Source organism: Lepidochelys kempii, chromosome 1 (genome assembly GCF_965140265.1).
Source record: "Lepidochelys kempii isolate rLepKem1 chromosome 1, rLepKem1.hap2, whole genome shotgun sequence".
In the NCBI taxonomy this organism is placed as follows: Eukaryota; Metazoa; Chordata; order Testudines; family Cheloniidae; genus Lepidochelys; species Lepidochelys kempii.
In genome coordinates, this window is record NC_133256.1 from 12,360,064 (window position 1) to 12,421,235 (window position 61,172).

Consider the following 61,172-nt stretch of genomic DNA (forward strand, 5'->3'; position numbering starts at 1 on the left):
GATCACGTTAGACCTCTCTCTGCTAGATTGAAGAGCCCATTATTAAATATTTGTCCCCCATGTAGGTACTTACAGATTGTAATCAAGTCCCCCTTTAACCTTCGTTTTGTTAAACTAAATAGATTTGAGCTCTCTGAGTCTACCACTCTAAGGCACGTTTTCTAACCCTTTAATCAGTCTTGTGGCTCTCCTCTGGTCCCTCTTCAATTTATCAGCATCTGTCTTGATATGTGGGCACCAGAATTGGACACAGTATTCCAGCAGTACGATAGCCTCTCTGCTCCTACCTGAGACTCCTTGGTTATGCATCCCAGGAGCGCCTGGGCACTTTTGGCCAAAGCGTCACACTGGGAGCTCATGGGGTAACTTCTGCTCACTCTCAAGCTGGCCAGATCTGAGCCAGTGACCTATAGGGAAAAGGCCCTGCATCCCCAGTCAATCCTGTGAGCCATGTAATCAGAGAGAGGACTGGGAGATCGGCACATGCTTGCTGAGCAGCTCTGTTCTATTGTTAATGGGCTTTTGGCTGCCAGAAATTATGCCACTTTATCGGGAACATAGGGAAGAGTTTTCCATTTGTCTACTGGGACTAGTGTAAATGCCTGGTACTTCAGTTAGACTTTCCCCATTTGTGCAAATATTGAGCCAAATTCATCCCTGTCAAGACTCATAAACTTTAAGGTCAGAAGGGACCATCATGATCATCTAGTTTGATGCCCTGCACTTTGCAGGCCACAATCTCACTTACCCACTCCTGTAATAGACCCCTAACCTCTGACTGAGTTACTGAAGTCCTCAAATCATGGTTTAAAGATGTCAAGTTACAGAGAATTCACCGTTTACCCCAGTTTAAACCTGCAAGTGACCCGTGCCCCATGCTGCAGAAGAAGGCAGAAAAACCCCAGGGTCTTGGCCAATCTGACCTGATGGAAAATTCCTTCCCAACCCTACATATGGTGATCAGTTGGACCCTGAGCATGTGGGCAAGACCCACCAGGCAGATACCTGGGAAAGAATTCTCTGTAGTAACTCAGAGCCATCCCCATCTAGTGTCCTGTCTCTGGCTGTTGGGGATTTTTGCTACTGGCAGTCGCCAATAGACCACATGCCATTGTAGGCAGTCCCATCACATCATCTCCTCCATAAACTGATCAAGCTCAGTCTTTAAGCCAGTTAGGTTTTTTGCCCCCACTGCTCCTGTTGGAAAGCTGTTCCAAAACTTCACTCCTCTGATGGTTAGAAACCTTTGCCTAATTTCAAGCATAAACTTGTTGATGGCCAGTTTATAGCCATTTTTTCTTGTGTCCACATTGGCATTTAACTTAAATAACTCTTCTTCCCTCCCTGGTATTTATGCCTCTGATGTATTTATAGAGAGCAATCTATAAATTTCAATCTCCCCTCAGCCTTCTTTTGGATAGGCTAAACAAGCTAAGAAGCTCTGAGTCTCCTCTCACAAGGTAGGTTTTTATTCCTCAGATCATCCTATTAGCCTTTCTCTGCATCTGTTCCAAACATTGGCTTCAGATGAGATCGGTCCACATTCCTTCCTCCCCTTGGTGTATAGAATGTGTGTGTCTGATGTTAGTATATTACATGAGAGAATTGAACTGACCTAAATGCTGCTAGCTAGGAGACATTGTTAAAATGCCTCTCAGCAGGGGGACTAGATGGCTTGTGGGGATTAATAAGAAGTCTTTCAAGTCCAGTCCACTGATTCAAATCTACTTGATGCTGACAGTCATGTGAGCTTATTGCCATCTGACAATGGAAGGGACTGGAATACGCTGGTGGTCTCAGTTCAGTTCTTGGGGGCTGTGTCAGACTCCGCTACAGCTGAGATGCAAAGGACTCAACCCCACTCTCTGACCATTACTCATTACTCAGCATCCCTGCCCAGGACAAAATCTAAGCACGTGCTTAAGGCCTGTTATTAAAGTTAAGCATGTGCTTAAGTATTGTCCTGAATAGGGATAGACTTCAACATGAGTTTAAGCGTTTACTGAACTGGGGCCAGTGACAGGGCACTGTTGGAGAATCATAGAAGATTCCACCACCTCCCTAGGTAACCCATTCCAATGCTTCACCACCCTCCTAGTGAAGAAGTTTTTCCTAATATCCAACCTAGCCCTCTCCCATTGCAACTTGAGACCATTTCTCCTTGTTCTGTCATCTGCTACCACTGAGAACAGTCTAGATCCATTCTCTCTGGAACCCCCTTTCAGGTAGTTGAAAGCAGCTATCAAATCCCCCCTCATTCTTCTCTTCTGCAGACTAAATACAGTAACTCCCCACTTAATCTGATTAGCTGTATTACGGTAGTGGCTAGAAGCCCCAGTCATGGACCAGCACCCCACTGTGCTAGGTGCTGTATAAACACAGAACAAACCTGGTCTTGCCACCATATGTGCTTTACCTATTCTGTGTGTGACAGATACATGGTCGAGTATCACTGTGTTTAAAGACACTGAGCAACAGGCTCTGATTTTCCTTAACACTGGCTTCTCTAACCAGCCCATGCTTCAGCTGAATCATTTTGGGCCAGATTTTGGTAACCTTAATGTGAGTTAGCACCGTTGTCTGTGCGTAGCCCCGTTGAAATCAGTGAGACGACTTCTGGAATAAAGTGCTACACGCCATACGGCTATCAGAATCTGGCCTTTAATAAGGGCTTGGAAAATTTGATGTTTTGGTCCAACTCCCTACCATAAAAGATGCATATTTAAATGCCACTAAAATCAATTTACTGCCAACTGAAATTCCACTGTAGCATTTTTTCTTTAAACTCCTGAAAATGATAAGCAGGATTAACAACTGGGCCCACGTTACAACCTTAACAATGGAGAAATTATTGATTTGGTGTAACAGATGCTGGTGGGGAAGCATCCGGCGGGGGTATGTTAAGGCAGCTGTTCGCATCCTTCCATTTCACAGACAAGATACTGTGTCTGGGGCTTATAATGGGCTTGATGGCTACTAAATTATTATTCGCAGCACCTAAAGGCCTCTTTGAGGTGGGTGCTGCACATATACATAGGAAGGGACAGCCCCTGCCCCAAGGGCTTATAATCTGAATATACAGGATGTGCTGAGCGAGGGAGAGCAGAAGGACTATCTGCCCCATTTTATGGATGCGGAACGGCAGCATGAAAGGACTTGGCTGAGTCAGTGGCAGAGCTGGGAATTGAACCTGGATGTCCTGAGTCCCAACTCAGTGCTTTAACCACAAGGCCAACCAGCGGTTCTGCTTCTTGGTAGCCTGAGCAAGATGGTGTTCTTCTGTCCCAGGGGAGGGTTCCTCAGACTGAAAGGGTGAGATTTGTGTTAACGGTCCTTCCACTGGTCAGCGCTTCCTTCCCCACTTCCGAGCGAGCAGCAGAGGCCAGCAGCACTGGGGCCTGATCCGACCCCCCAGTGAAGTCAGTGGCAGCTTTGCCTACAACAGGAGCAGGTTCAGGCCTAGAACTTCAACCTTCCTTGGGACGTGTGGTTTGCTTGCTACCCACTGCCATGTCCTCTGAGGGCCTGTGACTTTCCTGGCAGTGGGCTCTCCACCAGGCCAGCCTGGGTGCCAAAACACCGCCAGGGAAGTATCTTGGTTCCTCCCCCATCCGCCTTTTGCTGCTGGAATCCACAGCTTGGCCTGGCCAGGACTCTGCCTGTGTACAAAGAACCAGCTTCTCATTCAGCAGGCAGGCCATGCCCTCTTGTGGTTGTGTGGTGCAAGGACAGCCACAGGGGTGTAGCATTGGCACTGTGTCATTCCTCGCTAGCCCTACAAGGAGAATTATTGCCCTTAGACAAAGCTGGCATCTGTCATTACAGAGAGCTGTGATCAGGTGAGAGATGGGGAGGTGAACCCTTAACTGTCCCCCTGCAATGCTGAAGATCTAGTAGAGACATTCTCCTCCTGCCATTGGGGGAGAAGATGCAGCTAACTCTGCCGCTGGGCATGAGTGATCCAGATCTCCCGCTGGGTTGGCTTACAGAACGCACCATTGCTACAAGTCCCCCCTGCTGGCTGCTTCAGCAGTGGCTAGGGGCTGTGTGGGTCCTTACTGAGGTGGGATGAGACACAATGATGGGTGCTAGGGAGGCAGCATGCACAGCTGGTGCCGTACCTGAGAGCTTCACCCTTGGGGGCTGGCATCCATTCAGGAGTCCTCGCTTCACTCTGGGGAGGCAGGGAAAGCAACTTCCTGGTAACTCTGCTTGTCGGAGTGTGCCGCACCGTTCCCACTCTTGAGCCTGGGCTTCCTGGACAAAGATGGGTTGGACCTCCCCAGGCTCTGAACTTTCAGCCTTCTGGGGCACTGGCTCGTTGGGCAAGAGCACAAAATCCTCCTTCCCCATGTCCCATTCCAGCCGCCACCCCCTAGGCTGCCTGGGTCAGTTCCACAGCGTGTGAGCAGCTCCCACCTGTGCCAACTGCACACGCCTACCAGTGGGGGCGGGGGGTCCCTGGGCATCCACCAATGGGGCAGGGGGTCCCTTGAGAACTCACTGCGTGACATGACCATCTCCAGTATGGAACTAACCTACTGCCTCAGACCTGCATGCTCGAGCAGCAATGGGCGGGTAAGCAAGCATTAGCCAGGTTCCATCCTGCTCTATGGGTGACATTTTATGCAAACTTTTTAATAAGCTAATCTGCATATAGACATAAGTTTGGGTGGATTTAGTGCTGGACATGCTCTCTGCTCATCTACAGAGCAAGGTTCCCCCCACACTGGCCTGGCAACATGCCCTATGAAGTTCCTCTAGGGTTGTTCAGTCTCTGTGCCCCAGCAGTTCCTGGTGCCTCCGCTGTGGCTGCCAATCAGTGCGAAGCGTGGAAGTGAGATGGTGACGTGAGAGCTGGAATCGAGACCCCCATGAACTCAGATGTTGTAGAATGGAGCATTTGGGGAGAAGAGTGTGTGTGGAGGGGGAGGGAGGTTGTAGGCCTCTCTGCCCCCTGCTCCCCATTAGCCTTCCTTATTCTGCCAAGCAATATCTATCCCTGTACTGGACTCCGTCCCCATCAGCTCCTGTGTGTTCCCCTGTCCTCTTTAGTGTCCCTGGCCCCACTGGCTCTTGTGTGTTCCCTTGTAAATTTGGGAGGCCCTGTCCCCCACCCCCATTAGTTACAGGTGCAAATGCTGTTCCACGGTGGGCTATTAGAGATCTACAAATACCACCCATGGCTCTGAAAAGTGACATGAGACCAGTGGCCTGGCCTTGCAAGGAACTGAGTGCCTTCAGTGTTAGCCAAGGGCACTTAGCCTGTCAGAGGAGCCACAAGGTCTCTCAGCCAGACCTGGAAAGCACCCCACAGCCCAGCCAGCTGGCTAAGCACCTTGCAGAAAGAGCCATTAATATGGGTCACTAATAGTGCGGCTCACTTATATCTGAGTGCGCAGCTGAGCTTGTCAGGCAGAGCCGCATGGTGCTTGGACTAGCACGGCATTTTCAAATGTCCATTACTGGTATCTAGTGTCTGTAGCAGCTTTGGCACAAAGCACCGAAGCATTTGCCATCTCTGCTCTTCCGAGCTGCCAAACGTACCATGCACACAGAGGGAAAGCTGAGATCTCAGCCGGCCTTGTGGGATAGAGAGGAAGCCTGAGTTACAATATGTACAAGGGACTTGCATTTACCAGCTGGAAAGGGCCCTCTCTGAGCATGCGGGGTTAATTGGGCGAGAGCCAGGGGGCACGTGGGCCTGATGACGTAACCAGTTTACACCAGGGCTGAATCCTGCCCCAGGAGCAGGTTGTCAAAACAGCCCGGAGTGCTGACATAGCACATAGTTTATCCTTAATAAGGCATAAAAAAGCGGTTTACGTCAGGACTGGGGGTTGTTTTTTTTTCAGAAACAGAAAAATGTTGGCCCAGCCTCCAGTTGATGAACTGATTGAAAAAGAAATCCCTGCCCTGTATTTATGTGCCCTGTGTGATATGTTCTATCGTGCTGCAGCCAGCCCCGTCCCTTATCTCCTGTCACTGCCCTTGCCTTCATGGCTTGTTAAGTAAAATGATGGTGTCTCAGGCCCTGAGTCTACAAATGCTTAGACACCCGCTTAGCTTTACAGGAGTGGGCTAGTTGAAGTCCATGAGGCTGTTCCCAGGCTCAATGTCAAGCACTTGCATAAATGGTTGCAGGGTTGGGGCCCTAGTGAATGGGAAAATTCACCCCAAGTTCTTTGACCTTTGTTTTTCCCTTGTTTAAACAAAAAGGCATGAACATGGGATCTGACGCTGCTGAAAGATGTTATAGTCAGGGTGGACTGAGCAGTTGCTGGGGATACAGGTGTCCTGGGTTCTGTTCCTGATTCTGCCACGGGATCACTGTGTAACCCTGGGCACATCTTTCCCTTCTCTCGGCCTCAGTTTACCCAGTTGCAAAATAGGGATAATACTGCTTACCCACCACTGTGGAGCACCTGGCTAGCACTACCTACCTTGGGGACTTACATGGCCCTGTTACCCTACCATTTGTGTGGCTCACAGTCTCTAATGGATTTATTCTCACAATGCCTATGAGGTAGGGAAGTGCTGGTATCCCAATGGTACAGATGGAGGACTGAAAGACTAAGGGCCAGATTTTAAAGGTACAGAGATGCCCAGTCGGATTTTCAAAAGCTCTGAGGCCTCTTAGTCCCGGGTTAGAGCCTCCTTTTTTAGCCACTGAAGCATGTTTATTGAAACCATTTCCATACATCTTATACAAATCGGCCACTAACATACATTGCCCCAATACTTCAATTTGTGCATTACACTTGGTCTTCTAGATGGGTTTTCGTCATGCCACCCCTACTCGGTTTGTCAAACTGACAATAAATGAAAAACACAGATAACCAAAAAGCAAAGCTACACACGTTACATGTTAAAATCAACACCTGCCATGTCACAATGCCCAGGATTGGTGTTGCACATTATGAAACTATCATACAGCGGAGGAAGGGAGGGATCAGCAAGGAAAGCTACCTTATTGAGGTCAGAACATGTAGGGATAAAGTGAGACAGGCTAAAAGTCAAGTAGAGTTGGACCTTGCAAAGGGAATTAAAACCAATAGTAAAAGGTTCTATAGCCATATAAATAAGAAAAAAACAAAGAAAGAAGAAGTGGGACCGCTAAACACTGAGGATGGAGTGGAGGTCAAGGATAATCTAGGCATGGCCCAATATCTAAACAAATACTTTGCCTCAGTCTTTAATAAGACTAAAGAGGATCTTAGGGATAATGGTAGCATGACAAATGGGAATGAGGATATGGAGGTAGACATTACCATATTTGAGGTAGAAGCGAAACTCAAACAGCTTAATGGGACTAAATCGGGGGGCCCAGATAATCTTCATCCAAAAATATTAAAGGAATTGGCACATGAAATTGCAAGCCCGTTAGCAAGAATTTTTTACGAATCTGTAAACTCAGGGGTTGTACCGTATGATTTGAGAATTGCTAACATAGTTCCTATTTTTAAGAAAGGGAAAAAAAGTGATCCGGGTAATTATAGGCCTGTTAGTTTGACATCTGTAGTATGCAAGGTCTTGGAAAAAATGTTGAAGGAGAAAGTAGTTAAGGACATTGAAGTCAATGGTAAATGAGACAAAATATAACATGGTTTTACAAAAGGCAGATTGTGCCAAACCAACCTGATCTCCTTCTTTGACAAAGTAACAGATTTTTTAGACAAAGGAAACGCAGTGGATCTAATTGACCTAGATTTCAGTAAGGCGTTTGATACCGTGCCACATGGGGAATTATTAGTTAAATTGGATAAGATGGGGATCAATAGAAAAATTGAAAGGTGGATAAGGAATTGGTTAAAGGGGAGACTACAACGGGTCCTACTGAAAGGTGAACTGTCAGGCTGGAGGGAGGTTACCAGTGGAGTTCCTCAAGGATCGGTTTTGGGACCAATCTTATTTAATCTTTCTATTACTGACCTCGGCACAAAAAGTGGGAGTGTGCTAATAAAGTTTGTGGATGATACAAAGCTGGGAGGTATTGCCAATTTAGAGAAGAATAGGGATATCCTCCTACAGGAGGATCTGGATGACCTTGTAAACTGGACTAATAGTAATAGGATGAAATTTAATAGTGAGAAGTGTAAGGTCATGCATTTAGGGATTAATAACAAGATTTTTAGTTATAACCTAGGGACGCATCAATTAGAAGTAATGGAGGAGGAAAAAGACCTTGGAGTATTGGTTGATCACAGGATGACTATGAGCCGCCAATGTGATATGGCTGTGAAAAAAGCTATTGCGGTCTTGGGATGCATCAGGAGAGGTATTTCCAGTAGGGGTAAGGAGGTTTTAGTACCGTTATACAAGGCACTTGTGAGACCTCACCTGGAATACTGGGTGCAGTTCTGGTCTCCCATGTTTAAGAAGGATGAATTCAAACTGGAACAGGTACAGAGAAGGGCTACTAGGATGATCCGAGGAATGGAAAACTTGTCTTATGAAAGGAGACTCAAGGAGCTTGGCTTGTTAAGCCTAACTAAAAGAAGGTTGAGGGGAGATATAATTGCTCTCTATAAATATTTCAGAGGGATAAATACCGGAGAGGAAGAGGAATTATTTAAGCTCAGTACCAATGTGGACACAAGAACAAATGGATATAAACTGGCCACCAGGAAATTTAGACTAGAAATTAGATGAAGGTTTCTAACCATCAGAGGAATGAAGTTTTGGAATAGCCTTCCAAGGGAAGCAGTGGGGGCAAAAGATCTATCTGGCTTTAAGATTAAACTCGATAAGTTTATGGAGGAGATGATATGGTGGGATAACATGGTTTTGGTAATTAAATATTCATGGTAAATAGGCCCAATGGCCTGTGTTGGGATATTAGATGGGGTGGGATCTGAGTTACCCAGGAAAGAATTTTCTGTAGTATCTGGCTGATGAATCTTGCCCGTATGCTCAAGGTTTAGCTGATCGCCATATTTGGGGTCGGGAAGGAATTTTCCTCCAGGGCAGATTGGAAGAGGCCCTGGAGGTTTTTCGCCTTCCTCTGTGGCATGGGGCACGGGTCACTTGCTGGAGGATTCTCTGCTCCTTGAGGTCTTTAAACTATGATTTGAGGACTTCAATAGCACCGATACAGGTGTGAGGTTTTTTGCAGGAGTGGTGGGTGAAATTCTGTGGCCTGCGTTGTGCAGGAGGTCAGACTAGATGATCATAATGGTCCCTTCTGACCTACGTATCTATGAATCTATGAAGTATTCTCCGCTCTGTCCCACTAACATTTGACACCAGTGAGTTCCTTCTACGCTTCAAAGTAAAGAGAGAAACTTAATTCAATTCCAGTGTAAATTGTCCATTTCTCTCTCTTTTCCTCTGCTGCAGAGAGCAAGGATACTTTTCTAAAGGGCCCCAGAGTTTTAATTCTAAGTTTGTTTTCACATATTAAACTTCTGCAACCTTTCTTGGCTGGAGCTCTTTGCCCTTATATTAAACCGGATGCGTTCCCATCCCACTTTCCCAGGCTTTTGTGACTTTTCAGTTCCATAAGAACAGTTTCGGAAATGTTAGACTTCTCTACCAATTAAAGATTAACTTTCCTAAAAGGAACCAGAGTTTGCCCCTAAAACGATTTAACCCCAGCTGGTATTCTCTTCTGTTTCCTCTCAGGGCTGACACTGGTGAGAGTGATACTGGACTACCCGTCCAGTTCTCGTAGCCACATTTTAAAAAGAATGTTGAAAACTGGAGAAAGTGAAGACAAGAGCCACAAAAATTATTTGAGGCCTGGAAAAAATGCCTCAATCTATTTAGTTTATCAAAAAGTAGATCAAAAGGATGAATATGTTAAAACCAGAAGGGCCCACTGTGATCCTCCAATCTGCCCTCATGTATTAACACAGACCATAGAATCTACCACAGCCTGATTTGCTGGGCTGGAACACGTCCAGTCTGTTGTACTGACTGCTGACCGCTGCTGGTTTATAGAGTCACAGATTCCAAGGCCAGAAGGGACCATTGTGATCATCTCGTCTGATCTCCTGTACAGCCCAGCCCACAGAACTTCCCCAAAATAATTCCTAGAGCAGCTCATTTAGAAAAACATCTAAAGATTGATTTTAAAATTGGCAGTGATTGAGAATCCACTGTCTCCCTTGGTAAATTGTCCCAAAGGTTAATTACCCTGACTGTTAAAAGTTTGCCCCTTATTTCTAGTCTGAATTTGTCTAGCTTCAACTTCCAGCTATTGGCTCTTGTTACATCTTTGTCTGCTAGATTGAAGAGTCCTATATTATCAAATGTCTGTTCCCCATGTAGGTACTTATAGACTGTGATCGAGTCACCCCTCAACCTTCTCTTGAATAGGCTAAACGCCTTGAATTTTTCATATAAATCCCCCCTTTCGATGGTACACTCTTTGCACTGATAAACTGTTTCCTGGCCCTTGCATGTTTCTCTCAATCCATCTTTGTTATTTGAAACAAATTGCTATTTAAGCCACAATGGCCAGTTAAAATTCAACATAAATCCACTTTCCTTCTTCTCGTCAGGTCGTGAAGTCTATAAGTATTTTTGACTCTTGTGTGTTTTTCATGGACTTTTCCCCCCTTTCTTTCTGTTGCCTGTATTTCTTGCCATTCCTCTCTTAACTCATTTGTAATTAGATTTTTAGACTCCAGTTTACTTAAAGGGATCAAGTTGCTTGTGTTGGACAGCATTTTTTGTCTGCCAGCTCATTACCCATCATCCCTACATGCGCTGGCATCCACGTACTACTGTGATTACACCCAGCTGCGTCAATTCTCTCGTTACCAGTGATATTTCATTAAGTATATCATCTCTGCAACCTGAAGTGCCATTTCTGATTGCTAGTAATCCTGAGAAGGAATGAGACAGGATGGCCAAGGCGGCTGGGCGCACATCTGTGGCTTAATTTAATACCAACATTATACCTGACAATTCAACCATCAGAATGGCAACCAAATTGATAGCCTTAGGGTTTTCTTGATTCCAAGCCAAAAAATGTACCATGCTGTTCCCTTTCTTCCTGTTCTTACATCTTTGGAGCTGTCAGCAAACATCTGGGAGTAGCATGCCCACTTATCACCAGTGTATGGATTTGCTGTATCTTGCCTATTTAACACTCTCCCCTGGGTTTCTCCTTGACCCTGGCTAACTTCCTTTCCTTCTAGGCAATGACTGCAACCCGCATCCCTACAGCCCCTTCCTCCTCTTCCTTCTCCTCCTTCCTGTGTTTTATGGCAAGGCAGACCCACTTGCTAAGTCTCTGACCATCAGGCACTCCTCAATGTTCTCACTTATACACTGCCCAGGGGTGTAGTTGGTGGGGGTCAGGGGGAGCATTGCCCCCCAAACAGGGCTGGCCTTATGGGTGGGTGCCATGGTCCGGGGGACAAGGCTCAGTGTATTTAACTTAATGCACCAGGATGGGCCCCTTCCAGCTGCCCCCTGACCTCCTCCTCTTCCTGGCCCCCCAGCAGCTCAGGGTGCCAGCTGTTTGGTGGTCCTGGTGGAACCCACGCTGCCGCATGTCTCTTTGCATCGTGATGGGGAAGCAGGAGCCCAGCATGCAGCGTCCCCTGGCACCATGAAATACAGGGTGGGTGGGGGGGAGGGCCCACAGCCCAGCAGGAAGGCTGCTGCAGCAGCACCAGGAGGCACCAGAAAAGCAACGGCATCAAGTCCAGCTACAGCAGCCAATGCCTGAGTGGCCGCAGCTCCCACGCTCAGGTCACCACAGGGGGCAGCAGCAGCGGCTGGGGCTCCCCCGCTGAGCCATCCATCGCCCCAGCACTGGCAGCCCAGGTAATGCACAGCCTGGAGAAACATGCCAACATGCAGATGGTGGGAGGGATCCAGCGAGTCAAGGGAACACTGGACCCTCAGACGCAACATGCCACTGGGTCAGCCCCTCTCTCATACTTCACGTTTCTCACACCCTCACAGACAGGGACACACGCAGGCTCACACGTGTAGATACGCACGCACCGCACCACTCACTCATCCTGTCCTGGCATAGCAACTTGGAAGCTACAGCAACATAACCAAAGGGGGATGGAGACTGAGCCTTCAGGGTCCCTGTGTGAGACCTAGGAAAACACTGGGCCAGGTGCCTGGCCCCACAGGCCAGCGGTGACCCCACCGTGACTCCCAGCACCGCAAGCCCCAGGCAGGTGTGGAATTTGCCACCCCCTGCCCAGACCCATTGGCCTGGGTGGAGCTGCCCCCCCCCCCCCCACTATAAAGTCAAACTACGCCAATGACACTGCCCATTTACATATTCCACACTTTTGTTGCTAAAGAGTTCCCAATTGGGGTTTTTTTTGGTTTTTTTTTAGATTCCAAGTAGGGGGACAATCATATTCTTCAGTATTAGCCTTTCCTTGACATATAATGAGTGTCAGGAAGTGGTCATTTCCCATTCCCTCTGCTTTATAGATTTCCCAGCTACATTTACTTGCTACAGTTGCTTGTGGCAATTCCCAGGTCTAGACAAGAGAAACTTCCACCAGCTGCATTAAATTTGGTAGGTGCTCCATCATTCAGAATTACTAAATTATTTGCATCAATGAATTGCTCTAGATATTTCCATTATCATTTTTCCTACTTCCCCCCCAAACTGTTATGGCTGCATAAATCTCCACACACAATAGATGAGCTTGTGGCACTGCAGTTCTCTCTTTCAGGTCCTTGGCCACTTGTTTTCTGCGTGGGTTGTACACGTTATATATTCTTTATGCCGTGAAATTGTTTTGCATCGGAACCTCAGTAGCATTATACTCGATGTTAAGCCTTTTCACCTGCACTTCAGAATAATTTAGGACATTAGCAGCAGGGAGGTGAAGGACTCAGGGGCATCCAGGACACAGGGAGAAGCAGAATGTGGGATGGGTTCCAGGCCCCCTCTGCTGCCAAAAGCTGCCCTAGCTCTCCCTCCAGTAATCTGGTTCCCACAGATTTCCCTATGCTCTCCGGTCACCCCTGGTTCAACCACCTACCCCCCACCCCTCTGTAGGGTGCAAGGGAAAGACATCTGTGCCTGCTGCTCAGGACAACTTTCTCATTGGTGAAGAATGTCACCTGAGGAGCTGTACAGAATGGGTCAGCGAAGCATTTGACACTCTGTGTGTAATGAGTTTGGCAGGTCTCAGTCCAGTTCCTAGCAGACAAGCATCCACATCTTAGCACTAAATGTCCTCCTATTGGCAGCCTCTTGCAGAGTGGCCTGGGACTGAACTGGCCATGACAGGAAATTAATGAGCCTCTCTCTCGTAGAGATGGCATCTCCGGATTAGGGGTGAGGTACGTTGGCAGAACGACTTGAAGAAAGCTTGCATTGCCTTTGCCTGCGGCTTATCCCCAGTCTCCAGGACTGTCTAGCAGGCATTTTTCACCAGCACTAAAATCACTTAAAAATAAATAAATGAAGGCAGAGGAACAGAGACAGGTCTATCCTGCCTCCGTCCCAGCAACTGTCTTTAGTGACCTCTAGTGGCAGAATGGGGGAATACCTCGCTACTATGCAGTGCTTTGAAATCGGAAAGGCAGCAAACATTTCCTTCCATTTCAGTGCACAAATGTAGTCTGGTGTGGTTACCCATACACCAGCCATGGTTCTCACAGGTCAGTGTATGTGAAGTTGTGGTTTTCCCAGGGCTGGCACCTGTGGCGGGGAGCTCAAATGACGCCCCCATACCCTCTCGCTTGGGCCAAAACTTTGAAAGGTCTCAATTCTGCCTTCTTCCTGTTCTACTCCTCTCATGGTACTGCTCTGCTACCTACCCCAATAAAAGGAGAACTAACAACTTAAAATGCCTTGTTCAAAAATTTTAAGTAACACTTAACTTTCAAATGCCTGAACAGCAAATGTAACTTTTCTTGTCTGCATAGTAAACACTGGCATTTTTATCTGTTTGAATAATCAAAGTGGTGCTTTCCGTGCCCTCTTGGTTGCAAAGATTTGAACTGCTTCCTGCTGAATGTCCACAGTCTGGGCCAGCTCATGCTCTACTGAGATGGTTGCAAGGCCGACTAGCCTCTCCTGGGTCATTGTGGAGCATAGATGTGTTTTTATTAACTTCAGCTTGGAGAAGCTGCGTTCTCCACTGGCAAATGTCACAGGAAGTGTTAGAAGTATGCGCAGAGCAACATGGGGAAGGATAATCCATACACTGGGGTGGGGAGTTCTGGGATTTCTGGACCTGTAGGTCAGCTCAGGTCTGCAGCATTTGTTTGCTGCCTGAGAAGCCCCATTATGTCCTAGTGCATCTCCCTCTCCTTTTCCTGCACCTTTCTCCTGTCCAAGCTTTCCTTCTTCCTGCCATTGGCCATGTTGGTGCTCCAGGCATGGGCGACAAGTGCACCCCCCCACATTTGGGGAGGTTAGCCCCCTGCTCTGTCCCTTCCGCCTGAGGCCCTGCCCTCCCCCAATTCTCGCCAGCTGGCTGGCCGGTACAGCCGCAAACCCTGGCGCCCAGAGCAGCCCTGAACCCAGGCCAGCCCATCTGGGCCTGGAGTAGCCCCGAGCCTGGGCCAGACCACCAGCACCCAGAGCAGGCCTGCTGGCACCCAGAGTAGCCCTGAGCTCTGGCTGGCCCACTGGAACCACCCTGAACCCGAGTCAGCCTGCCGGTGCCCAGAGCAGTCCTGAGCCCAGGCCACCCAGAGGACTGCTGAGCCCTACTGCGGCTTGGCCCTGTGGCTGTGGTGGGGAGCATTAGTGGAGGTTTGGGGAGGCTTGGCCTCCCCCAGCCTCCATTACCCACAGCCCATGCCTCCAGGCCCTTTCTTTGTGATCTGATGCAGAACTGGGTTGCAGGATCTCACTGGACACGGCTTCCCTCCTTAGTCCTCTTCTTTCTCCTCTTCATCATGGTAAGGCGTTCTGTGGGTGTGGAGGGGGCATCCCTTAAGGCTGCAATGACAGCAGCTGCTGATAAAAAGGGACAGATGTATTACTGCATTTACAGTCACAGTGGAAAGGGAAAGATGCGTTTCAAAATTTCCTTCCTTTATTCCCATAACACCTTTTAATAAGACATGTTTATTGACATTTCAGCTTCAGATCAGAATGCCTCTGCACAGCACCACTCTCCAGCCCTGGCTATGGTGAGTATGGGACAAGGGGTTGGAAGGAACTTTGGTTGCATGAAACAATACAAGTATAGGGAATGGCACTGAACATTGGCACTATTTAATGCTGGTGGTTTTAGCTGATATCTCACTCCTGAGGATCACAAAGGCACAGAAAGCAAAACTGCTACTGGTGTCTCAAAGCCACCCAGGCCCACATGCTCCTAGCCTGTTTTACTGCAATGATGCCAGCCAAACTCATGGCAGAGAGGTGTGGGAAAGTATCCTACCACAGAGGAAGAAATAAGGCAGTCATCCCGAGAAACCTTGTGAAGAGGACTGCAAAGTATCTCCATGAAAGTTTCATTGAGTTCTCTCACGTACGCGAACACGCTGCTCCACATGCCCCCCCCATCCCCGCCTAAGTTGATAGCTGAGTTGTTAACTTATGGATGGACTGGGCACCATCTTAAATTTAAACACTGTAAGAAAAAATGCATGCACACACTTACCCAAGTCCCCTTCACCACGCTCATCCATGTTTGCCTGGTGTCATCTCAAACAGATCCTGTCTGTTCCTGGCCAATAGGAGTATGAACCTGGTGCTCAGGGAGGGGGCAGTGCGCAGAGCCCCGTGGCCCCTCTGCCTAGGAGCCGGGCTACAGTGCAGTGCCAGCCATGACAGGTAGGGACTAGCCTGCCTTAGCACTGCAGTACCGCCAACCGGACTTTTAACGGTCCGGTTGGCGGTGCTGACTGGAGCCGCCAGGGTCCCTTTTCAACCAGGTGTTCTGCTCAAAATCCGGTCACCTGGTCTCCCTACAGTATCTCCACCCTCTTCCTCCTGGCTGTACACAGTAGAGGTCTCTATCTCAGGCTCTGCTGAGGTATCCATGGTGATCTGTGGGGTGCTGGGGGAGTTTCCGCCAAGTACGGCATGCAGGTCGTTGTAAAAGAAGACTGTCTGGGGCTCAGACTCCGAACGACTGCTGTGCTCCCTGCCCTTGTGGTACGCCTGCTGCAGTTCCTTCGTGTTCACGGGGCAATGCCGCTGGTCCCTGTCATACCCCTTGGTCTGCATCCCTCCTGCAATGTGCGCCTAGATGTCCATGTTGCTGGGGCTGGTCTGGAGCTGTGTCAGCACGGCCTCTTCTCCTCACAGGCCCAAGACTATCTCTTGTCTACACCGGCTCGGAGCGTGTCTGGTGGGTGGAGCTGGCACGGTTGGCTGAGCAGTCACACATGGGAAGAGAGAGCTGCTAAGGTGTGCTTGCTAGGGAAAAGATTTCACTAGTGTGGGTGGGTGGGTGGGGAGGGGGTGTTTAAAGCGCAGGGCGGCTTCTGTTGTCCGTGCCCCCTGGGCCGTGGAGTTCACGAAGTGCTGGAGGACAGGTAGGTCGAGACTTGCACCGCGCCGTGCTCAGTAGTACCCCATGGCTTCGTGCCGGTCAGGGAGGTGGGGTTACTGTGCCGCTGTCTCCGAGCTCCGAGATGCGTCCGTGCGCATCGATGGGTCGGTGCGTGGTAATTTACGCCAACTGCACTTTATACTGCAGACCCCCAGTTAATCTGGAGTAAGAGTGTCCACACAGCGCTTTGGCCTGAAAGACCCACCCCTGTCCCTAGTGCGTGTGGTACCGGCGCGAGCGGACACAAGCCCTGACCCCCTGCCCTCAGAGCACGGCGGGGGGGGGCTGTCCCTGAGGAAGACTACATTTCCCACCCGCCCCTGCGAGCCCACGTGACCGGCCGCGGCCCAATGGCAAGTGGCCAGGGGACCTTATATCCTCCCCCGGGCGGGGGGGCCTCTTCCTTTCGCCGGGGCGGCGCGACGCAAGATGGCGGTGCAGATCTCCAAGAAGCGCAAGGTGAGCGCGGCGGGCGGCCGGCCCCCGGCGGCCGCGGAGCCCGGCCACAGCGGCCGGGCTGGGAGCCGGGGAGCGCCCGGCAGGGCCCGGGCAGCGGGGCGGGGCTGCCGGGGCGGCGGCGGGGGCGGATGGAGACGGATGAAAGGCCGGGCCCGGCCGGGCGCAACATGGCGGCTCCCTGCGGCGCGTGGGGCCTGGGCCTGGGCCTGGGGGAGGCCGGCTCCCCAGCCCGCGGCGCGGAGCCTGTGCGGGGCTGGAAGGAGGCGTCCCGCTGCCGGGGCGGCCGCTGGCAGGAGAGTCGAGCCGCCCGCGTGGCTGAAAGCAGCCGCTCGTTCCCGCTTGCGTAGAGGCCAGGGCTCTGCTCCGCGCTTGGCCCCTGGGCAGAGGGTCCCCGCGTTGGGGAAGCGGGTTTCAGGCCCCTTGGGGCGAGGGCCGGCGTCCTATCAGAGCGTATAAACCTTTCGCTCTTTCCTCCCTGCAGCAGAACAGCCAGACAGTGTTTCCTCCCTGCAGCAGAACAGCCAGACAGACAGTGTTTCATAAAGTGGGCCCTGGAGCTGGCAGAGTAAAACTCAGATTTCCAGTGAGTTTGGTCTGCGGAGCTTATCAGAAGTGGAGACACGTAGGGTTAAGGCCTTGGTCACCCCAGGGCTAGTAACCTGGTGTGAAACCCTCTAACGTCCATCACTAACACAGATGCAAAGTAGGGATCAAATCATGCCGAACTTGTAACCAGGTGTAATGTTTCCTGTCAAGTGTTTTCAGGGTCAGGGCCCGGGTTTAAGCAGTAAAACTACTTATTGATTGGGGGTAGTCTGAAATAATTAACTTCTTAAAATTCACACTGGCTAGGAAGAGCTGCCATTTGGAAAAGTGAAACAAAGCATGGTTTTATCAGCTAGTATTGAGCTTGGTTTTAGCTGGATTTGTTTGAAGTCTTGGTCTGATCATTATTAAGGGATTACACTGATGTTAGAAGTGTAGTCTCTAAAGCAGGGTTGAGACAAATTTGGCCTTGCATAGGGAGTGTTTTTGCTGTTCTGTGAAGATAAATGTAGACTCTGAGCTGTTCAGCCAGCACCTTCAACCAGCAATGAAACTTTACTTAGAAAACTTATTTGTGAACTGTTAAACATAGCTCGACTTGTTCTGTTTTCTGTTTTAGTTTGTCGCTGATGGTATCTTCAAAGCTGAGCTAAATGAGTTTCTGACTCGTGAGTTGGCTGAAGATGGATACTCTGGAGTAGAGGTCCGAGTTACTCCAACGAGGACTGAAATTATCATCCTTGCTACCAGGTAATTGAAACTTGCTTCTTATTCTTTCACAGCGTTCATCAGTAGCTAGAATCTGTGACACTTGTGTATAATCCTGCTATACGTGACCGTATTTCTTTGGAAAGATGGTAACCAGAAAATGTGAATGAAATTAAGAAATGGTGAATAAATGCCCATATATTAGGGGAAACTTCCTTGTGATGAGGGTAGACTGTGGAATTGTCTCTGGGAATGATTGTAATCCCCATTTAGTCGGTCATTTAAAACTAGACTTGGCACAGTAATATACTGTAGTAAGACTGGTACATTGGCATGGAGAAAAAATTAAATCCTCAAATAGGTTTTACTTCACAGCTACAGATTTCAATAAACGTGTTTACTTTATTCAGAACACAAAACGTTCTTGGTGAGAAGGGACGCCGAATCCGTGAGCTGACTGCTGTTGTACAGAAAAGGTTTGGATTTCCTGAAGGAAGCGTTGAGGTAAGTGGCTTTTCTCTTTTTATTGTCTCATTTTCTGATGATACTTTAAAATGAGCCTTGATGTTGCTTTTGATTACATCAGGTCTAGAAAAGGCATTAATTTAATGTGACAACAATTTAAAAGTCACACATCTGTCTGCATATGTGTTATCAACAGTCATCACAAGTAAGGTTTAATAGTATTGTATATGAGGCATTAGATTTTCACTTTTTCTCTCCACCAATGGAGATGCATTGGTGCTAGAAGACCAAAAATGGGGAATGTATTATGACCTGTAGCAGGTTTGAGTTAGAATGGATCCTTGTTAGCTAATGCTACTGGTTCTTGTCTTTGTCTTCATGCAAAACTGATGGCTTCTGTTGATCGGGGGTTCTCAAACGGCGGGTCGGGACCCCTCAGAGGGTTGCAAGGTGTCAGCCTCCACCCCAAATCCCACTTTGCCTCCGGCATTTATAATGGTGTTAAATATATAAAAAAATGTTATTAATGCGTAAGGGGGGGTCGCACTTGGAGGCTTGCTATGTGAAAGGGGTCACCAGTACAAAAGTTTTGAGAACCACTGCTGTTGATTATTGTAACTAGTTTGTGAAACTCATTGTCACAAGGTACTTTTGAGGCCTAGATTGTGATGGGTAACGGCATCCAGAGTACAGCAATAAGAATTAGAACAGAGTTTGCAAGGACTGTAAAACTGGGTCCATTTGTAAGAGCATAAACTGTTATCTGATGGAGTTTAGGAAGAAACTTTTCCTCTCTGGAGGCTATTACATAGTTGCCTACCATGTTTCCTCTAAAGAATCTGCTGCTAGCTACTGTTGGAGATGCTGCTGCTGGTAAGATCTGTGTTAATGCGATTCTTAGCTTTCTTTTCCCCATCACGCAAAGCTAATTGTTTTATGGAACTTTGATTAAACTTCAGTGGGAGAAATTGCCAGGTGACTGTGACCATGTTGACTTTTGTCCTGTGCTTTGCTTAGGACATTACACTTTCAACCTCACTTTCTGACTGTGATCTCTTTATTAAGCTTTCAATTGTCCCAGAGTGCTGGGCATGTCTGGTAGGATGCTCCTCCAAGCACAGCCCAGCATACCATAGCCACCCTGCAGGGTGCATCACCAGCGCTGTCCATAGTTGGACACCTCTGGAAGATTGCACCTCCAGGGCTGTCTAATGTTCTGGGCTGGCTTGGTAGGATTGCACCTCCAGGACTGCACCAAGCATGCCTTAATGGTGCCTTGGTTTTCAAAGGAGCATCACTAGGATGTCTCAGCTCAACATGAGGAGCAGAGGACAAACACGAAAGCACCACAATCTGTTGTCTAAGTATCAAGGAACTTAGTGGGTTACTGGATGCAAAGGAGAGGGGAGCACAGAGGGCAGTTGAGGCTCCTGTTACCTGTATGCATGAAGTCTGCTAACCTTCACAGTTGTAACTGTTTCTGAGCACTTGTTCCTTGTTTTGTAGCTCTATGCTGAGAAGGTGGCCACAAGAGGTCTTTGTGCTATTGCCCAAGCAGAATCCTTGCGTTACAAACTTCTGGGAGGTTTAGCAGTGCGTCGGTAAGTGCAGAAGTGTAATAAAATGGTCTGTAGATGTAAAAGAGTAAAGTGACTGGGACCACTGTGGGTTCTGATCCCAGCTCTGACACTTGCTCTGTGGCTTTGAGGAAAATTCTTTAACCACTGTGTTTGTGGACTGGGACTAATGCATGCATTACGCAGGTTAAGTTATGATTGACAGAATAAAGCTGTAAAGTGCTATTATCTAATTTTTTCCTGAATATTAATTATCTAGGTGGTAAATTTCAGCGTAGTAGCCGTGTTAGTCTGTATCCGCAAAAATAAAAGGAGTACTTGTGGCACCTTAGAGACTAACAAATTTATTTGTTGCATCTGATGAAGTGAGCTGTAGTTCACGAAAGCTTATGCTCAAATAAATTTGTTAGTCTCTAAGCTTTCGTGAGCTACAGCTCGCTTCATCGGATGCAACAAATAAATTTGTTAGTCTCTAAGGTGCCACAAGTACTCTGGTAGATTTCTTATTTCAAAAGTAGATTTTTTTTTTGATTTTTTTTTTTAAAAAGCCACTGTTACAGTCCAGCAAACTTAAAACAAATTTTAATTAGTTTATTTGAACTGCCATTTCTGTGTTGTGTTTAAACACAAGGCTGTTGATAGCACATAGCATAACTAAGTATTAAATAAAACATGATTTGTTTAGGGTTGTCACAATTGGCAATAAAATTCGCTATTAGTTTTAATATAGAACTTGCCCTGTTACTGAGGGGATTAGTAAGAGGGTGCAGGCTAAGTCAAACATGAAAAGCTTATATTTACACCCATTTATTCGGAATGGTGGGGGCGAAATATTAGCAAAGATGGCGCTTCGGTCTCAAACAAAGCTGTGTAGGAAATGAATTGTGGTTTAAATGACCTGTGGTCTCACATGTTAAGATCCCTTCAGTGATGATACGATGACGAGTCAGAAAAGGGATATGTATCCTGTTAAGTGTACCCTTTGTAGTGTCATGTTCTGTGATGCTGCGCTTGGGTTCCTTGGCAGGATGGTCCTGTTCAGTGGATGATTTAGAGGCATTTGTCTGAGAAGGGATGGAGAGCCAGAATTTTCCACCTCAATAGGCTGTCCAGTGCTTTTATTTTATGTAATTACATGTAGTAGCAACCAGAGCCCATTGTGCTGAGCAGTGCACAATGCCCATAACATCTAAGTATAAGGTGAAGCAGGCACAGAATTCCCACTCTTGGAACTCTGGAGTGAAATTATTAGAAAAATTGCGTAAAAGTAAACAAGGCTGTGGGGCTGACAATGCTGCAACAGTCCCCTTTGGTGAAACTTACCTTTAACGAGAGCTGGATTTTTGGATCGGAATTTGATGGTTATGGAGGGTTTAGTTGGCACATTTCACAGCCATATCCCCTACTTGTGCAGTACACAGTGCTCTCTACAACCACTGAGTAGCTCTTTTCACTCCCCAAAGAGCCTGCTATGGCGTCCTCCGCTTCATCATGGAGAGTGGTGCTAAGGGTTGTGAGGTGGTGGTGTCCGGTAAACTCAGAGGCCAGCGAGCCAAGTCTATGAAGTTTGTGGATGGCCTGATGATCCACAGTGGAGATCCTGTAAACTACTATGTCGATACAGCTGTGCGCCACGTCCTCCTCAGGCAGGGTGAGTGTTTGGAATATGTATCCCCTTGCAATTGGCTGGCTCCCTGTATTCGCACTTAGTACCAGACAATCCTAAGTGCTGCCACTCTGCTGCTCCTTGGCAGCGTCCCTGCTGTCTGACAGCTACAGGAGTGGTCACTCCCAGAATTGCAGTGCATTTTCTGTTGCGCAGAGTATTCAGCTCTAACTGCTGCTAGTTCCTGGTACTTGTAATGCTGTTTTGCCTTTTGAAATTACAAGCCCTTACAGTCTGGGGCTGTCTTCTGTTTCACACATTTTGTCTAATGTGGCGCATCGTCTGCTCTTGTCCTATATAAATAAATTGGAAATACATGTTAAACTGTCTTCAGCTGCCAGTAAAATTCCTAGTTAGCAAGTTATGACTGGTGCTTAGTAGTACCGTACTATGGGTCAGCACATCAGCTGGTTGTGTTTTCCTGCAGCAGCATTGCCTATCAGTTAGTCAGTCACTTTGGATATGTATACATCTATATTCAAAGTTTCTAATAGTTAGCCCAGAAAATACATACATTTTTCACAGTGCTGTATAGATTGTTCCTGTAATCTCCTTTGGGAGGAGGTGGGACAATATTATCCCAATCATGCAGATGGGGAAAGTGGGACTTGCCCGAGTTTACACAGTAACTGGCAGTCACGTTTTCCAGCAAGCTAGACTCTGCTGTCTCTTGATGTGTAAGGCTTGATGATCAGACATGGACTTTAAAAGTGAGCTGCAAAAGGAAAATGAGCTTTTATGCTTCAAGAGATAAAGGAGGCCTGAAAGGACTTTTGTTTCAGAAATACTGAGGTTGGGTTGTAGCATTTTTGTTGGAGGATTCTCTAGAACAGTTGTTCTCAGCCTTTTCCGTGTGATAATCCGATGTGACAACAGAAAGTTTTGGGACTCTCCCATCTAGCCATAAAGAAAGGCAGGGCAAGCTGGTTTGCGATCCCAGGTTGAGTACCTGTGCTGCAAGGGTGTCTCTACACTGCAGCCAGGAGTAAAACTCCCAGCCTGGCAGTGTGACACAAATTTTTAAAAAATCACTCTTATTTTTATTTTAGTTGGCTTGATTTTTTTTTATTATTTTATTTTTAATCCTGTTTGAAATGAAATGAAATCTGAATTTAATACAAAATATTTTAAGGCCTAAATTTATTGTACTCTCTTAAAACATTTTAAATAAATAAATATTCTGAATACATGAGCCTGTAGTTGAGTTAAGGCTGCCTTTCTATATAAAGAAAGAAATCCAGGAAAACATCTAACTTTTGAGGTCATGCTTTATAAACATGGCACAACTGGTAATGAACTATAGTAAGGGCTTGATCCTGTGGGGGCCCCAGGAGCGGTGCTAGTGTGTACAAGACACTGGCAAAGTGACTTGCAAGACTGTCATTTTCAAGAAACTTAGTGAGTAGGATCTTAAGCTCCAGTCACTTTCACTTAGACATACTTGAAAATTTTCCCCTGACTGACCTGAAATAATCAGTGCAATTCACTGACTACAGTGAATTCCTCTGTGTAATAGATCATTTAGTTGTAAATGTGAAACGTATTCTGATAAGTGTTGCATGCTGTTCTGTATTTAAATTCCAGTTACCATCCTAATGTAGCTTGATGCAAATTGTGCTACGAGTTCATTATCTAGTAAAGAAGCAATATATCATTCTCCACTTTCTAACATACTAAAAACGTACAGTTAATAATCTGAAACTAGAAACTAAATCATTCTTAAATAAATGTTGGTGGTTGTATAGCCTCCTAGGTAGCAAAAAGATGTACCAAATCTAGTGTAAAGGCTCTAGTTGTAAATAAACGTGTATTAAGGGTTATATCAACCAATGAGCGTGCACCTTTCTGTAGCAGAGAACTGAAGTACAAATGGAAAAGTTGTTTAAAATAGATTTAAATCAAGGCCTTCCACTTGGTGATATAAATAATTGTTTAAATCGCCCTGGTTTAAATCAATCCTCCTGCAGCCAGGGTAGACTGACTTGAGCTAGTGCGCTAAAAGTAGCCATGTGCATATTGCAGCTGAGGCTGGAACTTGGGCTCTCAAGTGTAGGGGTCAGGTGTAGCTGAGCCCTGCTGGCGTGAGTCTGTCGCCCTGGGCTGCGAGGCTCACTTCAACCAGCAGTGGGGGCAATGCCCTAGGTGACTGAAGAGCTACTGGAATTAGTGAGACTGAAATCTAAGTAGTTGAGAGAAGAAAGGATTTTAAGTCACTGTTCAAAACGTGTTAGCTACCTACTTAACCCCTGTTCCTGAGAAGCATTTGGGATAAAATTATGACTTTGGTTTTATAAAATACCACTGAAAGCCAAGTAGTCCCACCCCAGATCTCTAATCATCCCAGGGCTCCTGGCAGAAACAAAATGCAAGACTAGATAGTCCTGATATTTTTTTCTATGGTAAAAAGCATGAGGGAGAATGTAAGTGTCTTTCAGGTCTATATAATTAAAGCTTCAAAAAGGATGCAAACTATTTTTTACTCTTCGGGTCACTAAGTGATTGTCACATGTGAGCGAACAGTCCTTGAACATGAGATGAGAGCAGTTATCTTACCTGATATCCCTTCAGTGATGATACGATGACGAGTCAGAAAGGACATTTCTTGTGTAAGTGTAGCCTGTTCAGTACCATGTTCTTTGGTACTGTGCTTAGGTTACCTTAGCAGAGTGTCCTGTTCATTGGATGATTTTGAGGCATTTGTCTGAGAAGGGATACAGAGACTATTTATAAATTAGCACAGGAAACTGGGGTTTAAAGCTCCCACTTTGTGAGAGAGCAGTGCATGAAACGATGAAAGGAAAATTACTGGACTAGTTTTGTTCTATGCCTTCGTACGCCTAAAGGGTGTTGTTAATTCACACTAATAACTGAGTCCTAGTACAGATTACCCAAAGTGTAAGTTTTATGTGGATGTTGGAAGCTCCCACTGAATAAACATGGCAATGTTTTAGAACTTGTATCAGTTCAGCATCTGAATGTATACAGAGCATCTTATCTCCTTTAAATGCAATGACCACAGTTATAATATTGCACTTTTTTCAGGTGTGCTGGGTATTAAAGTAAAGATTATGTTGCCTTGGGACCCAAGTGGGAAGATTGGACCCAAGAAACCGCTGCCAGACCATGTCAGCATTGTGGAGCCCAAGGAAGAGATCTTACCCACCACACCCATCTCAGAGCAGAAAGGTGGCAAACCAGAACAGCCAGCCATGCCTCAGCCAGTTCCCACTGCATAATGGGTAAGTGACCTTGATCTGTGACTCTGAAATGGTAGAAACTAGTGTGATGCCCATCAGAAATGATCATTTTTATTCTAGCAAAGATAACAGTAAGGGCTACCAAGCCTCATGCTTTGAGGTAGAGATTGATCTTCTGCTGGAGTCAGGAACAAACAAACAGTTAGATGCATTATCTGAGTTTCTCCAAAGAATTCTGTGTGGCCCTGTGGCCAGAATGGGACACATGCAGGGCATTAAACCATTGGTCTGTTCAGGAATAATGCTCCTATGTTGCTTTGAAAATCAGCATTAAGCCACAAATTTGCTAATCGGTCAAATGTAAAATAAAATTTTAAAAAGTTGAGTACAGAAATACATGGGCTGTTATAAAGACTGACCTGTTCAATCAGTAGCTCCCGACCATCCTGTCGCTCTGTATTTGTTCCTCTCCATTTCTAGGGTGCACCCAGTCTTTGACTGCAAGGTCAGTTGCTACAGTGCAGGGTCTGGGGTGATGGAGTGGAAAGTAAGGGCAATAGGTAAGGAACCTAGTTTTGTGAAGTGTTTGAGGCGATTGTGGTGGGTGGAGCACTGTGTAACTCCGTACCATTGCTGCATTACTAAACCAGTTAACATCAGCCCTTCAGTGAAGATATGATGATGAGTCTGAAAAGAGATACTTGTCCAAGTGCCCTGTACCATGTTATGTTCTATATCATGGATTTCAGGACCTTGAGTCAGAGTCCTTGACTGATCACTTCTGGGTTATTTGTCTGAGAAGGGTTATCGCAAAAGAGGCCTCGAACTTAGTGCTCAGACACTAACGGTGAAATTCCAACAAGAATGAAAACTGAGTTATACTTCTTAGGAATCCTTACCCAAAGTTTCCCATGATACTCTACCCTGACCTTTTTCCTCTTTTCTGCCAGCTGGTATACTTGGGATAACCTGCCTTGTGATATGAACCCAACTCTCTGTCAGAAACTTCTGAAAGCACCTGTATCATTCACACCTATACTATGCCACAGTCTGTAAAATTTGCACCATCTTTTCTCCTTATACCAGCTCATGTTCTAAGATTTCAAACACTTCATAGATTTAACCAATAAAGTGCAGGTCTATTCAGTGACTGTAATGATACAATCTCACTCAATAGATCTGTTCCTGTGTGTATTCAGTCATAGCTGCAAACATGTCCGGATATCTTTTCTCCTGTTGAAGCAGTTTACAAACAAATACAACAAATCACTGGATCTTTGATCCCTGCTTCAGGAATTTTATTTGTAAAATCGAAGTATACTTAACGCTCGTTACATTTCCTTGGATTACTTTGGTCCCTTAATTTGTAATCTGACCGATCATTAGAGGCAATGACAAGTGTGTGGATAATGCTAGGGAAGTAAAGGGGACCATTTGTACTGAGTGAAACCACAATTGCTTTCACAATCATGTCAGGAATCCGCCTCACTGAGCTCGTTTTAGACCTGTTACAGTGGTGGAATGCTGTGGCCTGGCTGGTAATGGATTGCAGTCCAGGGGAGCGTCAGACCAGCAGGATATTTTGGGGTCAGGATGACTAATAACTTTACAGTGATCACTGAAATTTGTGCTCTCGTTAAGTGTTTTGTTTTTTGTTGTAGGATTTTTCAACACTTGGAAGGAGAAGGTGGACTGTGGCCCGTGAAAGGATCTTAATAAAATCATAAAAGACAGTGTAATGTGGAGACTCTTCTTTTGATCAGTGTAGGTCTTTAAAAGTTTTGCCTCCAAGTTCTCTGGAAATTTTGCCCATCCCAAGTTCCTTTTTTTCCTACCACCTTTTGGGGTGAACTGTCAGATGTCAAGCTAAACAGAATCAGGCCGGGTCAGTGTGCTTCTCTGACTCTGGCCACAGTCTGGTGCGTAGGCCTCACGAATGTCCCTTAAATTGGAGTTATGACTCCTCAGTGACACTAATTTTATGCCAAGTGACTTAAAAAAGGGCCAGAGGTGGGGATGTTAATCCTAGTTGCGGAAATGCACTTGGAGACATCTTCACTTCAGCATTGCTGTGTGCTGTTAGCCAGCTGCTTTTTGGTGTTCGGTAAAGTTCACGCCCAAAAGCATTTTGTGAAAGAGGCTACATGAGTTTGGTGTATTGAGGCTTGCAGTTTTTTAGACTCTTGGAGATTTTAATGAATTGAGAGTTCAGTGTGAACCCTGAGATGCAAAATTTTTGTAACCTCTTAGGAGTTGAAGGTGGTTCTACGTGGCACTGGAAAGAGCTTTTTTCATTTGGATTTGCGGTAAAATAGGAATTGAAGTGTGTTGTGATTTTTTTTCATCATCTCTGTACAAAAGAAACCTTTTTAATGGACTGGCTCCAGGTCTGTAGGATAAACTCAAGTAGTAGATCTTACTGTATTCGAAAATACAACTAAACTGTTCCCTGGCGAGAATTTCATTGGTGTTTACTCAGCATACAGTAGTGTATGCCAGGTCTAAGTCTTTGTGTTAGATTGCTCTGGGAATTCAGCAAGTTAGGAGGTATGAATTTCCTCTCATTTAAACCTGACTCTCCTTGTATATGTTAAAGACCGCTGTTTCTGAACTGGCAGGGGGTTGGAGAAAACGTATTCATGAAACGCAGGTGAAGAGAACAAAAGGCAATTGGGTCATTAAATCTTTAAATCTTATTGCAACCCGAAGAGAAAAATCTTGCTCCCCCCCTTCCCACAACACCCTTACCCATAAAGGTCAATGTTTCTTTTGTCAACCTCTTCAAGCACATGCAAATTACATAGGTGTATCATTGATACATTTACTCTTTTATAGTAAATGAAAGGATTGTGAAAATGTCTTTGAAATAAGAGGTCATGACTGAGAGATACTGCACTAGCCAGCGTTTCTCAAATGTGGCCACTGAAGGCTTTTCCTGCGGCCACAGATTCCTGGGTGATTATTTGGGCGGTGGGGAAGCAGTGGCCCCTCCCCTAGGACCACTAGCAGGGGTTGGGTCCTTCTCTTTCTCTCCTCTCCCCCCCCCCCCCCAAAGCCACAAATGCTGGAGGATCAGGCAGCCAGAGTGAGATCCCCACCTTCCCGGGGGTGGTGGGGCTTGGACTTCCGGCTTCAGCCCTAGGGTGGTGGGCTGCAGGCTCCGGCTGTGGGGCTTTGGGCTCTGGGACCCAGCCCTGCAACAGCGGGTGCCAGCCCTGACCTCCCCTCCCCTCCGTTGTCCCGGCCCTCTCTGCCTATCTCCCCATCCAGGGCTTACTTTGTTCCTCCACTTCCTGGGGCTGAGTAAATTTGCTGTGAAAAGTGATACTTGTCTGTTACTGTCACTTTTTCGCTGCCTCCCAGCTAGCTAGCAAGTCTGCTTCTGTGAAAAGTGATAGTAACAAACATACAAATATGGCTTTTTGCAGTAGCAGACTTCCTAGCCACCAGGTCTAATTTTTTTTAAAAAGCAACCAAAACAAAAACATGCAAAGCACCTTATTTGTGTTTCAATCCTGTGTAAGTCCAGGAAAAAATGGAGACCACTGCAATTATTTTTATTATTGAGTTTGCAGAAAGCCCTGTGTAAATAAATATATATAAATTTACAATGATTTGAACATGTTTTTTCTAAAGTTAATCAAGTATTTAAGGAAAAATTGTCAGAGTGGCCACCAGCAAGAATTGGTGGCCGCACTTAGACCACAAAAAGAAGTGTTGTGAGAACCCCTGCACTAAGCAGACAATTACAGGGCAGCCGTGCTCCCTCCCCCTGTGAGCACTGGAGAATCAGCTCTTGGGTTGTCAGTCGGGCATGTCCGAAACTTATTTGGTATACTGGAGTATACGAAAGAAAGTAATACTTAAAATAGCTTCTGCTACATTATGCAAGGCTGTCCAACTATCTTAAATATAATATCCAGGCCTATATAAGAGCCTTGAGCCAAGGAGCATAGCTTACACTGGTCTATACATTTGCGCCACTGTGGAAGCTATAATAGTCAGTTCAGTAACAGGCTTTTAACCATGAATTCCACATGTCTTTGCTAACTTCATTTGTTAGACTGAAAAGTGTGTATCCGTTCCTAACACTGGATATAATGCATTAGGCTACCTACAGTTTTTAGGTTCACAGTGGAAATAAATAGTTGAACTCGGCATTATAAATTCCTGGTAGGCGCTCTGATTCTTATCTCATTTAGGTGCCTCTTAATCTACATATTGCTGTGATAAAATGAGAAATACTGAAATGTGAAAATTCTCCCAGTGTTATATAGGGCATATGGGCTGGGACATTAGCACTCCCCTTGAGCCTTGTTCTTGTGCAAAAAAAAAAATACTGTAGCCAGAAGTGTTGTGCAATCAAAAGAGGGAAAGAGAGTGGTTAATGGGATTTCACTAGTAGCCTGTAACTGGTCCATATGCTTAAAAGAAACCCTATGTGCTACAGCCATGCAGGGGAAGTGCCAGGTAGATGCCATGGATTAGGGAAGTAAGGAATACTTGATTACCCTGCCCTAGTACCCTTCCCATTATTGCCCTGTGCTGCAAAAACAGAATTTCTTATAAAGATACAGTAAACTACTTCTACTAAAAGGAAAAACGCCTTTGTGGCCAGAAGGTGTCAGTAGAGTAGTTGGTCTACGTTTTAGGGCCAGAAGGGACATTTTAGCATAACCTGTATAACACAAGCCTGGGCATTTCACCCGGTTACTCTTGTAAATGTATTTGTCTCAATCCTGCTTGCTAGAGTTATGCTAATAAAAATATTAAGTTTCAGAACCACAGAATACATAAATTTGCTGAGAATTTTACCATTAACTTCTTGAAGAAAATTCATTTTAGTAAGTTAGAGCAATTCTTCTGTCATCTTAACAGGTTTGCTCTCTTGGTTGACTATAGATCCTATTGTTTGCGTTCTAATAGTACCTTGAGGCTCCAATTAGGAGAAAGATGTACTTGTCCTGGCTGCTGTACAAATGTATAAAAGACCTCCTGCATCAGTGTGTTTGCTAAATGACTGTAGTGACAGATTTACTCTTGCAAACCATCAGACTAGATAATCTAATGATCCCTTCTAGCCTTAAACTCCTGTGGCGAGAAAGGGCTGGTGGCAGTCCTCTCTCCCCATTGCAGCCTGCACCCCAAACCCCTCATCTCTGGCTCCACCCCAGAGCTTGCACCCCAACCCTCTGCCCCAGCCCTACCACATACATTTTATGTGCACCAATATGAAGGTGATGTGTGTCACATCACTTCCACATTGGTGCACATAGCAAAATTCATTCCACACATGGGTGGGAAAAATTAAAGGGAACGCTGGCCCCGTGGGTTTTTCCTGCAGTCACAACAGTCTCCTGGGCAGAGATGGGGCAGGGGGCAAAGCTGCAGCCCTTCCCTGCAACACCCAGTTGCTCTGGGAGCAGGCTTCAGCCTCCTGCATCCTCAGCCAGGCCCAGTTGCTCTGGCACTGGGCTTCACTCTATTTTTCCCCCTCCCTTCCTATCGTCAGCCTCAGGACTCTGGGGGTGGGCATGAGCACCCCCTACTTCAGCCTTGGGGCTCTGACAGCAGGCTCTGGTCTTCAGCTCAGGGCAGAGGGACTTCAGGAAGGCCAGCCTTACTAGGTGCTGTGGCAAGGAGCAGTGTAAGTATGGGGTGTGAGGCTGCAGGATGGAGCTTGGGGCAATGGGGGGGAAGCAGTGGTGCCCAGGAGGGTGATGGGGAGCCGTGGAGGTCTGGGGTAGGCAGCAGGGGCCAGAGGTGATAGGTGGGGAACTGGGGGAGTTGCCAGGGGCGCCAAAATACAACTACATTATTGAGTCTGCAAAATAAAAAAAACAAAACCCTACATCACTCAATTACAATGATTTGGCCATGAATATGTGCATATTTAATTAAGTTAATAATTTGAGGAACATTTGTATGAGCCACCACCAGCAAGAGTCGATGGCTGCAGTCTGAGGCCACCAAAATTTTTGTTGTGAGAAGCCCTGAACTAAATCGTTACCTACGGCTTGGCCTGCTCTTGAAAATACCAGCATAGGAATGTTGGGCAAGGCTGTGAAGCTAGCATGCCCCTGACTGACACAACCTGCAGGGTACATGCAGCTACGCTGCTGGAAGAGTGCTGCTTTCAGCTTCGCTAACATTTGGGGGAGCCGTGGTATTCCTGCAGCAACAGAAAATACCACGGTCGGTGTAGGCTGCGTCTGGACTACAGGGCTTTACCTAAACTCTGAGACTAGAACTCTTTGTCAGCTAGATGAAAAGCCTAACATAACACCATCCAAGAGCTGGAAATTCAGCAGCAAAATTCAAATAGAAAATAAGAGACATTTGTAACAGTGTGGGTGACTATTTGTATTACTGTGGTACCCATTAGAACTGGTCATCAAAGCGGGGGATGGGTGGTAAATTCTTCATCAGTTGGAGTCTTTCTATCAAGATTGGGAGTCTTTCTAAAAGGCCAGTTCAGCATGAGTTGTAGGGCTAGATGTAGGAATTGCTGCACGTGAGCTGTGTCTGTTATGTAGAACATCAGGCTAGATTGCATAATGGTGCTTTGTGGCCTTAAAATCTATTAAGCTCCCTGGGATCTGCAGAAAGTTCCTGATGACACAAATCCAAAAGAGCCTGGTTTAATGTTAAGGTCCTTAACGCTGAGTTTTGGGGACTGGGAGTAGAAAGAGCTCGCTTTGTAAATTGTGACTGGTTGAGCCATGAAACCCTTTGGTATTGTCTTACAGTTACTTTTAAGATTAGCCTGCCCCACTCCATCTCTGCGCTCCTTTCCTCTTCCAGTACCTCAGATAGCCTCCTACTGTAATCTTCATGCTATTTTCCCTGCTGTTCCTTTTGCCTTAGAACTGAAGAAGAGTTGTATAAACTCAACAGCCTGTCCCTTAGACCAACAGAAGTTGGTCCAATAAAAGATGCCCTCACCTACCTCAATTCTCTCAGACCTGCCTGTCATTTCAATTCTTCCTCAGAACACAAAGCCTAGCGGGTTCATCCACCAAGGAAAGCGCTGTGGCTAAAATCTGCGCTGTCAGATTATAGCACAGGGTGGTGTGTGATACAGTGTGCAAGCAGCGTCCAGTGGTTAAAGTAGAAGTGTGGACCAATGAGACATCTTGCCTTGTTTGCATGGGGGCTGCCCATTGTTTCAGTTGGAATTGAGGGTGCTTCAAGCATGTGGCTGGTGTTACCAGCTAATGGGGTCACGCAGAGGATGGAGGCAGTGGGAGGGGTCTATTCTTGGCTTTACCATATTTTCTTTGTAATTTTTTTTTTAAAAGCCTGCCTTTTCTCCAGCCACACACTGAGGGTCAAGGCACTGAGCAGTCGCAGCTCCTGTTAACTTCAGAAGGCAGATGACTAACCACTCTGCTGTTTCCCTGTGTCAGAGGAGTGGAGAGGCTAAATGAATGTTCATAAGTGCTGCTCTGATTGTTGGGAGAATGGTATATTCTGAATTACAAGATGAATAATAAACCCAGGTTTGATTTAAGTGGACAGGGCAGAGACCTGTAGGACAAGCTTCAACACCCAGATGAGGTTTTGCAGATAAACCCCTTGAACCAATTGCTTACGGCCAATGAAGGATTCAAACAATCCAGGCCTTCATGGTCACAAATTGCATCCACCACACATGCCAAGATTAATTGAAAAAGTTTAATTGCAAAATTATACAACTCATAGTTTTGTGATACAAGAATTCAAATCGGGGAAAAAAGCTGACACTTCCATTCACATGATGCAAATAGACACTCTCCCAGTGTTTTCCACACTCCCACCCACCCCCATCCCGTATAATTGTGCAACAGACATGGGTTTCAGTGCACAGATTTGTCTGAGCATGCACACTGCAATATTTTGTGCATTCTGATACATGCCCGTGCCTCACCTACCCCCCACCCTGTTGGAGATGATTGTCAAAACTCAAACTCGAGGTGTTAAGGACAGCATTGCCCTCTGGGCTGACTTGTATGTGATTTTTGGCATATATGCTTCACTTTACTTTTGTAACATCATCTACTTAAAGAGACAAGATCAGGTCAAATCTTGGCCCCCAGATTTAGGTATATACCCAAAATTCAGATCAACAGGAAAGGCTGGGTTTTTTAAAACTATTGTGGAAGTCAAATTTACCAGTTAAACCTCTGTCAGCCTCTGAAATCCAGATGCTGCAGGATTGGGCTTGTGCTTGAGAACTTGAAAGTGAAATAGACTAGAAAGGGACTGTAACCAGTCCAGTTTCCCTGTCCACCCTAACTGCAATCAGCTTCAGTGACATAGAAAGTAGATTAAACTGAAGAAAAAAAAAATCTAACCCTTTGTCCCAGTTTTGCTGTGACAGTGAGAGAGAGAGAAGTGTTAGACACACACTTAGGAATGTGTGGGATCAGGACCATTTTTTTTTTTTTTTAAATACAAGCTTCAACCTGATAATGTCCCTTGAGGAAATTCACTTTGATCCATCAACTCTAGGCTGGAGTTGGATCATGAGACTTCCCACTTCTCACCAATAAATATAAAAATGCCTAGCTATAAATACAAATGTTACCTTATGTGCCCTAGGCAGGTCAGCCATTGGGGAGTGAACCCTCTTGGAAAGAGGAATGTGTAGAAAGGGTCTTTAGGAAGCCAGGCTATGGAAGATCTAAAGCCTTCCTATTTTAGAAAAAGGAAATGAAGGGCCTGAGCCAGCTCCCACTGAGAGGTGTCAGCAGGAGTCTTCCCCTTGGGAGATGGTTTGGGCTCTAACTTTCTAGTTGCAGAGAGAAATCTTCAAAATATAAACTCTGTTTCTTGCCCAGTCTATCCTGACAAACTGAAACAGAAGCACCACGAGACGTGAACTTCCTCCCCTCCTTTCTAAGGGGCTAATGAAACCTTTCGAGGGTGGGCCCAGTGCTGGTGAGAGTTGGCTGCTTGGTAGCCCCCCAGCCCGAAATCCTCTTGATCCACAGAGCAGGTAAGGCATGCTAGCTGCAGAGCAAATCACCCCTCCCCCAGCTGCACCTCACCTCTGCTGAAGGGACCACCTGAAAAAGGGTCTTTTAATCTCTATGGCCCATGCTGTCCTTGGCCCCTTTGCTGAGACATCTCACTGCTGAGTGATTTAAGGTGGATTTTTTTTTAAATAGAGTATTCCTAGAGAAGCAGATTTTTGCAAGATTTCAGCTGTCCATGGGTAAGGAGTGGAGAGGTTTTTACTTTGTGTTCAACTGGAAGTATTTGGGGGGAAGATAACACACATTTCAGAGCGTGACTAAGTGGTTTAGAAGGTACAGGGAAAATTCTACTTGTATCTATGTTCATAGGTGGGCCCCTGCCTCAGAGCACCTACTGACTTGTATGGCTCTTACAGTCTGTTTCCCTCTCCTAAAGTAACCAAAATGGTTAAACTAACTCCTGGAGGCTCACTTCTCTCCTTACATCTGCATCTGGCAGCAGTGCCTCCATTGCAAAGCAGGAGCACACTCAGTCCCTGCCCCTCTCTTTGACAAGCAAGATGCAGGCAGAAGAACTTCAAGGAGCAAACAGATAAAGGGATCAGCCCCCTGGCTTCCAGCTCAGCCAAGAAACCCACAGTGCAAGGAACCAGGAACAATCTATGTGTGGCAGGAGGCAAGCTGTCCCCTAACAGAGACTATGACGCAACTGTGTGGGCTGGTACCTTTACTGTGGCCTCAGCTGACAGTTTGCATCCTGGCAGCTGGTGCCATCATGCTTGGCATAAGGATTTATTCTACTGCAGGAAGGAGGAAGACGACACAGACCATAACCTAAAATCTCAGCAGATGTACCACTGATTGGGAACAGAATCCCAGTGAATTGGTCCCTCCCATCGTTCCTGGGCCTTTCACCCCCCTCCCTCCCTCCCTCCCCCCCTGTTCCTCCCACGCATTTTCTTTTGGTGAAATATTCTGGCAAGGTAAAGTATGCTGGATTTAACGTCAAAATGCACGCTGGTCCGGCTAGCACCCATCAGTTCGTAGAGAATACAAAAGAACATTTCCCCATTTAAAAAACCCTGCCAAAACCTGAAAATTCAAACTACAATTCATCCCGCATTTTGTCCCCTTTGGGCTTCACTAGCCTGCCAATGAAAAGAATGGAGTTGGTTTTATTGTCCTTGATCACAAAGACGAATGGGTGATCGGCGTAGAAGAGTTTCGGGTTCCTCATTTCTTCTCGGCCATAGATGTCAGCATCAAAGGGGTTCCCCTCAGTGTCCCACTCGAGGGCTGCGGCATGGAAGACGTTGGAAAGGTAGAGATCTTTCTTGCCTGAAATCTTGGACAGGTCAGCCTTGTTCTTGTCCATGGCTTCAGTCAAGCCAAGGTCCACCAAGTGTTTCTATGAAGAAAGACAGGCAGGTTAGACTCCTAAGGAAGACACTAATGTTCAATCATATGCTCAGCCAGCTAGATTCTGCTCTCAGTAATGTAAATACAGAATAATACCCCGGCGCTCGAGAAATAGATCTAGATACCTGGGGGTGTTAACAGCAGGACGTGGCTCCTTGGATCCTGAAAGGAACAGGGGAGTTGGAGAAATTTTCCTCCCCCTTTTGCAAAAGTGTAAACGAGCTGGGTAAAATGACAATACATTGGGTTTAGCCCATAAACCCAGAGCCCAACTTGGAGCCAGGCACTCATTTAAGCAGAAGTGTTAGTCTAGGTTTCCACTGAATAGGGCAGTTAGTAAGTAATAAGCTTACCATGTATAGCAAGCCAACTTGTGTATAAAACACCTCTAATTTCCCCATCTTCACTCCCTACTTTCAGGGCTGGAGAAGAGAATTTCTCAAGTGGGGATCTGGTTAGAACTACATATGCATATATGATCAAATCTTCCTGTTCTGGGCTCCTCAAATATAGTTCTTGTAGGTTGTGCCAGGGGGATCCGAATATATGTCCACTCAGGGAAGCTCCCAAGGCAGAAATAACAGGGTCCACTCTTCCCCCACCCTCCTGGTCTCTTACAACCTTCCCAACATTGGCAGAAATTTCTCTGCTCATAAGCAAATCACATGTGCCAGCCTGTTCCTTCAAAGCAAAAGGTGGGATAAAGACCCAGGAACCACCCATAGCAGCCAGTCTGGTTTATGGCGTCAAGAGAGACTTTACCTGAAGATCATGACTAACTTCCAAGCTGACTTTCGGCAGAGAAATGGCCACGGCTCTCTTCTTCAACTTGCCGATCCAAGTTTTCAGTTGCTCTCTGGTCAACAGCTTCTCAACTCTTTCCAGTGGCTCCACGTGGTTGGGCATAATGAAAATCATGCTGGAGAGTTTGTGAGCGAGAGGCATCTCCACAATCTGAAGTTTCTCTGCCTCATCATCAAAGTAGTTGTACAGACCTTTAAAGAAAAAAAGAGTAGCAAGCAGAGGCAATAATGGTGAGCCATGGGAAGCAGATAAAGCCACCTGATTCTGTTGCTCATTTCCCCCATGTTTTCAGTGGAGTGCAATCTGGGGACTGTCTAGTTTACTGGCCCAAAAGTAGACAAGTGTGGATAGTGACTGAGAGCTGCTACTATTCCAATCTCTGTTTGATGCCCCAATTCTAGATCCCCTATGGAATCTCTTCCTAATGGACAAGTTGTTCAGATCTAAAGCCACCAACATAAATGGCATTCCATCTGCTTGTCCTAAGATCTGCATAGTTCTGTCTCATCTGAAAGGCTACTGGGGAAAGAAAAACAGGTGAAACGCTGACCAACTGGGCTAATATAATATCTCTGTTGGAAATCAACAGGATGGATTTAGTCCAGTGGATCTTGGGGCCGGGAGCAAAAGCTAAAACTTACCTGTGCGGTGCATCATGGGAACTCCCACTGTGTAAGAACGGGTCACCATAAAGCCACGGTTGTCCACCATCTTGTGATGGAACCTCTCCTCCCAGTGAGCTATGATGGAGGAGGAGGAGAACCCATCAGTTAACAAGAACTTGGGAACAGGCTGTGTCATCATGCACAAATTTAACTCCAGTAGCCCCGTAAGGAATACCCTAAACTGGTGAGCATCTCAGAACCCCCAGTTTGTTCGACCAAAGAGGACACGGGTATGTCTAGTGCAGTGTCTTGTCTCTGGCTTTAGAACAGATACTTTGGAGTTTAAAAAAAAATTCCCATTTTTGTTGTTGTGCTAACTTGGGGCGAGATTGGGACTAGCAAATTCCTTGCCACCCCTCACCCCCCAAAACAAACTTCTATCCTGCAGCCTGAAGTTTATTTACCAGGGCATCAATTTGGACCAATTTATTTAACATATGAACTCCTGAAGTTTCAGATGGAGAAACTAATTCACTTCCACTCCTAAAATAAGATTTCTGTTGCAAGCTCCAATGGCTCTGGTTTTTCACTCCAGTGCATTTCAGCGGAGAGGGAAAGATCTCTCCGATCCCTCCCTGTAGGACTTGAGCAAACTCTTTGAGCCTGTGTCTCCTCTCACTTGCCCCATTGTGTAACTCCACTGATTTACAACAGTGCAAATGGGAGCTGAATTAGGCCCTTTGCATCGTTTATGTCTAGATTAGGAAGAGGAGGTGAAGCCCGGTATTGGCTAGCGGGTGCCATCTGCACTTGATCACTCATCTCACTAGTTTAGAGCACCCTTGGCATTTAACTTACGCTTGAAGAACATGGCGTTCACGATCAGGGCCCCGTCGGTCTTCTCCACATTCGTGGTGACCTCTGGGAGCTTGCCATTGGTGGTCTGGGATGCCCACTCGTTGATGGATTTCAGGGCGCTCCTCTTGTCCCTGAAGTTGATCTTGGAGTGTTCATAGTTGTAGTGCTTCTTGCTGCTCTTCACAAAGTCATCAGCAAAGCTGATGGAGCTGGGGCCATACAAGCGGTTCCCGAGCTTCCAGGTGACATTGCGGGCGGTGGAGTTGCTGACCTCGTTCAGGAGCTCCGACAGCCCACCGTGAATGTAGTCGTCGTTCAGCTTGTCGGCGCTGAGCACGGCCTTGGCTTGAGAGGCTGTGATGTCCTTGCCACCGAGTGACACCAGGCCGAGCGAGGAGGCCACCACCACGGGAGACACGAGGATGTTCTCCATGTTCTTGTCTTTAGCCATCGTGTGGTAGAGGTTGAAGGCGAGAGTTGCGCTGCGGTCAGCTAAGGCGGCTGCCTTATCACTCAGCTTCTTATCTTCCGAGGGCACTGCAGCCACTAGGGCACAGAGGGCCAGAAGACTGGTCACCCACATGGCTTCCACTGAACACGACACTGCTGTGAACCTGCAAGGCAGCAAAAGGTTCAAAATCAGTCAGACTACAGTCCCTCCTAAAGCCACGTCAGCATCTAGACTAGTCTAAGCTCTAACGCTTCCGATTAACCCCATTCCTAGAATCCAGCATGGGAAGGTGAAATAGCATTCGTGATGCCAACTGATCTGCATCTGTGGTTCGCTTCCAATTTAATAACTTTAATAGGGTTCCAATTTCCAACCAGACTTCAGCCCAGCGTCCTTTTTTTGCAGGTGCGAACCTACACCCTCAAAAATCGTCCATGCGATTACCTGCAGAAGGAAATTATACTATGTGGAGAGTTAAATGGTAGCTAATGCTTGAGAGTCCAAACTGCACTCTGAAACGCAGGGCCTGTATATTTTGAATATAAGCCTGGTCTCTAACTGAATATTAACTCACTGGTTTGCTTTTGGAACTTTAAAGTGACATGATCAGGCAAGTTGGTTGGTTCAAAGACCTAGGTGATAGGATGGAGATCTCTTCAATTCTAGGACAGTGGTTCAAATCCAGCTCAAGTTAGGAGAGACTGAAGATCACTGCTGTTTGGCGGCCCAGCAGCCACCACAATCAAGGTAGAACATTGCAGGCTGGGATCAGTCATCTCTGCAGGCTACAACTCTGAACAGAAGATGAGGGTGGCTGAAACCCACTCTATTTTACACAAATCAGATTGAGCTCTTTAACCCCAGCAAGCTGCCCACATCTGTAGAAGCAAGTAGTCCCTGGTGTACACCCAAAGGCTGGCTAAGTGCTGCTGTCCTCCCTGCTGGGGTTGTACTTTGGGCTTGAGGGTGCTCCAAAAGGTCGAGAGAGCTCAAAATCGTCCCAAGCAAAGCTACCTGCTTATGTATATTAGGGGTTAAATTCCTTTTCTATGCCCGAGACTTTTTGTTGTATGACATTATCTTTGTGGTAGCCAAAGACCTAATGTTGAATTGTTCAGGCATCCTGCCAGGTGCTGTGATTGAGCTCCACGCTTTAGTCATTCTTCCCCCTGGCTGAGGCTGCTCTGAAGTTCAGTTCCTGGCATGCAGCCGCAAGCAGCAGCTGGAGTGGCAGCATTAGGGTTAAAGAAAACAGAACAGGAAACAGAGGTGGGCCCAAGGAATTACACACACAGAAGAAAGCATTTGTGCAAGCAGCTACAAGCAAACATGTTGCAGTTCACAGGATGGAAATTATACAGCCTTAGGGATAGGGTTAATTTACAGCCTAAGATCTGTTCAATAATAAGCCTTGTTGAAAGACTGAAAATGAAAAGCTACCAACTTTAATTTGCCCTCGCTATCCACAAGAAAGACTATTTAAGACACATACGCCAGTTTATAATCTCCCCGTCTGGATGTGGGGCTGGGATTATGCAGTTAAACAGTTTCAAACTTTTTGTGTTTTTTTTGTTTTGTTTTCTTCTTCTAAAGATACCTTGAAACTTTTTCATAGTGAGGTCAACGTTTGCCTTTTTCATTCTGAAAGAAAACAGATACAGAAAGTAGTTCCCTTGAGAATGGTGCCTGGTTTAAAGCATGTGCTAGATCTTTAGGACAGTTCCATTACTTCAGAGAGCAATGAAATCTAGCCACCATCCAGGAAGCCGCTGTGCCCAAACTTTGCCCGCAGAAGGGTTGAATCGACAAATGTCTAGGTCTCCCCAAGGACTAGGGAAATGCACAGTAACAACAGGTCTCAGCCTGTAAGCTCCACCCTGTTCTGAGCAATGTCTCCTACCCTTGAATTATGTGAAGGGGTTGTGTTAGTGAGACAACAGCATTGGCCTGTGTGTTATAATTTAGTGCTGCTCTTGGAGTCTCTAGGAGCTCATACTTGATAGCTTCCACTCACACCCTGCACTCCCCAGGGCCCCAGTCTGCCATGAGATGCATGCAGACAGATCCTTGTGCCAGCGTGGCAGGTCTGTCTGGGATGGGAGTCATCTTGCAGGATCAGGGCCTTAGATCCCCCCCCACACACACACACACACTAGATCAGAACAAACCACATAACAAAGTGACTCACACAAATGTAGTAAGTAAATGCCGTTTGGGTGTTAGTAGAGATCTTGCACTAAGACAGCCGGAGGATTTGCATTTTGACACAGAGTTGCTTTTAGTTCATAATAAGAGAGAACAAAGAGCTGCACCCTTATCCCCAGGGCTGTGGCTTTTCTGCTCTGCAGCAGTTCACCCTTTGGGCAGGGCGACCCAGGGCGCCCGGGGATAGAGGAAGTAGCGGCCACTGGTTTAATGCTGGCTCTGAGCTGGAGACAGGAGCAGAGAGCTGATCCCTGGGACACTGCTATTTTATTCCTCCCCCTCATTTTATTTCGCTCTCCATTGCTTGGGCTACTTAAACCCAGGCATCTCTGCTCCCAGTGTCTTGAGGATCTGTGTGAGCATCATTGGCAGCTCCTGCCAATGGCTGCCTCTGGTGTGGGGCAGCCTGGAAGATGGACCCCTCTGGTGTGGGGCAGGAGAGGCTGCTGCTGCCCTTGGATCAGTGGAGCCCAGAACTGCCTCCCCTCTAACTGCAGGAAAGCAGCTGCTCCAGACCCCAAGTTTAATACCCTGCAGCCCCACACACAGCTGCCCCCACCCCTTTCCTCCCACATCCTCCACAGGGCCAGGGTGGGGCATGCAGCCCCCCAGAAATGCTCCATGCTGCCCCTCCCCACACCCCGTCAATCCCCAGGGAGGGGGGAGCCACCCCCACCCCCAAACTTTCCAGGCTGCTGAACAGAGTCCTGGTGAGAGCCTCAGCATCTTAACACCACCCGTGTTCAACCCCCCGCCTCCCCCCAGTCCCATTCCCCGGCTCCTGCTCCCCTTCCACACCGGATTTCCCAGCAACCGGGGGATACTCCACAGGACCCACCCCCCTCCTCTACACCACTGATCTCCCCTAGCCCAGGGACAGTCCAGGCATCTCCCCTGACCGCCCCCCCACACTCACACACCCTGCTGCCGCGGGGACCCTCCGGGGTGTGTCCCAGCCCCCCCACACACACCCTGCTGCCGCGGGGAGTGTGTCCCCCCCCCACACACACACACCCTGCTGCCGCGGGGACCCTCCGGGGAGTGTGTGTCCCCCCCCCCCCACACACACACACCCTGCTGCCGCGGGGACCCTCCGGGGTGTGTCCCAGCCCCCCCACACACACCCTGCTGCCGTGGGGAGTGTGTCCCCCCCCACACACACACACCCTGCTGCCGCGGGGACCCTCCGGGGTGTGTCCCACCCCCCCCCACACACACACCCTGCTGCCGCGGGGACCCTCCGGGGTGTGTGTCTCCCCCCCACACACACACACACACCCTGCTGCCGCGGGGACCCTCCGGGGAGTGTGTGTCCCCCCCCCCCCACACACACACCCTGCTGCCGCGGGGACCCTCCGGGGTGTGTCCCAGCCCCCCCCCACACACCCTGCTGCCGCGGGGAGTGTGTCCCCCCCCCCCACACACACACCCTGCTGCCGCGGGGACCCTCCGGGGTGTGTCCCACCCCCCCCACACACACACCCTGCTGCCGCGGGGACCCTCCGGGGTGTGTCCCACCCCCCCCACACACACACCCTGCTGCCGCGGGGACCCTCCGGGGTGTGTGTCTCCCCCCCCACACACACACCCTGCTGCCGCGGGGACCCTCCGGGGAGTGTGTGTCGTCCCCCCCCCCCCCCACACACACACCCTGCTGCCGCGGGGACCCTCCGGGGAGTGTGTGTCGTCCCCCCCCCCCCACACACACACACCCTGCTGCCGCGGGGACCCTCCGGGGTGTGTGTCTCCCCCCCCCACACACACACACACCCTGCTGCCGCGGGGAGTGTGTCCCCCCCACACACACCCTGCTGCCGCGGGGACCCTCCGGGGAGTGTGTCCCCCCCACACACACACACACCCTGCTGCCGCGGGGAGTGTGTCCCCCCCCCACACACACACACACCCTGCTGCCGCGGGGACCCTCCGGGGAGTGTGTCTCCCCCCCCCATGCACACACCCCCCCCCGCTGCTGCCGCGGGGACCCTCCGGGGAGTGTGTGTCTCCCCCCCCATGCACACACCCCCCCCCGCTGCTGCCGCGGGGACCCTCCGGGGAGTGTGTCTCCCCCCCATGCACACACCCCCCCCCCGCTGCTGCCGCGGGGACCCTCCGGGGAGTGTGTGTCTCCCCCCCCCATGCACACACCCCCCCCCGCTGCTGCCGCGGGGACCCTCCGGGGAGTGTGTGTCTCCCCCCCCATGCACACACCCCCCCCCGCTGCTGCCGCGGGGACCCTCCGGGGAGTGTGTCTCCCCCCCATGCACACACCCCCCCCCCGCTGCTGCCGCGGGGACCCTCCGGGAACACCCTCACCATACCCAGGAGACCCATGGGGCGCCCCCCCCCCCGCGTCTTGCTCCCGCTCCCCCGCGTCCCTGCCCGCAGCCCGGGGCTTGACCCTGCGGAGCCCCTCACCTGGAGGGGTCGCTCCTGCGCCGCGGGGGCTCGCGTCCGGCCTGGGGGCGCGGGGCTCGCGGGGCTGGGGCGCGGGGCCGGCGCGGCTGGCAGCGAGCGGAGCAGCCGGACTCCCCGGGTGCGCGTCCCTCTCTGCAGCGCCCAGCCCCGCGGAGGGGGCTATATAACCCGCCCAGAGAAACTTCCAGAAAGTTGGGGAAGTTGCACGTTTCAGTGGGAGGCTCTGAAGCTCCAAAAAAAAAAAAAAGAAGCCCTTTGGAGCCTCCCACTGGCAGACGGCCCCTGTCCCCGGGAGCTGCTGCAGGGTCCTACTGCTTGGTGGGTTGCAGTCCTCTGGTGCGGGGCTGTGAACGGCCAAGCCCAGAGGTGCCCTGAATGAAGCAGCACTGGCTCTTCTCCCCAGGGTGCGGGTGGGGAGCTGAAGCTGAACATCTAAGGCCCTGATCCTCAAAGGTATTGAGGCAACTAACTCCTGTTGCTTTCTATAGGCGTTGGGCACCTAGCCCAGTAAGTGACTTCCTCAAAGCGATACAACTTGTCCGTGAGGAGCCGGGGCTGGAACGCAGGTGTCCCAAGTTTTAAGCGTTGTAGCCCAGCCACTGGACCATCTTTCCACACATCAGCCTCCCCTACCGTGCAGAGACAGACATGGCTCCTGCACCACCCATTGCTTACAAACCACAGCCCCGGTCCTTCAAGCAAGTAAGCCTGTGCATAACTTTATTCACTTGAGCCACCTCATAGAGCTTAGTGGGGCTACTGGCTTGATAAATCATAGAATATCAGGGTTGGAAGGGACCTCAGGAGATCATCTAGTCCAACCCCCTGCTGAAAGCAGGACCAATCCCCAAATTTTGCCCCAGATCCCTCAATGGCCCCCTCAAGGATTGAACTCACAACCCTGGGTTTAGCAGGCCAATGCTCAAACCACTGAGCCATCCCTCAGTTACACATGTACTCAAGTGGGTGAAGGATCTGGGTTTATATACAGACAAAACGACAGATTTTATTATTGGTGTCATCCCACTGAAGGCCATGGAGTTACAACAGGGATGAATTTGGATACTGGCTACCAGAAACCATGTTACAAGGAATAGTAAATATAGTATCATCAAAACAACTAAATAAAGGTGACAGTTGTCTAAGCGGGACTATTTAGGGCTCACTGACAGATCTGATATTCAGAGGGTGTCACTGATTTCAAGATGTCTGGTTCGATCAATGTCCCTGCCATCCACCTGTGTGTCTGACTCTTGCATGTCTTACTTTTAAATGACAATATTTTCACAGGCCTCCTCATTTGATGTCACAGAATGGGAATAGCAGTCAGACCCATGATGGGAGCTCAATGCCAGTCTATAAAGAGACACAGCTGGCTCGAGCCATTGAGCATCACTACCATGGACAATGTTCTAGATATGTAAAGCTTTCCATGCTATTATTTCTCTCCCCACCCACTCCCCAATATTTGGGCTGCTGTTGGGGTGAATTTTCTACACTGATTGCATTTAATCCCACTTCCAAATCCTTTCAGTGGTCCAGCCATAGGAAGGTCTAAGGCTTTGTCTATGGTAGACACAGCCATGTTAGCGCGGATGGAGCTAGTGCACTAAAAATAGAATTGCAGTCCTGGCTATATGGGTTAGCCACCACCACTAGGAGCCCATCTGAAACCCTAGGTACGTACTCAGGGCAGCTAGCCCAACCCACCATTTGCACCACTGTAGCTACACTGCTATTTTTAGCGCTCTACTGAGACTGGAGCTAGTGTGGGTATTTCTAGCTGAACTGGAAATGATACCTCCAGCTCCTGTGTAAACATACCCTAAGACCGGCAGAATTCTTTTGTGTGTCTAAGTTTCACTGAAGCACGGTGCTTTGAGAAAACTTGGGCAAACTTCTACACACTTTGAAGCATGCTTGAAGCAAGCTGGTATGGATATGGATTCACAGACTGGAAGTAATTTCATTTTCATTTCAAGCTGTCAAATCGGTTGTTTAATTCACTTTAGTGTGGCATCAAGGTAGAAAACATTCTGGGACTTATTTTCATAGACCTTAACATCACAAGGCCCCGTTACAGTGCCAGAGCAGTGTAAATGAAATCTATTCTTATTTCCTCCCGCTCTTCTAAGCACCATTTCATTTCATTGTTCATTCTCTCTAATACTTCTTTTTGCCTCTACAATCACGCTGGTTACCTAGCAAGCCAGGTATCTTAATGAATCCCTGTTGCTGTGGTAGAAAATAGCATAAAGTTATAGCGTAGGACCTGAGGCTTTAGTGTCCTAGCTTTGAATGCTCCGAAAAGTCGCCGTACATATCTGGTGTGCAATGTTGCCCAGCCAGCAGAAAAAATGGCTTGAGAACAGCTCATTCTGTAAAAAGAACAGGAGGACTTGTGGCACCTTAGAGACTAACAAATTTATTTGAGCATAAGCTTTCATGAGCTAAAGCTCACTTCATCGGATGCATTCAGTGGAACAGTTGCTCCCAGCAAAGCCTATCAGTAGCTGATGCAGAAAGCCACATCCTGATGCCCACCTGCCCTCCTGACCTTTGCTGGCAGGATAAAGGGAAAAATGACAAGTTATTGGTTTCCCTCCTCCATCTCTTGTACATGGGCATCCACCCTCACCTTGTTCCAATCTCTCAAAAACTCACTTCTGCCACTGAAACTTCATTGCTTTTCATTCTTGTAAATGTCATTACATTTAAAAATTAAATCTGTGATGCAATTATCTCCTAACTGCTTCAGGAGCAGCTGTCCTCCCAGGGCATATACCTTTCATGTAGTACTCAACCTGGCTAACGCCTTTGGGTCCATGCCCCACCACCACATCTTTGCCACGCTCCAGGAGTTTGGGACGCCAGAGAACGTCCTCCGTGTGATCCGTGTACGAGGGATGCAGCACCACCATTTGCTCGGTTGAAGGGGAGACTGCCGAGATCCCGATCCGGAGTGGAGTTAAGCAGGACTGTCCCCTCAGCCCCATCATCTTTAACCTCGCCATGGAGCTGTTGCTGCGAGCGATCTTCAATGGCGCAGATGGCTTCAACCTCCACGGTGAGAGCATAAGCATCCTGGCTTACGCAGATGACCTGGTCCTGACCGCGGACGACCCAGAGAACCTCCAATGTATGCTAGATGCCACCAGTCGAGTTGCCGATTGGATGGGGCTCCGCTTCAGTAAAAAGAAGTGCGCATCTGTCCACATCGACGGCAGCAAAAGGGACTCGGTGCAGATGACAGGGTTCCAGATCTAGGGTGAGCCCGTCATCCCCCTGGCAGAAGGACAGGCCTACCGGCACCTGGGCACAGCAATGGGTTTCCGTGTCCGGCAGACACCCGAGGACACCATCCAGGAGATCTTGCAGGATGCCGCCAAGATCGACGCCTCCCTGCTAGCACCGTGGGAGAAGATAAACGCCCTGAACACCTTCCTGATCCCTCGCATCTCGTTCGTCCTAAGGGGATCCGCCGTGGCGAAGGTACCCCTCAACAAGGCAGACAAGATTGTCCGGCAGCTGGTGAAGAAGTGGCTGTTCCTTCCCCAGAGAGCCAGCAATGAGCTGGTCTATATCTGTACCGTTTTCTTTTTATTTCAACATTATCTTAATAAAATTATTAAATCTGTTCTTATCAGTCTCTAAACTGCCAATGACTTTGTCCTGGTATGTCTTTGACCCAATATCAGGGCATGATCATCCAAACCCTGACTGAAGAAGTCCTTGTCTTCTTTGTTACTAGCTGTCTGTATGGTTCCTAACACAATGGGACCCTGATCCCTGACTGGGTTTCCTAGGTGCTAGCCATGATACAGATGATAATAGTAACCTCAGTAGAATTATTCCTGTGAGTGAAAACAAACCACCTGTCCAAAGGTTTATCAAGCTCAGGTTGGTATGCACCTTGGTGCAGGGATCACCTTTCCATGTGCTGGCCCACCTACAATGCTAATACATAACAATAATAATGAATGCTATAGAAAATCTGTATCTTGCCGTACCTAACAAACAGAGGTGGACACAATGCAAATAGATAATATAAAGCCTCAAATTATTTGAGATTTTTGAGATCTCTTATATAACAAAATGTTTTGTCAACTAAAATGATCTGGCTACCCACAGCTGAAATAACAAAAGTAAATACATGTTTCTATTGTTATTCATGCTGTCAGTATGGTTACCAGCAAAACTTAACAGTTATAGTAGATAACAGGCAGGTAAAGACTGTTTTTTCCATTTTTCCTGGCTTTTGTTTCTGGCTGAGAGAAAAATAGGCTCTTTTATTAGTTCACAATAACCTTTATTATAGCTGAGCTGAGCCAGGTGTAATTTGCACAAAACCTGTCGCATGGAAATAATGCCAAGGGTGCATTATCTGACAGAAAACATGAAAGCATCTCAGCAGCCTAAAAAAGAGACTTCTGACTTTGTGGGATTTTTAAATGGGGAAAAGGACTATTGCATAGGGAAAAAGGAGTCTGAATGCACCAGATTTCCAGATCTTGACCTTCCTGGCATTTGTAAGAGTCTAATCTAAACTGAAGCCTGATCCTGCAACCTTTAATCATGATAGTAATACTTGCTCATACAGTTGTTCCCATTGACTTAAGTGTTGCAACCCTGGGCTCCTGTGGCCAATATTCCTATTAAGACCCTATTGTGAGAGGCTGAGCACCTTCATCTCCCAATGGGAGTCAAGGGAATTTAGTATATGGATGACGATGGTGCTCTGTACCTATTAGGAGACATTCAGCTCCTTAGAAGATTGGCCCCATTCTTGTTAGTCATGGTGACAATGAATGGATTATCACTAATCGAAGGTGCTACTAGAATATCACTGAATAACCCCACTGATCAAAGGTGCCACTCGAAGGGGTTTGCAGCTCAGGCAGGGCACCAGATTCAATTACTGAAACTATGCACAGAAGTGGAATACTCCATGATCTGTGCGGCAGAACTCTTGCACTAAGTGCTTTTGTGTCACAAGCAAGTGGCCAGTGGTAGCCAAATCCTGTTCACCTGCCTCATGTGTATAGTCTGACTGAGCAGGATTTGTCCCTGTTTTGGGGGAGTGTAGGCTGTCTGGGTAGTGTATATCCAGGCATTACAGATGAGCTTTTTTCTTTTTGTGTGTTGTATTAGCATATTATCTTGGGATCCAATTTTTTTCTCATTCACACCAGAGCATATTTGAAGCAATTCCATTGTCTTCAGTGGAGTTACTCTGGATTCACGGCAGTGTAATAAATCAGAATTTGACCTACAATCCTTTGTTTTTAATCACATATATTCTTTGCTACTTTTTAATTTTCATCCTTTGCAGTAGCATCTTCCATGAGGGGAAAAAATAAGCCACTGAATAGAGAGGCAATCCATAGGCCCAACACAATGCACCAAGTTCCAGTACAAAGTAGGCAAAAGGTTACTAGAGGCAGCCATACTGTTTGCCTACTGGTGAAACCAGAGGCAGTCCCTTTAAATTTCCAAGATGCACTTCAGCAGCAGGGTTCTTTGCCAAACCCAGCATCTGGCGCTGCTCCGCTTCCCCTTCCTCTCTGTAATTACGTCCCATAAAGGACATTGTTCTAGCTAAAATAAAATCTAAACCTTTTAATCCAAATGCCTTTTTATGTTCAGCCTTCCTTCACTGAATGCCTTTGACAAGTTTACATGGCTATATGTACCTTTAACATTTAAAATAATCTTTAGTCAGTAGCAGTAATTTTTGGATGAATAAAAATAATTCTTTATCGTTGATCAATGATCTCTGAAAACACAGACTACTCAGTGCAGAGATTTTTAGATTTCCTCAATGATTTTCTGTTTTTTGAAGGCATATTTCCTCCTAGTCATATTATAACTAAATGCCGTTATATACAAGTAATTTATCCTATCCAATAAAACAATTTTGTGAGCAAAAAGAGTTGTAATAAATCGACCATGCGTTAAAATTTTAAGTCCTATAAAAAGAACAAACTACATCTAAGTGGCTGCATCGGATTGGACTCAGCCTTTCAAATCTTTGCTGCATATTGTTCAGTGCAAATTGTCTGGAATCATAGTGATACGTACAATGTGTAACATTTCTTTTGCCAGAAAGTAATCTTAAAGTGGAATTCCAGCTCTGCACATTCTCTAGAAGGCTCGCAACTCCCTGCCCCCACAGTGCCACGTCGGACAGTCTGCATCAGGCAAAGGAATGGGAGGGGGAGAGCAGGGATACTGGAAGTTCCCTTCTTCCCTCTTCTTTGCTCCTCCTCATTACACAGCTTCAGTCCTCAAAAGACACTTCTACTTCTGGAGCACTAAAAACCCACCACTGCGATAAAATGCTGCATGCACAGTACAACTTGTCTTTCTTTTACCAAGATCTATTTGAAATACTCCCATTTCCTGAATGGAGCAGCAGTAAAACTTGCCAGGGACAGAGATTCCTTGCTTTAGGGAAGGATGTGATGAATCCAAGGAAATATAACATACATTCAAAACACCGTTAACTAATGGTCTGATCCTGCTTCTATCCAAGTCAGTGTGAGTTTTGCAATGGGATGAGGGTTGGGTGATACTTATTAGACTGTGAGCTGTGTGAGGCAGGGTCTTTTTGTTCTCTGTTTGTACAGTGCCTAGCACAATGGGGTCCTGGTCCATGAGCAGGGCTCCTAGATGCTACCACACTACAAATAATAAACCCTATTTAGCTCTTTCTTGTAAACATCACTGTTAACTAAAGATGGGACCTAAACTCAAACCTCAGATCCAGCCCCCTCAACCCTATATTTTGTAGGTGGATCCAAATCTGGACCCAGACTTCATGACTCAGGTCTGAATGGGCCCAGCCTCTGGGGAAGTTTGCATTGATGCTTTGGCCCTGAAGCCATAGAGGAAATACTTCTAGTTAGAGGCAGCTGTCTCTGGGGTGAGGGCAGCATGCTCCATATCAGTGTGGGGACAGGGAGTTTTGCCCAAGGATGCCACTGGAAGCCCTCTACTCTTAATGAAAGTTCATGGGTTCTTTAAGTCCCTGTAGATCTCTAGTTTTTAAGGTCTCCTCTAAGTGATACTAAGCTCTAAGGCATTCAGTTTATCTGCCTTGGAAAGATGTCAGCCCAGATGAGATTTCAGCTTTATTTCCAGGGAGTCTGGGTATTTCAAACCCGAAGCTTAGCTCACTTAGCCAGCCCCTTTGGCCTGTAAAACACCGCGCCCCCCCCCCCCGCCATATGGAAGAAATAAAATGTTGCCCAGCCCAGGAGACACCTCTGGCCTTCAAGAATAGGACATGATCATGCCAGGTTCTGAATGTCTCCTGCACTGGGTTGAGCACTCTCAACTCCCTTTGACTTGAATGGAGCTTGAGGACACACAGTTGGTTGCAGGACTGGGCCCATGTGTCACATAGCTGGGGGAGGAGTGACAGGTGATTAACAGCACAGCTCAGAACTGGGGGAGTGAAGTAGAACTGCACATGAATTAATGAATTAATTAATTAATGAATTAATTTCCACGGTATGCATCTGATGAAGTGAGCTGTAGCTCACGAAAGCTCATGCTCAAATAAATTGGTTAGTCTCTAAGGAGCCACAAGTACTCCTTTTCTTTTTATGAATTAAGCTGTCATTCCTGATGACAGCCTCTAAAGAGCCCATGACACCATTGCCTTTCCTGTCTCCCATTCAGCATCATCTCTGTCCCACACACAGAAATCACCAATGTTTGCATGAACTCTCACAGACAGTCTCTTCCCCTGTAGGCATGCAGCTGTCCCAAGCACCCTCTTGAAATGTGGCTGATGATTGCAAAGTCCACACAACTTCCTCCCGCCCCCAGTAATGGCATCTGCCGCCTGCCCTATAGTCTGGGTGTGTTAGGGAATTTGCCTGCATTCCAGGCTCCTCCGCAAGCCAACCAGCTTGGGCCACTTCTAACATGTTAATGGACAGGGCTGGGTGGAAGAGCAGGGACAAGAAGGAGGCAGACATGGGGATGGAGGAAATGGCCTGAGGTTACGCCCAGGCACTGCTCTGAGCTGTAATCCAGACACTCTGGCCAGCCCCCTGGTCGTCCCTGATCCTATAAATCATTGAAGTCAAAGGGAGTCATGTCCTGCACACGGAGAGTGCTCATACAGCCCACATACAGTGTAATCCATTTACACTGTACTGTGTAGGGCAGGCAAAATCGATCTGCCAGGCTCAGAGCTGATTATGCTAATTATACTAGTTATCACCTTTCCCACACCAGACCTCTTCTGAATGGCAGAGACCTTCAGACACATAGCACGGCTTTTTAAACTGCAACACATAATGCATATATCTCAAGGCTATGCTAGCGTGACTGTGAGTCAATAGGAAGCAAGGTGGCTAAGCTCAAAGCTCCCAAATAAAGAGAGTGCAGATACACGGATGAAGAGAAGGTGCATGACTGGCAAAGGGCTGATGTGACCTTTTGCTTTTCTTTTTTTCAGAGGTGGCCAGCCCAGAGCAGACAAGGTGGGTAGGTCCTGCTGGTCAGGGCATGTGGCAGAGGCTAACAATGTGTGACATCTCTGTGCTGCGGGACTTAATCTCTAAACTCGCAGGCTCCTGCTTTTAGCTCTGGAGGCCCCTGGTTCAATCCCCAGTCATCATGACCAAGATGGTTGGCATTCCTGCCCAAGAGGGACTGATCCAGAAAAGCTGGGTAGCGCCTGCCCTTAAGGTGGCTGGGCAGTGCCCACTTGAGGGATGGTAGATCCAAAGACAGTGGAGGCAGAGTTTGCCCCAGTTATCCAGAGAGGCCGGACTCACTGTCGGGTTTGTCCACTTGCTTTCAGGTGTCACCAACCCCTGTAAGGATAGGCACCAAGCTGTTAGTGTGGGAGTGGCTATGCAAATGAGATGAGGTTACTCTGAGCGTGTCTGTGTTGATGTTACACCGACAGACACCGGTCGCTGGTGGGCAGGATCGAACCAGGGACTTCTGGAGATTAGTGCATGAGATTCTACTGCATGAGCTAAAAGCCAACTGCCTTTTAGCTCTGGCTGTAGAGCAGACTCCATCTCTCTCTCTCTAAGTGGTCTTGATGCCACAAGAGGGGACAGAATACCACACCCAGGAAGTATGTGGGTTACACTGACACCTGTATTAAGCCTCTGAGCATGCCCAATGTGCACAGAAGTTTCCAGACTATGCAGGGCACTCATGCAGTTAATAGCAGGCAGGAGGCCTTTTCTCCTGACTCCTGGGGTCTTCCTCGGCAGGGCAGCCTTTGCTGGTTACTGCTGAGAATTTAGTGCTGGTGAAAGGTTCGGCCTGGTCTCTTCTCTAGACTTAGCTCCTCCACTGAGCCACTGGGCAGCGACAGCGTGGGCAGTGGTAGCATGAGATTCCCACCCCGATGCCTAGCCAATGTAACTCAGCTTTGCCCTGCACATCTGGAAGTGCATGAAGAGTGATTCTCTTTGTCCTTGGCCCTGTGTGGAGGCTGCCAGCTGGCATGACTGAGGTAGTGTCTGCGGGGATCTGCCCTGACAGCCCAATCCAAAGAGGGGGCCTGCCAGGTGTCACCAGGATGGCTTTGCAGTCACGGGGCTCCATCAGAATTGATGGTGTTTTCCTCATTGTTATCTGTATTATGGTAGTGCCTAGAGGCCACAACGGAGATCAGGACCCCATTGTGCTAGGTGCTGTACAGACACACAGCAAGAGACAGTGCCTGCCCTGAAGAATTCGCAGTCCAAACAGACAAGCCAGACTAGTGCTCTCCTGTCTCAACAGGAACAATGAACTGTCCTGTCTCATCTGTAACAACAGGCCAAATTCATTTCTGCTGTAACTGATGTTGGTGGAAATACGCCAGGGATGGCAGCATCCCCATGTGTACATTATATTTGTTCCAAACCCAGAGATTTAGTGAAGCCCCAGGGTAGATTTATACACAGTGCAATGGAAAGAGAATACAATTGTGTAAATCAGTGGGGATCTACACTGCAGCTGGGAGGTGTAATTCTCAGCTCGGGTAGACGTGCCTGCACTAAAAAGCAGCGTGGCCACAGCAGCATGGGCAGTGGCTCAGGCTACCCACCGGTCTACATACCTAGGTCCTCGCTGATAACCTCTGCTTAATGTGCCAGAGAAAGGTCCCCAGATCTCTGCCAGTGTGTCTGGGGGAAGTTCCTCCAGTGCTTTGAAATGAAAATAACCGCAATTGTGAGGGCTAGTCTCCTGGCCAAATTCCAGGTTGGGTAACTGCATCTGCCCCAATTCCCTCTGTACTTTCAAATGGATATGCTTGTTTTTTTCACTTCCTGACCTAACCTGTTGCAGGGTTTACTGTGCCCCTGCTAAACAGCTGGTATGCTTCACCCTGCTGGTAGCTGCATTTCAGTAGCTGGTGAAGCGATGCCTATGAATAATCTGTCCATCAGTTTGTAAAATGGGATTAAAATTTCTCTAGTTATCACATGAACAAGGATGGGAATAGGAAGAAAGGTAACACCCAAGTGAGATGGTCATGTCATAGGACAACATGCTGTCAGGCACTGGGGGTCTTGAACTTGCATCTGTGGGGGTGGTGGTCTAGGAGTCATCACCACCAATCCTCCACCTCATAGTTCATAGACAGCAGCTGGGACTGGTATCCATGAAGCCCAGCTGGGGCACAAGCCCTGCCCCTATGCTCTGATTGGGAGAATTCCAAGGCTCCTGATTGGGCTGCAGCCCCTATTTAAGCTAGGAAGATGGCCCTGTAACTAGGCTTCATATGGCTGTGGATGGCTGTAATGGTATTTGTTTGTGTCTGGCAGCTGAGCCTGACCGTCTGGTGTCCTGGCTTTTGATTCTGATCTTCTGGAGTTCCAACCTGGCCTGATTCCTGGTAACTGACCCCTGTGCCTACCCCTAAGCCAGGCTGCCCATGCCCTAGCCCTGATGCATGCTGAGCATGATCTATGATGCCTGTGGTACTGGGGACTGTGCCTCTAAGGGCTGAGCTTCTCAGACCAAGTCTGGGTGGGCTGCTGTGAAGCTGTTATGCATAGCCACTTGGAACTGGACACAGAATAAAGTGGATTTCTTGTGAAGTAATGTAAGACATTTCATTTCTTGCACTTTTCCTCTCTTATGCTGGGCATTGTGTTGACTGCCATAGCGTGAGCAGATCCATGTGCTGGAGTCTGACTTTATGTTTTGCGTATGGGAACGTATGCAAAAGGTGTGATGGGTGGAGTGATGTGATTTATTGCATTTCTTTGGATCCTCCCATAAATCTGTCTGGGGTAGATGTTTCTTGTTATTGAGTATGCTGTTTCCTTTGTTGGCAGTGATATTACTGAGACCCTGACCTGCTGGCTGTCTCCTCAGATTCTGCCTTGATATGGAGAGTTGTGTTTTTTTTTAAAGTTAATTGCTATTGTTATGTGGCACACTTGTACAGTGCTGCCCTTGCTTTCATGATTCCTTAGGGGCACTTCCCTTGCTGCCAGACATGGACCAATGTGGGCTGAAACCAAGACCCAGTATCTGATTGGGACTCTGTTGGCTGAAGGCGTTGAGATCTGAACATGTACCTGGATGTGAATTTTGCACATGCTGAGTGCTGATCACCCCAGAACATTAGGGTGTTTGAAATCCAGATCCAAACTTTGCAGCCGGGGCTCATCTCTTTTCCTACAAAATTTAAACCATGCAATGCAAAACAGCTTCCTAACACACCTGGGAGTGTTGACCGTAGTCCCCCACCCTTCCACGGGGCATCCCATGCTGCACACCCGCTCAACACCCCAGCATCCCATGCGCTATCCCATCTGACTTCATTGTCAGCAGGTAGGCATTAAATTGGGGATTTTAGTCTACCTGGGCAAGCTGTGCTTCAGCCCCACTCCTTGGCCTAGGTGAGGGGAGCTACTGAAGCTGTGGAATCCTACAGACAGTGGAGGAGGGAATCGTGTTGCAGGCAGGGGACCGTGTCATAGAGGGGGTGTGAAGCTGGAAGGACCTACCTAAATGTAGGATGCTACTGCTACAACAAATCATTTAATCTGTGAATCTTGGTTTTGTTAGAGGACTGGGAATCAGGATACCAGGGTCCTGCTCCCCTCTTGCTTGGCTTGATATCTGACTTTGGATAAGTCCCTTAGCTTCCCCATCTGAATTAAATAACCCTGGTGAGTTACTATGTCGGTGTCCATAAAGAGCTTGAGAATGGTAGGTGGAAGCGCACAGTGTATTGTTAAGGAAATTGTATGTTGGAAGCAGTTTCCAGGCTCTTGTGACTTCATTCTTCATGCTCACGTGTACAGTAAAAGAGCACTGTCTCTTTTTAGACTTGCAGCGGAGTGAAAAGAAACTCCCTTAAATGATGATAGAGTTTCTCCTGAGGCCCACGTGTCTAACTGGCCCCCTGCGCTGAGAAACCCAACACCAGCCAATCTTGGGCTTCCAGCTCGGATGCTCTCAGAGCAGAGCAGCAAGCCCGGAGGGTTCATTGCGCGCATGCTTCCCTGTGCGAATTACACAACTGTCTGTGCCGCCCCGCCAGCTAGTGAGGCTCAGGCCTGGCAAAGGGACGTAATGCTGCCTTGTCAAGTGTCTTTCTAACACTCGATGGCCGGAAAGGGGATAGCTTGACGGAATATAGTCGCTGACAAGGCTGGGAGGCAGAATCCTTGCTAAGATTTAAGCAGCACTTACTATGGGGTTGGGCTCTGATTAGGTGGAGTGAGGGGCACTGGGTCAGTATTGACTGCTAGAGGAGAATGCCAGGGCAGCAGGCATGCTGCTCCGGTGATGCAGGGAAAGGAACAATCGATTGCTCTAATGTTGTTCTCTTAATCAGCCCCACACAATTGTCATGACAACTCTAACGCTCCAGTTGCAAAATCTACTCCCCCTTCTTACAATGAAAAGGGTGGGGTGAATGCTATTTTACTCACCCATTTAAAAAAAATGACAGCCTGAGTGAGCAGCAGCATTATAAAAACACTGTATGGTCACTAATCCCAGCTGAGCTGCAGCTAAGCAAGCTGGGGATCCAAAGCCATGCCTATTGAATGAGGTCTTTCCCTTCACTTCAGTGGGCACTGCATCAGGCCTGGCAGCAATAAGGAGCGCATGTGATAGCATCTTTCTCTGTCTTGCTTTGGCATGGGAGGCTCCTTTTCACTCTGGGAGTAACTCCTATGTGAGAGTTCAAAGGCCAGATCATAGTATGAAAGGACAGTAAGGGGACCAGATGTCATAGAATATCAGGGTTGGAAGGGACCTGAGGAGGTCATCTAGTCCAACCTCCTGCCCAAAGCAGGACCAATTTTTGCCCCCGATCCCTAAATGACCCCCTCAAGGATTGAACTCACAACTCTGGATTTAGCAGGCCAATGCTCAAACCACTGAGCTATCCCTCCCCTGGCACCCCATGTCCCAGTTTTATAGGGAAGGTCCTGATATTTGGGGCTTTGTCTTATATAGGTGCCTATTCAACCCCAATTTTTCACACTTGCTGTCTGGTCACCCTAGGCTGAGTCCATCCCTCTGTCTGTGCAGGACTGTTCTCCGGTCTTCTGTCTGGTTTTAAATGTACTCCATTGACAGGCCTCCCACTGCTCTCTTTGGGAGACCAGGCCACAGACCTTACTGTTAAGCTCTACCTACCCTGAATTCTTCTACCATGCTCATTAGTCTGGTATCTGATCACCTCAGACCAGAGACCCTTTCCAGAGTGATGGCCCCTCATGAAGAGATACCAATTGACTGATGTTTTCCAGAGTGACTGGTGATTTTTGGGGTGACATCATTTTTTGAATGGCCCGTTTGAGGAACACTGAGTAGGCCTGACTTTCTGAAGGAGGGCGGTCCCTCAAGTTAAGTACCCAATAAATGAGAGGAAGGATGGTCTAGGGGTTAGGGCTCTAACCTGGGACTTTCGGACGCTGAGTCACATCCCTGCTCCGCCCCGGACTTCCTGTGTGACCTCGGACAAGCCATTTAAGTCATTTGTCTCAGTTCCCCATCTGCAAAATTGAGAATGCTAGTCTGCTCATCTGCCAGAGGGGTTGTGAGGATAACTACATTGAAGGCTCCAGGGTAACAAGGGCCATATAAATACCTAAGACCAGAGACTACCCGTGTCTGCTGATAGAGTGGGGCAGAGTGAGGGCAGCTGGCTTCAGCAGTGTTACTGAGCATGCTCAGTAAAAGCTAAGCAGCAAATCTGGGGGTGTACATGAGCTTGCATGACCCCCCCATCACCTCTTGGTAAGACCTATAAAATTAGGCTAATGGCTTGTCTGGCTGTACACTGATACAGGACAGAGGTGGTAACCCTTCAGACCAACGGCTAAGAACAGTTCTATCTCAAAGACCGAGCTCTTTTAAGAAATATTCTTTTTTCTATAAATGTTTCTATTTAGCAAAATTGTCTAAAACTGACCAGCAGATATTTTGGATTTCTCAGTTGTATTTACCCAATGAAGTTTGCCCTAGTCTCTCACTCATCCTATGCGTCCCCTTGGCAACAATTCAGTGAGAGCGCAAAGAATGTCTGGTTCCCACCACCCACGTACTGCAGATATGTAAGCAAGGGGAGAGTTAGAAACAGTCTTGGCAGCTCTGGGGCCTCATCTGTTCCACTTCTACGTGGTCAACAAGAAAAATGCTCAAGTGGATAGGGCAGGGAATAGGGCCTCAACTGTTCTTCACCAATGGAGTTAGCCACCTACTTCTATTTATCTGAGGGCTGTAAAATCTTAAATGTCTTGAAACTTCATGTGCTTGCTTGTCGTCGAAGTATGATTTATCATGTATTGATCTAAATCAGCATGCTGCTAGATGCCCAAAATAAACGTGGGACTCTAAATGTCTTGTACATGTAACCCACACACCTTCTGGGTGTGGTGTTCTGCCCTATCTAGTGGCACCAAGACCACTTAGAGTTAAAATGAGTCTGCTCTACAGCCTTAGCTAAGAAACAGTTGGCTTTTAGCTCATGCTGTAGAGGCTCATGCTTTAAGCTCCAGAGGTCCCAGTTTTGATCCTGCCCGCCGATGACCAGGGTCTGTCGGTGTTGCATACACTCTGGATGCATCTGTGAAAATCAGGACTATATCTTGGAAAGTGTGGGAATGGCTGGTGGTGATTCTATCACCGGGTATCTTGTGCAGATATGGGTAGGCAGGTGTCTTAATATAAATGGATGTTTCTTGCTCTCTAATCTTTTCCAGATTTCCACAGTGGGTTTAAGTGGTGGAAACCAAGTGTTCTAGGCAAGGAACATATTGGATTCTTTATATACTTTTCCTAGTTCCTCTTATTTCCCTTTCTCGGTATTGGTGACTAGCACCGTCCCTTTGGTTAGGCATAACAGGCTGGTATTTTTCTAAAGCTCTCAGCATTGGCCTAACTGCTCCCATTGACTTCAGTGGGATCAGAGTTGAGTCAAACTGATCATTTTTGAAAATGCTACTGTAAACTTCTTGCTGTTACATGACTGAACATTGCCTTAAGTTGTTTTGAGGGGAAAATTCCATGTTGGAGGGAAAGAAGAAAACACATTTGTCAGTTTGTTTGTTTTTTAAAACAAAAGACAACATAAGACAGCTTTTAGAAGCCCTTCAGACTGAGAATGTTGGGCTGTATCTTGGGGCAATGGCATGGTGGACAGAGCACAGGTGAAGCAGTTAAGGCATGATCAATGCAATTCATCACATAGGTATCACCAGATCTCCTCCCAAGGTGAGATTCCTGTGTCTCACCATTTCACTGGTGTCGGAGAATAATGTGAAAGCTGCTGGAAAAGTGTCCCATCCCCCTCTAGTGCTGGTCCACATAGACTATGACAACTTACTACTGCCATCAGTTACTCTGTTAGCTCAAGTGGCAGAGGTCTGTGCAGTGGGTCTAAAGGTTCTAGTCCTGCTGGTGTCAGCAGGATGTCACATGATAACATTTCTATTCCTTCAGTTTGCTTTTTTTAAAACCTAGCTTGTGTGTTTTCTATGTTAAAAGAACATCATTAGGTTTGCAAAACCAAGTGCTCAAAAGTTAGGAAATACCAGAATTAAGGTTGCCTGTACAACCTTTTTCCAGGCCCCTTATGTGTATGCATTATGATAGGGTTTTTTATAGCATGAAAACATCTTTCATGGCATCCCTGCTTCATTCAGTGCACAGAATCGACGTGCTATGGGGATAAATCAGGGTTGAGTAGTGAAGGAGGCTGGACCCATTCTTAAGGTATGCAGTGAGTGAGGCAGGAAGAGAGGATGGACTCCTGGTTATGGCAGCTGAATGCTGCCCAGGAGAATTGGATTCTGTCACTGCCTTTGCCAAAGAGCTCCTGTGTGATACGGGGCAGGTCACTTAAATGAGACCTTTCAAAGGGGTCACTAATTGTGTGTTCCTCATTTTCTAGTGATTTGCAGCAGTGCTGAGCTCTGATAGCTACCGCTGAGGTCAGTGGGAGCGGTGCTTTGAACGTATAAAGTGCTCTGTAGTGCTAAGATCTCTGAAAAATCAGATCCCAGGCATCCCATATTGGGTGCCTAAAATTAATAGCAGCTTTTTACTTTCATTCTTTAGGCTTCAGCTTCCCATCTGTAAAATGAGCATAACACCCGCTCACCTCACAGGGCTGTTATGGAAAATAAATTCATTAGTGATTTTAAGCATTCATGTGACGTGTGCCACATAATCTACAAGGGAATGAATAATTCTGGCTTCAGAGCAGGGTTTGAGTAGTGGGTAGTAAATAAGGCCTGGGGCCACACACTGGACAAGCAGAGGAAAACAAAATATTAAATAGCTGCTCATTAACTGAGTACCATTTGTCCTGTACACCAAATGAGGCAAGGGTCCTGAGGAACAAAGTGTGTGATCATGTAATTAAAGACTGTCACAATGCAGATGAACAAAGGGGTTGAATTTAAGTTGCACAGGTAATCTAATACTGGCATTTCCAGACTTTGGAGTACTTGACTTTGCAATCTTTTAAAGTTTGTGTCTCTATTACACATGCATTTCTCTCTCATGTTATCTGCATTTCAGAATGCTGTTTCTGACCACAAGAAACTTGGTAAAAGTAGCATTTGCTTTTATTCTTAGAATTACATGATGCGCTTTTTTAATAGCCTCAAAATAACCAAAGCCCCACACAGTTTTTAGCCCAAGTTAAATTTTCCTTCCTGTTTTAAATGAGGAGAAAATTGCAGGGCTCCTTAGCGAGGGTATATGTTCTAGCTACTTCATACATACACAGGCAAGGCTTCTAGCAGCTGGCCAGGGCCTAAGATGGATTTCTGAAAAATTTAACGAGTTTTCATGATGCAACACTGGTGAATTCTTGCAGAGCAACATCTGCTAAAGCAGTCTAGCTGTTCATATCAATCAGATGTTAAAGGGCCTCTTCCCCAAACTCTGTTCTTTCAAGGCTCATATTTCCATGCTGCCTAAAGCTCTGGATTTTGTGGCCTTCTCATATTACAATGCCATGTTCATGAGTTAAAGCTACATTGATTTTTAGAGTTGTCAATAGTTTTCTGTTTTGATGGGTTAATAAGTCAAGAGGAAATATTGCTCCCTAAAATATCTAGGCTTTATGACTTTTCTACTAATGTCAATTCTCCTTCAACAAGAACTGGCATTCAACCATTTCTCAAACTGTAAGAGAGGAAAAGCATTCAGCAGCTGCACATGTTGCTTGTTTGCTAGGATGACACAAACTCCCCTCAGACTGTTGGAATAAAGCAAACATTGCTGGGACAGCGCTCTGGCTGGCTGAATGAATCTTGACATTTTATGGAGGTGGTATTGTTTCCTTTGGGGATTTGAATGCACTCCAGCTCTCCCTACAATACACTGTGTGCCTCTCACTTCAGTTGGAACATCTTTGGGACCTCCAGGGACTACTCATCTGCTGTTTTGTACAGGGCCAAACGTATTGTTCTGCAAATGCCCCACATCATCTCCTCTGCTATGTGGAAGAGGCCAGATTCGGTCGGAACGTGTCCTGGAATGTGTCCTAGGGGCATGGGAGAAGAGTGCGCTGCCTCTTGGCCATTCTCTGCCACTCTGTGTGACCTGCCAGAAGCCCCTCCTTTGGTGCACGGTGGGGATCAGCTGTGTGTGGTGGCTGGTGTAGCTCCTGGCTGTCTTGGGAATCCTGTCAGGGTGAATGCAGCAATTCTCCTGTGGGGTCCACTTTGCTGCTGCAGCTGTGGGGACTCTGCGGGGGGTAGTGCGGCTCAGGAACTGCCCTGCTATGGGTGACGGAAGGCAAGGCACAGTGGATGCCCTCTATGGGCCTGCCCCCCAAATCACAGGCCTCCCTTCCCTGCCTCGCTTTAAGCACCTCCAAATGCTGCCTGGCCTGGGGGAAGTCCAGCTGGCCAGCCCTTCTA

General features: G+C 47.4%; 2 protein-coding genes and 2 non-coding genes across 7 annotated transcripts; 3 read left to right on the forward strand and 1 right to left on the reverse strand.

Moving 5' to 3' along the window:
* Window positions 1–16,815: 16,815 nt before the first annotated feature.
* RPS3 (ribosomal protein S3) lies at window positions 16,816–26,808 on the forward strand. Its single transcript, XM_073334833.1, has 7 exons — window positions 16,816–16,916; window positions 18,082–18,212; window positions 18,581–18,674; window positions 20,142–20,236; window positions 21,676–21,863; window positions 24,921–25,117; window positions 26,737–26,808. The coding sequence occupies exons 1-6, from the start codon at window positions 16,887–16,889 to the stop codon at window positions 25,112–25,114; spliced, it is 732 nt and encodes a 243-aa protein (XP_073190934.1). The 5' UTR covers window positions 16,816–16,886; the 3' UTR covers window positions 25,115–25,117; window positions 26,737–26,808.
* Window positions 21,135–21,285, forward strand: LOC140905689 (small nucleolar RNA SNORD15). The gene has a single exon (XR_012156928.1). It is a non-coding gene; the product is annotated as a small nucleolar RNA SNORD15 (small nucleolar RNA).
* LOC140905688 (small nucleolar RNA SNORD15) lies at window positions 24,441–24,588 on the forward strand. Its single transcript, XR_012156927.1, has one exon. It is a non-coding gene; the product is annotated as a small nucleolar RNA SNORD15 (small nucleolar RNA).
* Window positions 26,809–34,974: 8,166 nt separating the features above from the next.
* SERPINH1 (serpin family H member 1) lies at window positions 34,975–42,913 on the reverse strand. Of its 4 annotated transcripts, XM_073334792.1 has the most exons (6): window positions 42,796–42,913; window positions 39,770–39,813; window positions 37,722–38,335; window positions 36,900–36,998; window positions 36,217–36,449; window positions 34,975–35,443 (listed from the first exon to the last, which is right to left on the reverse strand). In XM_073334792.1, exons 3-6 carry the CDS (start codon window positions 38,302–38,304, stop codon window positions 35,141–35,143), a joined length of 1,218 nt encoding a protein of 405 aa, XP_073190893.1. In that variant the 5' UTR covers window positions 38,305–38,335; window positions 39,770–39,813; window positions 42,796–42,913; the 3' UTR covers window positions 34,975–35,140. The 4 variants fall into 4 exon arrangements, with proteins under 4 accessions (XP_073190893.1, XP_073190922.1, XP_073190903.1 ...); XM_073334821.1 differs by lacking the exon at window positions 39,770–39,813; XM_073334802.1 differs by lacking the exon at window positions 42,796–42,913 and having other exon boundaries at window positions 39,770–40,928.
* Between the last annotated feature and the right edge of the window lie 18,259 nt (window positions 42,914–61,172).

Excerpts from the sequence above, each read along its gene's own strand:
- RPS3 (XM_073334833.1), top strand. The coding sequence starts at position 16,887 with ATGGCGGTGCAGATCTCCAAGAAGCGCAAG. Across the intron at positions 18,213-18,580 it reads ATTATCATCCTTGCTACCAG|AACACAAAACGTTCTTGGTG; the intron begins GTAATTGAAACT and ends TACTTTATTCAG. Across the intron at positions 21,864-24,920 it reads CCACGTCCTCCTCAGGCAGG|GTGTGCTGGGTATTAAAGTA; the intron begins GTGAGTGTTTGG and ends CACTTTTTTCAG.
- SERPINH1 (XM_073334821.1), bottom strand. The coding sequence starts at position 38,304 with ATGTGGGTGACCAGTCTTCTGGCCCTCTGTGCCCTAGTGGCTGCAGTG. Across the intron at positions 36,450-36,899 it reads TCCCATGATGCACCGCACAG|GTCTGTACAACTACTTTGAT; the intron begins GTAAGTTTTAGC and ends TTTTCTTTAAAG. Across the intron at positions 35,444-36,216 it reads AAGTTAGTCATGATCTTCAG|AAACACTTGGTGGACCTTGG; the intron begins GTAAAGTCTCTC and ends CTTTCTTCATAG.